Below are 72,089 nucleotides of genomic sequence, written 5' to 3' on the forward strand. Positions count from 1 at the left end.
ACAATTAATATCGATGCTGGTTTCGTTTGTGCGATGAGATGAGATGAGGAGGTTTTGCCGAGTCATCTCGGTTTTCCCTGTCGACACCAAAATAAAACTTGTATTGTAAGATAGTGACCGTGTATTCTGTTAATCCTGTATTTTTTTCATTATGCATACAGAAGATGGTATTCAAAACGAAAGCAAATTGCCTGTTATTTACACAATTACGCTCAAGGCGAAACGCTTCTTTGATGATCAAGAAAAGAATGCATTCACTAAACAGAATGAGTGTGTCGATTTTGCTACCGTGGGAATATGTAAGCGACGTCAATTGTGACGTCACTGTTTGGCGAGACTGCCGTTTCATTCATTTACTTTACTGGAATGTTCTGGATCAAGTCATCAAATTTAAAATTGAATCAAGCGAAAGAAATTAAGCATTTATTTACTGAAATCGTTAATATTTTCCTATTCGTTCAGGAAATATTTCAAAACAATTGGAATTATGAAGATATCTTTTACAGTATTTTTATTATTATTATTATATATAATGTAAGTTAACAAGCTAACCGATACTTACATTATATATATCATTGGCTTCTTAGGTAAAATCTGTGTTTTCGTTTAAATATCATATACAGTGTACATAACAGTAATGACAATAAAAAAGCAAACCGAATTTTATAACATATATATATGTATATTTCATTTTTCACCAATAAAAAAAGGACAGCCACTTGAAACGTCATGATATACACGTGCATATCAAAAGGTCTCCAATACTTTTAAATGACATACATATCAAATTACTAGTAAACGTTTCTGTTATAATTTGCGTGCCCCTGTGTTTTGGCTGAGGTGACCAAGATTGCATTTTACGGTCTCGGAATAGCAGTTGAGACTGCTTGTTTTACACATGTTCATAGAAATTTAACTGTCGAAAACAGATAAATCTAGATTTAATATCCCATGAAAAGTTGCATAAAATAAGACCACGATCGAGAGCATCGTGGGTAGCGATAGGCAAAGGACGTTTCCTTGCAGGCGGTGTATGGGATTTGCAAATTATTTAGTCTAGATGAAATAAATGATTATTCTAATTACTTGTTTATGTAAATAATTAATGTACTTGCAATATTTCCAACGTTGGAATTTTTGTTTTGCTATAATCAATATCGATACTGCTATCGATTGTGCGATGAGATGAGATGAGGAAGTTTTGCCGAGTCATCTCGGTTTTCCCTGTCGGCACCAAAATAAAACTTGTATTGTAAGATAGTGACCGTGTATTCCGTTTATCTTGCAATTTTTTCATTGTATATACAGAAGATGGTATTCAAAACGAAAGCAAATTGCCTGTTATTTACACGATTTTGCTCAAAGCGAAACGCTTCTTTGATGATCAAGAAAAGATGCATTCACTAAACCGAATGAGTGTGTACTCCTTTTTACTACCGTGGGAATATGTAAGCGACGTCATTCTGGTGATTGTGACGTCACTGTTTGGCGGGACTGCCTGCCGTTTCATTCATTCCTACTAAAAGTGACGTCACTGGAATGTTCGGGATCAAGTCATCAAATTTAGAAATTGAATCAAACGAAAGAAATTAAGCATTTATTTACTGACATCGTAATATTTTCCTATTGCAACTATTACAGGAAACTCTTATTATCCGGTATCGAGTTCTGTGCCCGACTAATGTCGATATTAGTGCTGAAAATGCATTGTTTCTTGATATTTTCCCGCTTCTTTTGTTGATTTAAAATTCGTAAAATGGACTTAACCCGCGAAGGGCGTCAGAACGCTTGTTTTCAACGGGAATAAACACCGAAGTGATAAAGACCTTCCAAGTAGGACAACAGTGAATATTTGCATTAGGAAAATAGGAACACAAAAAGTCGATTTTCTCCAAAAGTAAGTAAGTTACACTACATTAATTTAGCTGGAACACTTAAAAAATCATTCTGATTTCAGAACAATTTTAATTATGAAGATATCTATTACAGTATTTTTATTATTATTATTATATATAATGTAAGTTAATAATTACAAGAGTCCTATATTTTAATAGACACCACATATGAGAGGTAAACACGGTGCGTTAACTACATGTAGTGGTTTCCATCACCAATTTGGATTATGTACAATGTACTTGTAAATTACTTTCAGAGGTAGGTCAAAAACAGTCTCACTCTGCAAATGCACAGTCGATGTCGGAAACAGATCCGATTTGATGCACTCAACTCAAATATAAAAAATGAATGTTATTGCCGAAACCTTTAGGACTAGATATAGTCTTAAGTCTTCAAAGATCTCTTTTTAATGAATAAAAAAAAAATACGAAAAAATCACGATAGCTGCTCGCAACCCAGTGGTACCGCGGTTTCATCGGTTTTCGACGACGAATGACCAAACTAGATTTTTTACACACAGTGTCAAACATATTCAATTTAAATCATTAATTATATGTTTCAGAAGCATTTTAATGATGTTTTTGTGCAATATTTCATGAATTTCATCTACTAAACGCATTGTATCCACAAACGCTGTAAGATTTACATTGCAGCCTACGTAGGCCTACTGTTTCTTTTTGTCAAAGTGAAGTTTAAATAATGAAATGTTTCAAGATAAAGTAACACTATTATTTTAAACTATGTTAAGCTGTATATGAGTGCAAATTGCCACCATAATACCACAAATGAATGCTTATTCAATCCTTCAAAACGTCAGCTTGCAAGATCGAATCACCCGGGCTCATAGAGGATTAAAAAGTGACGTCATTGGAATGTTCGGGATCAAATCGTCAAATTTAGAAATGGTAATCAGAATAAAGAAATTAATCATTTATTTACTCACATCGCAATATTTTCATTTCGCAACTGTTACAGAAAATTCTTATTACCTGGTATCGAGTTCTATGCCTAATTAATCTCGATATTAGTGCTGAAAATATCTGGTTTATTGATATTGTTCCGCTACTTTTGTTGTGTTTGAATTCGCAAATTCGAAGGGCGTCAGAACGCTTGTTTTCAACCGGAATCAACACGTAGTGATAACGACCTTCCAAGTGAATTTTTGCATCGGGGGAACAGGGACTTAAAAAGTTGATTTTCTCAAAAAAGTAAGAAAAACAAAATACATTAATTTTGCTGGAACACTAAAAAATCATTCTGATTTCGGAACAGTTGGAATCATGAAGATACCTCTAACAGTATTTTTATTATTATTAGTATATATTATGTAAGTAATTATTATTATATGAAACAAAACCACATGGGGTCAGTTAGACTTTATTAACTAATACGTGTACTTAGCTTGCTGACAAAAAATATATATATATAAGTATATATAAGAGAAAGGTATGGAACTCCGAAATCCGTAAATTTAGGGTAAGTCATTTCAAACGACTGTAACATAAAAAAATTGTCGTTGTATATCTGAAATCCATATAGCATCGTGAAGATGATGAAATTATCTTTGAAATGAGGTATAAAACAGGTCTGTAGCTCCACGATAAATGTCCGAATCCAACCCCGATTCACAGAAAACATCTGAATATTGGTTGGTCGGACACGAGCTCGTAACACGATTATCTGAAAAATTACTAATGAGTAGCGATTGCTTCGCTGTACTTACGGTAAAATGTTACCTACTCACAAAAACATGAACAGAAGTTAGGTTATTTTCTTACTTTAGCGACTCCTTGGATATCCCCGTGTTGGTCCTCATAGCGATTATTTGAACTGTGAGCAAGTGACCCGAGACAAAACCGGCCATTTTGCATCTCTCGAAGCAAATATGATACTTATATATATTTTTTTTTGTCAGCGAGCTAAGTACCTGTGAACTAATTCAGGTACAGAGGCTGTCACAGCATGCTATATATCTAGCTACAATGGACCACCTGGGGTTAAAGAAAATTAGGTATACCTTACCTGTGACGCCTGACTGATCATCTCAGGTAAGCTGTCACCTCAGGTGGTGGGATGTGGAAATAGGGAGAAAAGGGCCCTAGGCATAGTAACCATAACGACAGACCTGACATTACCTGTATCCCCATATACAATGTACAGTACTATATTAGTGTATGTGACAGACTTTTGTACCAATTACACATCAATTAAATATGATAACAATTAAATAATGAATATGTCCACGTATGTAGTTAGAAATCCTTGATATGTATATGATAAAAATATTGTATTTTATATGTATGTGTAAAAACTAAAACACAACATGAATTATATTCGACACTCCACATCATTCTAATGTACATGCAGGTCGATGATCATCACTTTTAGTTAATAATCTTTAAATAAATGTACACAACTTTTGATATAGATTTCATATGTTTATACATATATATATATATACGGTATATAGAAATAAATCAAAATTTAATATATCAATCAAAATATATTTCAAATATTATTATGTAATATTACATGTGTGGAAATATATGTTTAAACAGAAATAAGGATTTGATTTAAATGATTAGACTCATCAACGTGGTCCGTTTATCATATGGAATGATTTCGCAAATTTGATTCGACTGATCGTCCCAATCGCACAGCTGTTAAATAACCATATAAATGTCTTGCTAGAATTAATTAACAGAGTCATAGACATATAAAATCTATATTTGTATGTCTCTGACAGAGTTATTTGGGTACAAAGGAAACTAATAATAAGAACTTTTTGATAAATTTCAACTTAATTTATTTCAGCTAAATTGTTGACTCTTGACAAAATGCAAAGTTCTGTAACTTTTCAAAAATCAAAACTCATGGGGCACCTGTTCACCTGTATTTTCAGGAATCACAATTTTTGTGTTAATTGAACTGGCTTCATAGGTAATTAGAGGACTAGGTGAGGGGCAGTCATGCATGACAAGACATGCAGGTGACCCCTAGCTTGGTTATTGCCCTAGGCCTGGAGCCTGGCCAGTACAGGTAAAATTCACCAAGCGACTTATGAGGGTATAATAAAAGTGTAATAGCCAAAATCTGACATTCTAAATGTGAAATACAATTATATATAGCTGTTAATTTCTAGAATGGCAAAAACAAAGATATATGATTCAAATAAATAAATAATAAAATCAAACAAAATTTTTTTATTAAATACATGAAATAAATTAAAATAAATATAGCTATTTATATCTAGAATACCTAATATTTGATCTTAGTAATAAATATAGCTATTAGTAAATGTATTATAACAAGTATAAAATATTTGATCCTAATAAATAAATAAACTCATTTATTTTCTGAAAAAAATTATCTAATGAAAAGATGCATGTGGTCAAGCCATATTGCAGCTTAAGGTCTTTACTATAATATTAAACTCATATTAAGCTAAATTACTCAGATGAAACCCATATATAATAATGTACACCAATAAAAGTAACCATTTTATATAATAAATTAATTAATTACATACTAACTTAGTTATGCTAATTTTTAAATACAGAGAACATTTGGTAATTCATCTGAAATAATTGAAAGATATTAAAAACTATTCAATGAAATATATACATGAACAGATTGTACATGTACAATTTATGCAATAAGTAGGAGTATCAGGCTCCTTTATCTTGTGCACTACGATGTGAACTGTAGTGCACTACAGTGTTAACTCTAGTGCACTACGATGTTAACTCTAGTGCACTAGCTAGTGAACCGGAGTTAACTTTACTTGTGCACTCCAGTGCACTTCACTACCAAGTTTAGCTTACTCCCAACTTTATGTGTCGTAGATTTTTTAGTTCATATTGATCATTTTTTCGGGATTTGTTTGAGATTTTTTTGCTACTTAAATTTCATTTGAATTTAATGAATAATATTGTTTGCGATTTGTACGATGCTGTGTAGTAGATAGATTATTACAAAACCTTGGATGATCGTGTGATCACTGACCGATGAAGTGGTTAAGCCACTCGTCTTTCACATAGCCGGCCGGGGTTCGATCACCGGCACGGAAGAGAAAAATATTGGGGTCACCTTCCCGATCACGTGAGATTTCTCCGGGCACTCCGGTTTCCATAGCACTAATTTTCCTCATAAGCATACACCGGGAGTAATTTGCATAAGTTATATACATTTTGTAACTTGTTTCGTAATCGATGTGAAATAAATAAAGTAACCTAACAATTTATTTTTATAACCCCATAAAATCAAAGAATACTGATCGGCACAAATGCTTCGACTTTAATTTTAAACATCTTTTAAAAGAAGTTTTATCGTGTAACATTTCTTATACTTTTTCTGAAAAAATGCCAATGTTCGTATGGAGACACATATTATCATTTTTGTTTCATACAGAAGCTCTAGATATGAAAGACACTGGGATGTTGTATTCCTCACATAGAAGCGTTCGCGGATGTAGAGCATTACAAAAATCTTTTTAAGTATTATTATTGTAGTTAAATGAAATTACTCATAATCTGCAAACCAACATGGAAGGATTATCTCCCTTAGACCTCCTGTTCCAGGAAATCAGAGACATATACATGTATATAAAGTCCATAGTTTTGGAACGCCAGAACTGTCTTAGATCATGAATTATTATATTCGGTGGTTTTTCCATTATATTCGGTGCATAATTGCAATAGAAAATGTTTTTGGCTTTTTGGATTATCAGCAGTTATCAGTACTATATTAGGAAAAAACAATTAATTGAATGACAAATCTTTGAACAATCAAAATGGCAAAATATGTTTGAGAATATGGCAATTTTAACATGTAAAGACGTGCCAGCTTTTGGAGTATTAAAAGTACACAGAGAAACACCGACCAGAGCGGTCAGGACCTGCCAACTGCCCCACCAACTTTTATCCAGTACGATACTCCCCTAAACCCCTTGGTGGATTTCGCGTTAAAACTTGTAGCCACAACCTTGCTGTTGAAGAAGGTAGATGGAGTAGAATTGATAAAGTAGACAGGCTGTGTATCTACTGTCACAGTAAATATGTTAATGTTATTGAAAATTATTTTCATTTTTTAAATTTTCTGTCCTTTGTACATTGAGTTTAGAAAGAGTTTGCTCCCTTGGATATGTAACTGTGACAATGGCGAGGCTAATTGTTGTACTTAAGAACTATGGCTGACTCCGATAGAGCAGAAAAGGTGACAGAATCTATCTGCAGAGCTTTCAGGATACGTATCATGTCTCTAGATGCTGTATTTAAGTCTTAAACGATGACCTGAACCATTTCTAGTCATGTAAACAGGCTGAAAAAATGTTTTAACATGTTACAGTAATCGGTTGTGTATGTAATTCTTATGTGTTATAATGCACACGTTTTCTTTTGTAATGACATTTTGCTGTACAGTATTTTTCTTGAGGTTGGTCGCCTGAACACAATTGTTAAGTTAGAGGTAGTAATGGGAATCTAAATGGTAGTAAAAAGATTGACATTCAATATGATACAGATATTAAAATTATTAAATTTGTAATACTTTCCGAACTGACCCCCCATGTTGAAGTAATGTTTTCAGGCGAATTACCTCAACAACAAACATGTTTGTATTCTTCAAGGCAAATTTAGAATACGCTCTCTTTCTGTATAGATATATACACTGTATGTATTTGAGCAAATTTTGAATATGAGAATTATTTATTTATATGTAATTAATTTTTATTTGTTTTCATACTATATCCGACTTTCTGATTGGCGTATTGATTTATAGAAAATAATCCATTGGAAAACTAATGGAATCGTACGTTTGAACCTATATTATATTATCAAGTAGTCTGAAAAAATAATTATAAGCATTGATGTAACTATTTTTTTAACTTGATCGGATTATGAAAGAAATTTTGTTTGTAAACTTTTGTGAGAATCTGCTATTTTCGATGGCAGCGAACGAGACCGACTTAATGTCGCGTACTCAAGGACAGATTTAGCACCATAATATTCATGGACACTTGCTGATGACTGCACGCACTTGTTACCTGTTAGCCGACTACAGCTAACTATAATTGAGACGCATCTTGTTCTTGTAACTGGTTGTTGTAAAATAAAACTCGTTTAGGAGGTCTATTCTTCAGACATTATTGGTGTGCTGGGAATCATGGATGTTGGGAACGAAGTTTGTCGACGAAGGCCGGTATAATGTGCCGTATGAAGAGGACTCGTACTTATGCCACTTCAATAATAGACAATCCCATACCTTGGAATTGCCCTCCATTTTCGAATCCAATGGCGGGTCAATGCGAGGTCTCTCCAACGGTCGGTCAATTCTAGGTCTCGCCAATGGTGGGACAATTCGAGGTCGCACCAATAGTGGTAAAATTCAAGGTGCACCAATGGTGGTACAATTCAAGGTTTCCCAATGGTGGTACAATTCGAGGTTTCCCAATGGCGGTACAATTCGATGTCTCACAAATGATGGTAAAATTCGATTTCTCACCTATGGTGGTACAATTCGATGTCTCGCCAATGATGGTACAATTCGAGATCTCGCCAATGATGGTACAATTCGATGTCTCGCCAATGATGGTACAATTCGAGGTCTCGCCAATGATGAAACAATTCGAGGTCTCGCCATAGATGGTACAATTCGATGTATCTCCAATGGTGGGAGAATTCGAGGTCTCGCCAATGGTGGTACAATTCGATGTCTCGCCAATGGTGGTACAATTTTATGTCTCACCAATGGTGAGTCAATTCGAGGTCTCGCCAATGATGGAACAATTCGAGGTGTCGCCATTGATGGTACAATTCGATGTATCTCCAATGGTGATATTATTCGAGGTCTCGCCAATGGTGGTACAATTCGATGTCTCGCCAATGGTGGTACAATTTGATGTCTCACCAATGGTGGTACAATTCGATGTCTCCCCAATGATGGTACCATTCGATGTCTAACCAATGGTGTTACAATTCGAGGTCTCGCCAATGGTGGTACAATTCGAGGTCTCGCCAATGATGGTACAATTTGAGGTCTCGCCAATGGTGGTACAATTTGATGTCTCGCCAATGGTGGTGCAATTTGAGGTCTCGCCAATGGTGAGTCAATTCGAGGTCTCGCCAATGGTGGTACAATTCGAGGTTTCTCCAAAGGTGGTTCAATTCGAGGTCTCCCCAATAGTGGTACAATTGGAGGTTTCTAAATGGTGGTTCAATTCGAGGTCTTGCCAATGGTGGTACAATTTGAGGTCTCGCCAATGGTAGGTCAATTCGATGTCTCGCCAATGGTGGTACAATTTGAAGTCTCGCCAATGACGGTACAATTCGAGGTCTCGCCAATGGTGGTACAATTCGAGGTCTCGCCAATGATGGTACAATTCGAGGTCTCGCCAATGATGGAACAATTCGAGGTGTCGCCATTGATGGTACAATTCGATGTATCTCCAATGGTGATATTATTCGAGGTCTCGCCAATGGTGGTACAATTCGATGTCTCGCAAATGGTGGTACAATTTGATGTCTCGCCAATGGTGGTACAATTCGAGGTCTCGCCAATGGTGGTACATTTCGAGGCCTCGCTAATGGTGGTACAATTCAATGTCGCGCCAATGATGGTCCAATTTGAGTTCACGCCAATGGTGGTTCAATTTGAGTTCTTGCCAATGGTAGGGCAGTTCGAGGTCTCGCCAATGGTGGGACAGTTCTAGGTCTCGCCAATGATGGTACAATTCGATGTCTCGCCACTGGTGGTTCAATTCGATGTCTCGTCAATGTTGGTACGATTCGATGTCTCGTGAATGTTGGTACAATTCGATGTCTCTCCAATGGTTATACAATTCGAAGCCTCGCCAATGATGGAACAATTCGAGGTCTCGCCAATGATGGTACAATTCGAGGTCTCACCAATGGTGGGACAATTCAATGTCGCGCCAATTGTTGGACTAATCGAGGTCAAGCCACCGGTGGTACAATTCGGTGTCTCTCAATGGTGGTACTATTCGAGGTCTCGTCAATGTTGGTACAATTCGATGTCTCGCTACTGGTGGTTCATTTCGAGGTCTCGCCAATGACGGTACAATTCGAGGTCTCGCCAATGGTGGTTCAATTCGAGATCTCGCCAATGATTGTTTAATTCGAGGTCTCGCAAATGATGGAACAATTCGAGGTCTCGCCATTGATGGTACAATTCGATGTATCTCCAATGGTGATATTATTCGAGGTCTCGCCAATGGTGGTACAATTCGAGGTCTCGCCAATGGTGGGAGAATTCGAGGTCTCGCCAATGGTGGTACCATTCGATGTCTCGCCAATGGTGGTACAATTTGATGTCTCACCAATGGTGGTACAATTCGATGTCACCCCAATGATGGTACCATTCGATGTCTAACCAATGGTGGTACAATTCGAGGTCTCGCCAATGGTGGTACAATTTTATGTCTCGCAAATGATGGTAAAATTAGATTTCTCACCTATGGTGGTACAATGCGATGTCTCGCCAATTATGGTACAATTCGAGGTCTCGCCAATGATGGTACAATTCGAGGTCTCGCCAATAGTGGTACAATTCGAGGTCTCGCCAATGATGGTACAATTCGAGGTCTCGCCAATGATGGTACAATTCGAGGTCTCGCCAATGGTGGTACAATTTGAGATCTCGCCAATAGTGGTACAATTTGATGTCTCGCCAATGGAAGTGCAATTTGAGGTCTCGCCAATGGTGTGAGTCAATTCGAGGTCTCGCCAATGGTGGTGCAATTCAAGGTTTCTCCAATGGTGGTACAATTCGAGGTCTCGCCAATGGTGGTACAATTCGATGTCTCGCCAATGGTGGTACAATTCGATGTCTCACCAATGGTGGTACAATTCGATGTCTCCCCAATGATGGTACCATTCGATGTCTAACCAATGGTGGTACAATTCGAGGTCTCGCCAATGGTGGTACAATTCGATGTCTCACAAATGATGGTAAAATTCGATTTCTCACCTATGGTGGTACAATGCGATGTCTCGCCAATTATGGTACAATTCGAGGTCTCGCCAATAGTGGTACAATTCGAGGTCTCGCCAATGGTGGTACAATTCGAGGTCTCGCCAATGATGGTACAATTCGAGGTCTCGCCAATGATGGTACAATTCGAGGTCTCGCCAATGGTGGTACAATTTGAGATCTCGCCAATAGTGGTACAATTTGATGTCTCGCCAATGGAAGTGCAATTTGAGGTCTCGCCAATGGTGTGAGTCAATTCGAGGTCTCGCCAATGGTGGTGCAATTCAAGGTTTCTCCAATGGTGGTACAATTCGAGGTCTCGCCAATGGTGGTACAATTCGATGTCTCGCAAATGATGGTAAAATTCGATGTCTCACCTAAGGTGGTACAATTCGAGCTCTCGCCAATGATGGTACAATTCGAGGTCTCGCCAATAGTGGTACAATTCGAGGTTTCTCCAATGGTGGTTCCATTCGAGGTTTCCCCAATGGTGGTACAATTGGAGGTTTCTAAATGGTGGTTCAATTCGAGGTCTTGCCAATGGTGGTACAATTTGAGGTCTTCCCAATGGTGAGTCAATTCGATGTCTCGCCAATGGTGGTACAATTTGAAGTCTCGCCAATGGTGGTACAATTCGAGGTCTCGCCAATGGTGGTACAAATCGAGGTCTCGCCAATGGTGGTACAATTCGAGGTCTCGCCAATGATGGTACAATTTGATGTCTCGCCAATGGTGGTGCAATTTGAGGTTTCGCCAATGGTGAGTCAATTCGAGGTCTCGCCAATGGTGGTACAATTCGAGGTCTCGCCAATGGTGGGTTAATTCGAGGTCTCGCCAATGGTGGTACAATTCTGGGTCTTGTCAATGATGGTACAATTCCATGTCTCGCCAATTGTGTGACAATTCGATGTCTCGCCAATGGTGGTACAATTCGATGTTTCGCCAATGGTGAGTCATTTCGAGGCATCGCCAATGGTGATACATTTCGATGTCTCGCCAATGATGGAACAATTCGATGTCTCACCAATGGTGGTACAGTTCGTGGTCTCTCAATGGTGGAACAATTCAAGGTCTTCCAAATGAAGGTACAATTGGAGATCTCGCAAATTCGATGTCTCTCCAAGGTTTATACAATTCGACGTCTCGCTAATGATGGTACAATTCAAGGTCCCGCTAATGATGGTACAATTCAAGGTCTCGCTAATGATGGTACAATTCGAGGTCTCGCCTATGATGAAACAATTCGAGGTCTCGCCAATGACGGTACAATTCGAGATTCGCCAATGATGGTACAATTCGATGTCTTGCCAATGATCTTACAATTCGAGGTCTCGCCAATGGTGGTACAATTCGATGTCTCGCCAATGATGGTACAATTTTATGTCTCACCAATGGTGGTACAATTCGATGTCTCACCCATTGTGGGATAATTCGAGGTCTCGCCAATGGTGGTACAATTCCATGTTTCGCTAATGGTGGTACGATTCGAGGTCTCGCCAATGGCGGTACAATTCGAGGTCTCGCCAATGATGGTACAATTCGAGGTCTCGCCAATAGTGGTACAATTCGAGGTCTCGCCAATGATGGTACAGTTCGAGGTCTCGCCAATGATGGTACAATTCGAGGTCTCGCCAATGGTGGTACAATTTGAGATCTCGCCAATAGTGGTACAATTTGATGTCTCGCCAATGGAAGTGCAATTTGAGGTCTCGCCAATGGTGTGAGTCAATTCGAGGTCTCGCCAATGGTGGTGCAATTCAAGGTTTCTCCAATGGTGGTACAATTCGAGGTCTCGCCAATGGTGGTACAATTCGATGTCTCGCCAATGGTGGTACAATTCGATGTCTCACCAATGGTGGTACAATTCGATGTCTCCCCAATGATGGTTCCATTCGATGTCTAACCAATGGTGGTACAATTCGAGGTCTCGCCAAGGGTGGTACAATTCGATGTCTCGCAAATGATGGTAAAATTCGATGTCTCACCTAAGGTGGTACAATTCGAGCTCTCGCCAATGATGGTACAATTCGAGGTCTCGCCAATAGTGGTACAATTCGAGGTTTCTCCAATGGTGGTTCCATTCGAGGTTTCCCCAATGGTGGTACAATTGGAGGTTTCTAAATGGTGGTTCAATTCGAGGTCTTGCCAATGGTGGTACAATTTGAGGTCTTCCCAATGGTGAGTCAATTCGATGTCTCGCCAATGGTGGTACAATTTGAAGTCTCGCCAATGGTGGTACAATTCGAGGTCTCGCCAATGGTGGTACAAATCGAGGTCTCGCCAATGGTGGTACAATTCGAGGTCTCGCCAATGATGGTACAATTTGATGTCTCGCCAATGGTGGTGCAATTTGAGGTTTCGCCAATGGTGAGTCAATTCGAGGTCTCGCCAATGGTGGTACAATTCGAGGTCTCGCCAATGGTGGGTTAATTCGAGGTCTCGCCAATGGTGGTACAATTCTGGGTCTTGTCAATGATGGTACAATTCCATGTCTCGCCAATTGTGTGACAATTCGATGTCTCGCCAATGGTGGTACATTTCGAGGCATCGCCAATGGTGATACAATTCGATGTCTCGCCAATGATGGAACAATTCGATGTCTCACCAATGGTGGTACAGTTCGTGGTCTCTCAATGGTGGAACAATTCAAGGTCTTCCAAATGAAGGTACAATTGGAGATCTCGCAAATTCGATGTCTCTCCAATGTTTATACAATTCGACGTCTCGCTAATGATGGTACAATTCAAGGTCCCGCTAATGATGGTACAATTCAAGGTCTCGCTAATGATGGTACAATTCGAGGTCTCGCCTATGATGAAACAATTCGAGGTCTCGCCAATGACGGTACAATTCGAGATTCGCCAATGATGGTACAATTCGATGTCTTGCCAATGATCGTACAATTCGAGGTCTCGCCAATGGTGGTACAATTCGATGTCTTGCCAATGATCGTACAATTCGCTGTCTCGCCAATGGTGGTACAATTCGATGTCTCGCCAATGATGGTACAATTTTATGTCTCACCAATGGTGGTACAATTCGATGTCTCACCCATTGTGGGATAATTCGAGGTCTCGCCAATGGTGGTACAATTCCATGTTTCGCTAATGGTGGTACGATTCGAGGTCTCGCCAATGGCGGTACAATTCGATGTCTCGCCAATGATGGTCCAATTTGAGTTCACGCCATTGGTGGTTCAATTTGAGTTCTTGCCAATGGTGGGATAGTTCGAGGTCTCGCCAATGGTGGTATAATTTGATGTCTCGCCAGTGGTTGTTCAATTCGATGTCTCCCATTTGTGATTCAATTCGAGGTCCCGCCAATGGTGATACAATTCGATGTCAAGCCAAGGGAGGGACAATTCGAGGTCTCCCAGTGTTGGTACGATTCGAGGCCTCGCCAATGGTGTTACAATTCCATGTCTCGCCAATGGTGGTACATTTCGAGGCCTCGCTAATGGTGGTACAATTCAATGTCGCGCCAATGATGGTCCAATTTAAGTTCACGCCAATGGTGGTTCAATTTGAGTCCTTGCCAATGGTAGGACAGTTCGAGGTCTCGCCAATGGTGGGACAGTTCTAGGTCTCGCCAATGGTGGTACAATTCGATGTCTTGCCACTGGTGGTTCAATTCTATGTCTCGTCAATGTTGGTACAATTCGATGTCTCGTCAATGTTGGTACAATTCGATGTCTCTCCAATGGTTATACAATTCGAGGCCTCGCTAATGGTGGTACAATTCAATGTCGCGACAATGATGGTCCAATTTGAGTTCACGCCAATGGTTGTTCAATTTGAGTTCTTGCCAATGGTAGGACAGTTCAAGGTCTCGCCAATGATGGTACAATTTGATGTCTCGCCAATGGTGGTGCAATTTGAGGTATCGCCAATGGTGAGTCAATTCGAGGTTTCGCCAATGGTGGTACAATTCGAGGTCTCGCCAATGGTGGGTAAATTCGAGGTTTCTAAATGGTGGTACAATTTGATGTCTCGCCAATGGTGGTACAATTTGATGTCGCAGCAATGATGGTACAATTAAGATGTACTACCATTATATGATGTTGAATTCATTAAACTTTGTGATAGGCTAACATAAATTGCCTTACCTATACCTTTTCAGTTTAGCCTTGATCTTATCATCTTGTTCTGTCCATTGTTCTGGTTTCTTTTGATATTTTTTATTATCTTTCTTAATTTCTGAAGGCTTCTTCTCCTATTTACTTTAGTGTTGATTACCCAAGAGATAGTGAACTTCCAGATTATAGCTTTTCTTATATCCCATTCCAGGCTTTAATTGTTGCTCATCCTTGACCTTCCAAGGCTAGTATGTTATTTTAAGCATACGACTCCACATTACAATGAAATACTCAAGTTGTGGTCAAATCAGAGCTTGGTATAGAAATACAAACATCCCCTTACAAAAGTAAGCGAAACTCCATCTTATTTGACCTTTCATCATTCTTACACATAAAATACTGGCAAATGAAACAAGACTTATATGAATGGTTTTTAAAATAGTTATCATTTGCCACCACCAGACTTTCCGTGAGCTCAAGCACCACAATTTGATAATGAACTGTTCATGCAGCTTTATTTTTGGAGATTTCTAATGCGTCTTCAGGATTGATTACGTTAGACGATGAGTTGGATCCGTTTTACTTTTTGTGTTACAGCTGTTTTCACCGAATCATAATGTGCATTTGTTCCCCAGACACATACTCCGTACAAATCTGTTTTTTGTCCTAGTTCATTATTGTTTTGTTAATTTAATTCGAATCCGTTATTATTGTATGTTTATTAACCGGTTTCGTGAAATCAGTTTACATCATGTTTGATTTGTTGAAATCGTTTTTAACATTATTTGCGTCTGCCTTCCCTTGACTAATAAAGGTTCAACATCATTTATTATTTTTTAATATAATTTGAAAAATTGTGGTACGTCAAAAGTAATAATTACAATAACACACCAGGATATTAACAGCGCACGTGCTCGTATTCACGTTCCAATCCCAGTGATTTACAAGAAATGATGAATGTATCATAAATTGTAGCTGGGAGCGACATCAGTGTTTCCACAAACTGTTGAAGTCATGCTTAATGTTGGAAAAAGTACCAAGTCACATGGTCAATCATTACTCATCGGAAACAAACAATAGAGTGGTGACTCGTGTGTGTCCGCCGATGAGGTTTCATGTCAAAATTTTCCTGTATCAAAGGTTTTGTTCGCACAGACCTTTCACCTTAGTGAATTTCACGTGAAGAAATATTGCCTGTGTCCTAATCATCGAAACATAACACAGGGAACATTCGATGGTCGTGTAACAAATATCATTACTTAAACTTTCCAACATATAGAAAATGTTTAGAAATAGTGAATACACGTTTCAGGTGTTTGTAATTTTGTCGCCTTTGCTTGGACTGATATCAGAACAACATGGGTTATTTAAAAAAATTTCACATTTTAGCGTTTCTCATCAAAGTCTTGCAATTTGGTATATTTTGACCATAGCCTTTTTATTTAGTGCAACGGATATCCCATTGCAGTATGGATTACTCTCCATTAATATGAATTATTTATTTAACTTTCTTTAGAATATCTTATTATACATATCATTATATGCATGACGACCGGCAGGTTTATTATACATTTCCGACATTTGTTACTAATGTAAAAGCGTGTTATTTTTCATAAGAACACACTTGTTATTACATCACCTTTAAGCGTTTACTTTGCATTCGTACATGTCCTACCGGTTGTCAACACCCTATCAACAGCTAGAGTAATTAAAGGGCTGCCTTCCTATACTAGTGTGTCCTTTTTGTAGTGCTATCTTACTGAAGTAGGCTCCGAAAGACACCAAGCAACACACCCCACCTGGTCACATTATAAGCCAGTCGTCCTACTCCCTTTCTAGCGGGAGTACGTACAAACATAAGGGAAACCTGCAGTAGACTATAATGTAAGGTACATGTTGTGAGACTAAAATACTAACGTCATGATATATGTTTATATTTCTAACTCAATATTAATTAAACTAACATCTTTTCTTAAGGGTATTCTGATGTAAAATTTTAGACAAACTGCTCGACAGAAAAGTTGTTTAGGTGCATGACGGATTTTATCTTTTATAAAAAGATAAACTGTTATTTTGGAAACGTATTTTCAGCTTATCTACAAATATATTTTAAACTTCGACCTGTTTTTTCTAGATACAAATATCTTATTTAAACTGTTATAATTTATTTCTTTCAGTTGTTAACATTGCGTTAATTAATGTTGACAAGAGTTATTTGTTACCATCCGACGCTCGTAGTACCTGTTACCCGACCCGGATTTGACATACAAATCTGAATCAAATCCGGATGTCGACAAAAAAACTAACGTCAGTTGGCAACAACGTAAGAAAGAGACATATTTTAAACCATGGATCAAGTATGACCTTATAATACAATAATTTTGAAGACATCATGATGTCGACCGTTAAACTTCCTTATGGTTGTCATTACCCTTCACATGAATGGTGATTTTGTAGTTGACTTCACAAAAATCATACTTGAAACACGCCTTGGAATATGAAATAACATGGGACATGGGCACACGTTAGGTTCGGGATAACGTCATCCAATTCAATTCATTTTATTCCGAATGCAAACAGCATATGGGATTACAATAAACATACATATGACAACATATTAAATTTGTGCAAGATGGCTGAGAACACAGCCAATGTAATACAACACAAAATATGATATACATTACAAAAAGCATGTGTGAATATTAATAAGTTTGCCATGAGAAAACAAGAAACAAAATATATGTGTGTCATACAGTTATTTACATAGTTAGTTTACAATTGCAGTTTTCAAACTTCATGAATTAATAACATAGAAAAGACAATAAGTACTGGTAATGAGAGATCTTGTGTGCAATTTGCGAAGATAAATACATGTATTATATAAATAAACTGCTTAACTGTTTAATAGTGCCTTTCTTCTAGCCTTTGCCTGAATTAAATATTTACCAAAATTTCTTAGAGCTTTTACATTGGTACTACAAAACAATTCAATCATCTTGAAAACAGATGATCGACGATAAAAGTATGGTTATAAATATTTTACCAATAAATCTAAAAATCTTGGACAAAATAAAATAAAATGGACTTCATCTTCAACATCATGGCTATCAGAACAAGTACACAACCTTTGTGATTTAGGGATACCGGTCATACTACTATTCAGAAATGGGAAAATAAGTTGAACGTTTAAAAATTGGCTTTGTCATATAACTTAGCTGTAAGCCGTACCGGAAATTCTCATTATAGTTAAGGATAAGAATGACAGATACAGAATAATCTGTAAACATAAATGACTTATAGTGTCAAGGGGTATATCGATGTAAAATCCAATAAAAACTCGATGATGTATTTGTAAAAAATAACAATAACTAATGTATGTATTTATATAAAGACATTAATTCAAATGAATCACCTCGAGGTGTTACGATCAAAACACGTGAATTGTTTTTCCTGGTTTGTGACCTTTCTAATGGTGTGGTTTAACATCAGCTTTTTGACTTATCACGCTGTTCTTCTATTTTAGTATATTAATTGATTGCATGGTTAGATATGATGGTTAAGCACGTGGTCTGTTTATAACAAAAACAAACCACATAATATTGTCATTACAAATAGACGGTAACCAAACCTCTAACTGATGAAACTATGGTGAAATATAAACAAAAATATATAATCAATGAAACTCCCTTCATAAAAACGCATTTATCTTAGTAAGTTAGTAGACAAAAATGTATAATTTTATCGAAGTTACATCGTTTTTGCATTCTCTGTACAATTTCTATGACACATTGTTATGAATAGTTTTTGTCGAAATATTAGCTCATCAGAGCTTCTGTTACTTGTTACAAATATTCGATGGAACATAAAGTGTCTTATAACTTTTTAAAGTTAGTACAGTGCCAACCACATACCACATGCATTTTCAGTTAATCAAAACTGTAATTTGGCTCTCTGTTAAATTGCTTTCTTCTTTAAGGCTCCCTTTTCAATTTCTATGCTATCTTTTTAATAGGATCTTAATTAAGTTGGTATCTTCTTTTATGTCCTCCCTTACATTGCTATCTTCTTTTGAGCATCTCCTTCAAATGACCTTATTTGGGCAACATGTTAAAGCAAAAATCTACCTTATGAAACACTAAACTGTATTGATATATTATTGACTTCCATTTTGTATATGTGCCTATCGTAAGCGACTTTAACATAACGTTCCTCTACCGGAGATATGTCTCTGTGCCGATAATGTACAAAAAAATACATGTCTAACGACGACCCCCATCAAAGCACTTATACAAGCAGTATTAGGGAGAAACATGGCCTGGGGAGCATGTTCCTGGGCCAGCTACACGTTTTCTCTCTTACAACAGTCTGGCTGTCCACGAGCTGAGAGGCCTGATCCGGGAAGGAACGTGGACACCGAACACTTCCCAGAACAACGCCATTTAAAATCCGGGATTACACGTGCCGAGTCGGGTTCTCCAGTGACCTCTGGTGACGGGTTTATCTGATAATGTTTACACAAGGAAATTATTTTGTATATAAGGAAAGAGAGGATTAGAATCAACACCCAGCCATGATGAATTCGCCACCAAACACGGTGTTAGTGACTGGTTCTAACAGAGGGCTTGGTCTCGAGTTTGTGAGACAATTGGCCAGTCTACCAGTCTCGCCGTCTTGTATCATAGCAACCTGCCGAAAACCCGACAATGCCGTGGTGAGTAAGTGGAATGGAATTTTGTTTTTTGAAATTTAATTAATTTTCAAAAATTATATTAACGTTAAAGACATAGTTAGAAAGAAGAAAAAACATATAATTTTGAGTTTTTGAAACTTAATGCGTTTTTCTCGTGATTATTCAAACTTAACAGACACAGATTGAAAGAAGAAATTAAATTTTTGAAAAAAAAATTAAAAAGTTTTTGTATAGGATATCCTTATAATATAAAGCCGAAAATATTGATGAAAATTTGCAATGGAAAATTTCAACTAATGCATCATAGTATCTAACATATGGGTAAGGGAAGTGGATCGGAGGTGATCCCACATAGGGACAAAGGCAAACAAAAGTGTTATCGGTAGCCCTTCACATTTTGTTTTTGTTGCGAACCCAAAACATTATAACCTCAGTGTTCTTTGTCTTTGATTTACAATTTAACATGAGAAGTATAAGATATTGCTTTTTATTTAATTCAATAGTCTTTTCTTCCCTTTCATGATCGAGCTACGTCTATCTTAATGTTCTGGTTTTTTTGCAGTAAAATCCTGCGATTTTCAGTTTAATTGTTCCTCTCTTTGTTTTCGGACCGTAATATTTTTTAATGTTATCTTTCCTATCATTTGTTGTTAACATGACTTTTTCACCTTGATATTCTTTGATGATGCAACTTTTTTACGTTGTAAAATTAGAAAGATGTTTATGAGGTTTGTATATTTATGTAAATTGTGGAAAATGAGTTATGCTCGATTTGTATTAGTGATTTTTGTTAAAATGTCCAGGAAATATAAAAGTCAACTTTGGACCATAACGCACAGTACAGAAATTACATACGATATCTTTGTTGTGGTATATGTGTCGCCGTATTGTCTGTAGTTTTCCTCACTTTGTGTTGATACTTAAGTTTGCATGTACTTGAATTCAAGTTGTCGATGAAGCTTTATATATCACTGGGTGTTACTGTGGTGTAAACAATGAGTTTACATTGTAAATAATTTTATGTCTTTGTGTCGAAGCCTTGACAAATTTATCATTGACTTGTATGAGATTTGTTAGAAACTGTTATCGAGTTGTCACTTATATTAACTACATGTAATCAAGATGTGTTATTGTCTTGGTAATTGCATCTAATTGATATGTCATCGAGTGATCGGTGAAGTGCCTTTTCTTCCTTTGTATTGCTATTTAATTGGTATGTCATTGCGTGCATTTTTTAGTTATTGTAGTTATTTTATTAATTTATCCTTTTTATGCCTTTATTTTATTTTCATGATAATAGCGATGTCGTTTTTCGATAATTGTTTTTAAGGTAACTTGTTATTATAATTAGTGGTTTATATGATATCTATAGGTAGTCCTATCGTTTATTAATTATATATGTATCATACATCCCTTGATATAATGTATTATCATACCGCCGTTACTTCATTCTTTATTTTCTGTTTCAAAATGTCAATTGCATAATTGGATCTAACTGGACGATTGGCATTAAAATACTTTCCAGCGATGACTTTACAATTGCAATAAAGACCCGGATATGGTGTCACAACTACAAATTTTACTCGGCGATTCTAAAAATAGAAAAAAAAAATGTATAATTGCGTTTTGTATCTTTGTTTTAGGCACTTAAGAAAATAGCAAGTAAATATCCTTCCGTACACATCTTAAAGCTCGGTAAGTAACATATGGAGTCCATATTTTACAGAAGTGTTAGATCTGATCTGGCCTTCTTCGTAATTTCATGCTGAAAATATTTTTCTTTTGTTCACAAATGCGTGTAATGTGATAAACAAAATCTTACATTTGTCGCAATACAAAATATATCAAACATTCATCGCCTGTGACAAATTATTGAACTGGTTCAATATCCTCCATTATACGGGTAAGCATTGCTTATTATCATTTCCCCTCGTTGTAAACTGAAGTTAACTTTATACCACTCGCTTACATGTTTAAGTAGCCATCAACATTAGATCTAGGATATTATTTGATTATTTTTAGTGTACATTTGTATTGCCAAGCTTGGTACTGTACATAAGCCACTCTATCATTGCGTGATTCTACCCACTACACTCGTCCCAAGGAATAAACATTCCTCAGGTAGAAAAAATATATAAGGACAAATATGTGTATTAAGCCATATATAATTCTAAATGTCATTTCCACCCAACATATTTTTAGTTTGGTGTTTATGTACAATGAATATTCTTCAAACCATAAAATTAATAACTTGCCAAAACTGTTCCAAGAGAAACTAAATAAATATGTACAACAACGTTTCTTCTACCTCATCATGGATTACACAATCTTCAACGAGGACAGGTACTGAAGCTTACACTTCACTGCCTTGCTGCCCAAACTGTTTAACAGTTTAACTATAAACACCATGTTTATAATTTATATTTGTCTGCTTAGACTAACGTGTAAATTGTCAAACATTCAATTCACTTTTTGATCTGCTGTACATTTTAGATGTGACGGATAGAGAAAACATTCGATCAGTCACGGAGAAAGTAGGTCATATCTTAGAGGGCCAGGGCCTAAACCTGCTACTTAATAACGCGGGGGTTGGTCCCGGGGGAGATCTCTATGACGTCACTGAGGATATAATGATGCACACTTTCAAGACCAATGTCGTGGCACCACTGCTTGTCACACAGGTAAGTCATTGCTGAGTTTGCCTTGATTCGTTAAAGATAACATTCATAGGCGCTTTATGACTCAAGAACAACAATTACAGTTCACTACTAGTTTCTAGTTTGATGCTGTAAGCCATATAAGTCTAAATTATCATAGCTTATTACTCTCTCGCAAAATTACGTGAAAACATAAAGCGTTTTACTGTTTTGACAGAGTTCATGAATTGTGGTCCTTTACAAGTATTTAGCACATTGCTATCATCGCATAGTTAGTATTCACCAGCCACCTGTCGTGATTATGACATCACAATCATGATGACGTCAGAAACATAATTCTACGTCATGATAGGATGACAAGGATATATATTGAACACATAATGGTGGAAATAAAGCAAACTTTCGTCAAAAAACTAAGACATCAAATTATTCATTTTAAAAGACTAGTTTGGGTTGAACCGCTGAAAGACTGCATCAGTCAAGATTTGCGTGTGCATATTAAAACCAAAGAAAAGTACATATATCAGTTGTTAAAATGACATTGTCTTTAATTGTTTTCTCCCTCATTAAGAAGTCACAGCTGTGTATTGATAAATCTATAATAAAGGAAATGAGAAAGTTTATAATGAATATGTTTATACCTTCAGGCATTTCTACCATTATTAAAATCAGCGGCGAAGACAGCAGATTGTATCGGGCTGTCATGGAGAAAGTCAGCGGTCGTTAATATATCCAGTCGCCTCGCTTCCATAGAAACTAACGAAGATTATTTACTTGGCAGATATCCATACAAAACGTCTAAGGTAAATACGATAACCACCCAACATAAAATCTGAACACATCATTCACCGGCTATCTAACTTTTGGTATCATATCAATATGGTATTATTTTAATCTCAAACAACTAATTCTGTGTAGTTGATAATATTCGTGTGGATTTTAATTTCGCTAAATTCGTGAATTAACCATAACTTGCAAAATTTAAAACCGCAAAAAATTGTTCAAAAATCATGGTTTTATATTTTATATTTATATCACGTGAATGGCACCTTCAAGGGATTTTACACCAGTGAAATTGAACAACTACAATGACTTTTAATAACTTAGATTAGAACTGATGTCCTTTTGAAGTATGCAATTACTAAAATGATTTGACTCTTCCGGGTATCCTGTTTATATTTACTGAATATTTTATATGAATAGGTTTTTTATTTATTGATTTTTTATTGAATTAGTGTGAATTCTTCAGTTTTAAACTTTGATATCAGACTGTGAAAGACGATTTCCAAATGGAAGTTGTAGTATGTTTATAATAGTGTGAAGAGTGTGTGTGGTGCTACACTACTGACGGCTCAAAGGACGAATTAACATGATGATGTTAACATACTATTATATCGACCTGATTCTTGATAATAACTTGTTTATACTTAAGTTAACTACATCGACTTGGTCCTTGATGATAAACGTGGTTAGGTTATAATATTATGTCTTCTGGTTCCTGCTACTTGCTCGGATATTGGTGTTATTAATTGTATTCCTCCTTTCGTTTTACAGGCTGCCCTTAACATGGTGTCTAAGAACCTGGGTGTGGATCTCCGTGAGGACGGGATCCTGGCCGTCAGCCTGTCCCCAGGGTCGGTCCGTACTGATATGGGGGTACCTACTGCGCCACTACTGCCTCATCAGAGTGTAGAGATGATGCTACAGGTCATATCCGGACTTAACGAGGATGACAGTGGCTCATTCCTCAACTTTACTGGGGAGCTCATCCCCTGGTAACGGTCTGATGTAAATAAGTCAAAGTAGCTTATTCCCTGGTAACAGAGTTGTGAAGTCTGATGTAAATAAGTGAAGGGAGCTTATTCCCTGGTAACGGAGGTGTGAAGTCTGATATCAATAAATTTAGGGAGCTTATTCCCTGGTAACGGAGGTGTGAAGTCTGATGTAAATAAGTGTAGGGAGTTTATTCCCTGGTAACGGAGGTGTGAAGTCTAATGTAAATAAGTGTAAGGAGCTTATTCCCTGGTAACGGAGGTGTGAAGTCTGATGTAAATAAGTGTAGGGAGCTTATTCCCTGGTTACGGAGGTGTGAAGTCTGATGTAAATAAGTGTAGGGAGCTTATTCACTGGTTACGGAGGTGTGAAGTCTGATGTAAATAAGTGTAGGGAGCTTATTCCCTGGTTACGGAGGTGTGAAGTCTGATGTAAATAAGTGTAGGGAGCTGGTAACAGCGGTGTGACGGCTTATGTAAATATGTTCTATGTTAGATAAGAGCTATCTACAGCTAAGCAGCCTTTCTCAAATTGCAATTTATCAAAAGCTCCGCTTTTTCTGGGATTCCCTTAAGAAATCTGATACATTTATTAGGGTATTGGAAATTCCGACACATCTGCATACGACAGAGCGACCTCCGGTTTATAGGTATTTTGTTTTGTCCAGCAACCTTTTATATATATGTATAGGTATTAGTATAAACAAGTATTTTTTTTATAATTATTCTTTATAGATAACTTTACAATGCTTGACATTTTGATATTTACCAAAATAATCTATTTTACCTGGGTTTATGTAATCATCAGAAACTGGAAGCGTATTTGTCTTATAATAGATAAATCTCTTTTTCAAATAAAGCACCTACGCCCTTTTTAAAAATGATAAACCTTTATTTTGTATCAAAACATTTTCTGGTTTCAAGGAGATGAGAGAAAAAAAGTTATACAAAATCACATTTTCTTTGCGATTAAATGCATCGTTTTACTTAGATATTGAGAATTTTAATGAAATGTCAGCTTTAGTCTGTATCGATATTAGATCATATTGACCAACAAAGAAGTCATTAATTGTATACCAGTTAATGTGTGTACGTAATGACGGAGATAGGTAAAGCTATAATTAATAGCATGTTTGTAATTATAGATGTGTATGACAACCTACACATCACTATGGAGACACGAGGCGTGTCCTTGTTTACCTGTCAGTGACATTAGGCTCAGGGCGTCTCTTAGTAGGGCTTATACAACAGCAGACATTTTATATTGCTAGGCAACATGTTATATAATGTCAAAATATTCTTTTATCAAACGAAAATCGTATATAACATATATTTATATAACAAGAAATATTATTTTAACTAATGAAAATAATAATATTTTTTTCTGTATTATCATTATTTAACACAATAGCTACACTTTGTAAACACAATAATGAAGTATAATGTACAATATAACATTAAATTACAACTATACTATTTACCCTAATTCAGGTTACTGTCACGTGAAATATATAATAAATATTTTTAAATTGGATAACAAGGAATTTAATAATTAACTCTCAATAAGTTACATCAGAAAATTTCATACATTTATTTACATCCAACTACACGATAGAGGAAGTAAAAAATAAGTAAATATCATATCTGATAATATGTGACATATGTATATAATTTGTCAATGTCATCATGATTTGTTTGTTGCTATGGTCGTTTTGTAAAATACCACCCTCTCCATTATGCACGTTTTTTGTTGTTTTTATCGCCACACAATTCTGTTTTGCGTTCTCACATGTTAATAAAGTATCAAACGATACCCTTTTCCATGATTGAATAACTTTCGACAAATCAGTACAAATATATTCAATAAGTCGTGCTTGAAAAATTAGCAAACAAGCAGAGTTGTTTGAGAAAAAAATAAGTATTCATCAAATATTGAAGAATGACAGTATTTTAATATAAATTTGTAAATAATATTTAATGTGCTGATTTTTCTGTTATATTCCACCATGTATTGTATATGTATCTGTTGCCTCATACTATTTTATATTGTAAAAAGTTATCATTTATTTTCAATAAGTAGTTTTAGTAAAATTGCATTTGCACATTGTAGAATATTGACACCATCCGCAGTAAATAAAATCCTCTTTCATCATCATATGAAATAATTGTTCTTCTTTTTATACATAAACACGTATATACAATGAAGACTAAATCTCCTTGGATAGTAATTATTCTGTATATGTCTTTGGCTTTGGTCCAGTTCATCACATTCGGCTCTAGGAATTCGTGAAACATGTTGTCCAGATCTTTGTTTGAAATCTGAGATTGTTAGTCATCTACTGCACGTGGCAATCATTTCCATATTTTCACCTAAAAATGAAAATAAGGAGACATTAGTCATGAAACATACAAACATTAGAGAATCATGTACCGATACTAATATCACATGTTGTCTGACAATGATACTAATATCACATGTTGTCTGACAATGATACTAATATCACATGTTGTCTGACAATGATACTAATATCACATGGTGTTTGACAATGATACTAATATCACATGTTGTCTGACAATGATACTAATATCACATGTTGTCTGACAATGATACTAATATCACATGTTGTCTGACAATGATACTAATATCACATGGTGTTTGACAATGATACTAATATCACATGTTGTCTGACAATGATACTAATATCACATGTTGTCTGACAATGATACTAATATCACATGGTGTTTGACAGTTTACAAATAAGCGACATTTACATGTAGGTGGTAAAGGTTGTGGGAAGAGCAGTATATATTTATCATTATGAATTTAATTAGTGAGCGTTACTCTATAATGGAAATATAACAGAGACAAATACATCAATTAACAATGTATTTGATTCATGTCTATATCTATGTAAACCGTGAACTACAATGTACTTTAATTTCGCTATTTTGCGCCATATCGATAAACCTGCAACCATATGCGTTTTCTACAATTATTCTCGAAACATTTACATTCGCGTCCAAGCTAAATTACGTAAAAGTAACAAGATGTGAGCTAGTAGCTACTGAATCAATGATATGAAAGGCGTCAGTATCATAAAGACTTCAGACATGTTATATAATAGTGGGAGAGTGGGTGGTACATACAAGGAAAATAATCACGATCCAGGGCAAAACAGACTGCCCAGAAATGATGGGTCACCTAATGTACCGTGTCCAGTACATACCTTGGTGACGGTTAGTCATAATCTAGGACACGCGACCATGGGTCAAGTAATGCCCAATGTCCAGTACATTTCTCGGATATGGGTCATATCGTGAATCGAGGTGCCATGTGGATGTGAAAAACGCGTTACTTGGGGAGGGGGACTTTTCAGTAGCGTTGGACAAGTTACATACGAAGAAGGTAACAGGGGTTATTAACTATAGAGCCTCTCTCCCTTCATAGTTCAAGAGGTTGGATTACCACAAACTTATGGAGACCTCCCTTATTGCTTCACTTTTTTTGGAAATGTTAGTTAAGCATAGGTAGAATTAGGTAGAATTAAATCTTGACGAAAATAGCATGTATGGGTTCAATTAGCATGGGTGATCGGTGTAATGGTAAGTAATAAGGTCAAACGTTCTAAACATATATTTTTAGAGATTGAACAAAGGCTAACCTATTTTTGTTTTCGTGCTGTGTGGAATGGTTTCTTGTAGAAGGTTTCCAGTAGAACTCCAGTCAAGATGTTTTTGTCAAATTAGTATATGATATCGTTGGATTTTATTGTTTCACTTTATTTTTTCCTAAACTTTGTATCCCGGACCAAAGAATGATCCTCTGATACTTATACCTTAAAATCCGGGTTGTTCCTTTGTTTGGTCATTAAAGCATTAGATTCTAGATATCATTCTATAATAATAAATCTGTAATAAGAAAAAATGATATGACAACGCTAAGTACTGATCACATGTAAAAACAATAAATGACATTTACACCACGCCATGTATATATAATATACGAGGTAAATGTTGGTAGACAGAAATCAATTAGCACGTGCCAATCACATTGAGGAGAACCCTGATGGGTCGTACGTACTTTACACTCGTCACAGCCGTAACATCTCTTGTCTATACAGATCCCAGCATTGCGCATGTTCACACACAAACACGAGTCCCAGTTCCCCCTCTTACAACAGATGGACGTGTCTTCTTTGGGTATGGAGTTATAAGACTTATACACCGACGCTGCTAAAACATAACAAAAGGAAATATAACCATCTTTGCGCGATCAAACTTAAGTGCGTTAAAGGTTTTGAAATAGAAGTACAATAACAGGTTTTTTTTCAACAACTTACTAACACAACGGTAGAGTGTGGCTAATACTTAAATAGGAGAACCTTCTAGGTTACAGGAGCTCCGGCAGAGTTAGCGGGCACCTATTTTATGGATGACACTCGCTAAAGAGATTTGAACACTCTGTATTGTATTATAAAGGGAAACGTTCCCAATAGATTTTAGGTTTACCTGCTACAGATCTATAGAAATCACCAAAACAACGACATTAGTTAGAATTGGTAGTATATCATATCACACAAGACTTATACACCGACGCTGCTAAAACATAAAAAAGGAAATATAACCATCTTTGCGCGATCAAATTTAAGTGCGTTAAAGGTTTTGAAATAGAAGCACAATAACAGGTTTTTTTTCAACAACTTACTAACACAACGGTAGAGTGTGGCTAATACTTAAATAGGAGAACCTTCTAGGTTACAGGAGCTCCGGCAGAGTTAGCGGGCACCTATTTTATGGATGACACTCGCTAAAGAGATTTGAACACTCTGTATTGTATTATAAAGGGAAACGTTCTCAATAGATTTTAGGTTTACCTGCTACAGATCTATAGAAATCACCAAAACAACGACATTAGTTAGAATTAGAAGTATATCATATCATACAATACACATTTTATAGATTTGTAACTACAACGCTAGATCATAAATCGAAGTCGTTAAAAATTGTAAAATACAAAAAAAAGTTATGTGAACTTGTAAGATAATTTATCATACAAATACACATTTTAAAGATTTGACGATATATTATTATAACGGCAGATAAAGATTCACAGTCGTTATGGCAACAAGCGTTACTTGGAGCAAAAATTGTAAATACATAAAAGGTTTAATGTGAATTTTAGATATTAAAATGGACGGTGTACATTTTAATGAACAATGTCCATACAGGGTTTTAAGTAAATTATTCAGACAAGCTATAAATGACAAGAGTAATAACCTACACTGTCATCAATTTGACGTTCAGCTGATGACAGTTATATAGTTCTAACAGCGATACCATTATGTGTAATTGAAATAATCAATTTAATTTGCTTAGGACTAGCTTGATATCCTTCATAATGGTAAAGCTATCATTAAACATTCGATAATTGACAAAAGTTTAAGAACAGGGGTTGAGATCAATGCCATACATCTATATCACAAAAATAACCTGGTAAATATTTGTTTTCGTTGTACATTCTATTTTCTATGGTCATCTGAGATTGAAAGATAGCAGAAAGTCAGAAACTCCCAATAAAAAAACCACCGACCTAGCATCTTCACACGTATGATTCATGGAGGTAATGGTAATATGTCAAATGTACATTATTCTATACGCCGATAAACAGCAATGTCAACATGTATGATCTTACTAATTTGCCACAGATCATCTCTATTCTAGATTAATATCCGCTATGACATGTTGCTGATGACATTATATCGGTATTCTAATGATTATACAGTAATTACACCAAAACAAAAAGTTGTCTATCAAAGTTAAAACTGCAGGTAAGCCTCTCTGATATGGTTCCCATTGGTATGAGGAGGTAGTCGATCTGCGTGTTAATATATGTAAAAGGCTACCTTGTATTTTGTGAGTGTAATAGTTTAATTAAATATTCAAAAAATTAAAAATTTCATAAATATATCTGGCTATCTAACATCTCTGTTAAGCTAACCAGAACATTTAAGTGAAAAACTTCACTACATTAATTCCTATCTGGCAGGAAATAACATTAACATATAAATGAAATAAGGAAATTTGTCACAATTTGGACACATTACGCTCTATGTGTATGCAAATGTTACATTTGAATTAAGATGTAGACAGAAGTACACAGAAAGGACCACTACAGAATGGATGTTAACAAAAATATACACCGTAGTTTACATTTTGTGTTGGGGCAATTCCATAATATATTTTAGGAAAAGCAAAAATAACAAATAACGCCAGGATATCTAAATTTAAAACGAATTTATACATTTATTCAAGTTCAAACTACAATTTTTTTCCAAATGCTTTTTTTTATTCAAAAGACATATAAATATCATTATTTTCCTTTCACAGAAGGACTTGCACACAAATTTCCATATTTAAATAGATTATTCTAATCTTGAACACAAACTTTCATCACTTTCACATTAGTTACCAAACTACAATTTAATTTGTTCAAGATTCGTAGGGATAAGATGTACGTTATGGCAAAAACTACAGGTTATGTATATGTAATTAGACTACTTTAAACAAGACAGGACGCAAACTCATAATTAAATGTTTGAGTTTTGCTGATTATGATATGATGATATATAAATTAATTCACTCTCTATGACATTCTAGGGACGTAATCTTAAAGACCTATTTAATAGCAGACATATTAGGGATACGTTTATTTACAAAGACATTTAAAGCTTGCTAACACGAAAACAAAAGCGCTGTTCTTTGTCTTCATTCCTACAGATCATATGTGAGACCATGTATCTTGCTATTCTGTTCCAATCACACTACTTTGTAAAATCATCATATATTCAAATGATTCTTTTGATATGAACCTTCTTTATGTATGATATTAGTGTGAGACTTTAAAATTAGACTGGCGATATTCCTTATTGTTATGAAATATTCTACATATCATGATAAAAATGTGGGTCCAAAACGCACATGTAGACCTACTGTCTTTTTGGGGTTTTTTTCCAATTACAATCGCAAACCATTAAGTTGCACTCCATGTTGACATTTAAATTAATTAACATTTTAAAACCACAATTCAATGTATCGGGAAATATTCTTACTTAATAGATGACCTTGAGATCATTGTGGATAAAAATACGTTACGTTCATAATTATAAATTAAAGCCCTTATAATATGCCGTGTAAATGTATACTTTAAAAGGCAAGAAGTTACTTACCGACAGCGAGAGAGATAAGGACCGTGAAGATGAGGTAGGTCCTCATTGTGTTTATAGAAATGTAAAGACAGCCCGTCCCCTGCAGCCACCAGACACACACACACAGATTGTTTACACAGTTTTCATCACAGTGATTTATTCAGACAGTTAACATTCAGACGAGACGAGACACTACACTAGCTTGTCATTTACGGTTTTCTGCACCTTCTTCATATTACTCATTTTACAATGTCCATTAATAATAAATGTCCATAACTCGCTGACAGCTGCAAAACTGCAATGCAGTTAAACTGTTAAACTACCGAGAGTGGGCGATAACAAATAAGAGGACACGAGTATTTAAATTACAGAGAGGTGCGATAACAAATAAGAGTACTCGAGTATTTAAATTACCGAGAGATGCGATAACAAATAAGAGGACACGAGTATTTAAATTACCGAGAGGTGCGATAACAAATAAGAGGACACGAGCATTTAAATTACCGAGAGGTGCGATAACAAATAAGAGGACACGAGTATTTAAATTACCGAGAAGGGCGATAACAAATAAGAGTACACGAGTATTTAAATTACCGAGAGGTGCGATAACAAATAAGAGGAAACGAGTATTTAAATTACCGAGAGGGACGATAACAAATAAGAGGACACGAGTATTTAAATTACCGAGAGGTGCGATAACAAATAAGAGGACACGAGTATTTAAATTACCGAGAGGTGCGATAACAAATAAGAGGACACGAGTATTTAAATTACCGAGAGGGGCGATAACAAATAAGAGGACACGATATTTAAATTACCGAGAGGTGCGATAACAAATAAGAGGACACGAGTATTTAAATTACCGAGAGGTGCGATAACAAATAAGAGGACACGAGTATTTAAATTACCGATAAGGGCGATAACAAATAAGAGGACACGAGTATTTAAATTACCGAGAGGTGCGATAACAAATAAGAGGACACGAGTATTTAAATTACCGAGAGGTGCGATAACAAATAAGAGGACACGAGTATTTAAATTACCGAGAGGTGCGATAACAAATAAGAGGACACGAGTATTTAAATTACCGAGAGGACACGAGGTGCGATAACAAATAAGAGGACACGAGTATTTAAATTACCGAGAGGTGCGATAACAAATAAGAGGACACGAGTATTTAAATTACCGAGAGGTGCGATAACAAATAAGAGGACACGAGTATATAAATTACCGAGAGGTGCGATAACAAATAAGAGGACACGAGTATTTAAATTACCGAGAGGTGCGATAACAAATAAGAGGACACGATATATAAATTACCGAAGGGGTGATAACAAATAAGAGACACGAGTATTTAAATTACCGAGAGGTGCGATAACAAATAAGAGGACACGAGTATTTAAATTACCGAGAGGGGCGATAACAAATAAGAGGACACGAGTATTTAAATTACCGAGAGGTGCGATAACAAATAAGAGGACACGAGTATTTAAATTACCGAGAGGTGCGATAACAAATAAGAGGACACGAGTATTTAAATTACCGAGAGGTGCGATAACAAATAAGAGGACACGAGTATTTAAATTACCGAGAGGGGCGATAACAACAAATAAGAGGACACGAGTATTTAAATTACCGAGAGGTGCGATAACAAATAAGAGGACACGAGTATTTAAATTACCGAGAGGTGCGATAACAAATAAGAGGACACGAGTATTTAAATTACCGAGAGGTGCGATAACAAATAAGAGGACACGAGTATTTAAATTACCGAGAGGTGCGATAACAAATAAGAGGACACGAGTATTTAAATTACCGAGAGGTGCGATAACAAATAAGAGGACACGAGTATTTAAATTACCGAGAGGTGCGATAAACGAAATAAGAGGACACGAGTATTTAAATTACCGAGAGGTGCGATAACAAATAAGAGGACACGAGTATTTAAATTACCGAGAGGTGCGATAACAAATAAGAGGACACGAGTATTTAAATTACCGAGAGGTGCGATAACAAATAAGAGGACACGAGTATTTAAATTACCGAGAGGTGCGATAACAAATAAGAGGACACGAGTATTTAAATTACCGAGAGGTGCGATAACAAATAAGAGGACACGAGTATTTAAATTACCGAGAGGTGCGATAACAAATAAGAGGACACGAGTATTTAAATTACCGAGAGGTGCGATAACAAATAAGAGGACACGAGTATTTAAATTACCGAGAGGTGCGATAACAAATAAGAGGACACGAGTATTTAAATTACCGAGAGGTGCGATAACAAATAAGAGGACACGAGTATTTAAATTACCGAGAGGTGCGATAACAAATAAGAGGACACGAGTATTTAAATTACCGAGAGGTGCGATAACAAATAAGAGGACACGAGTATTTAAATTACAGAGAGGTGCGATAACAAATAAGAGGACACGAGTATTTAAATTACCGAGAGGGGCGATAACAAATAAGAGGACACGAGTATTTAAATTACCGAGAGGGGCGATAACAAATAAGAGGACACGAGTATTTAATTACCGAGAGGTGCGATAACAAATAAGAGGACACGAGTATTTAAATTACCGAGAGGTGCGATAACAAATAAGAGGACACGAGTATTTAAATTACCGAGAGGTGCGATAACAAATAAGAGGACACGAGTATTTGAATTACCGAGAGGTGCGATAACAAATAAGAGGACACGAGTATTTAAATTACCGAGAGGTGCGATAACAAATAAGAGGACACGAGTATTTAAATTACGAGAGGTGCGATAACAAATAAGAGGACACGAGTATTTAAATTACCGAGAGGTGCGATAACAAATAAGAGGACACGAGTATATTTAAATTACCGAGAGGTGCGATAACAAATAAGAGGACACGAGTATTTAAATTACCGAGAGGTGCGATAACAAATAAGAGGACACGAGTATTTAAATTACCGAGAGGTGCGATAACAAAAAGAGACACGAGTATTTAAATTACCGAGAGGTGCGATAACAAATAAGAGGACACGAGTATTTAAATTACCGAGAGGTGCGATAACAAATAAGAGGACACGAGTATTTAAATTACCGAGAGGTGCGATAACAAATAAGAGGACACGAGTATTTAAATTACCGAGAGGTGCGATAACAAATAAGAGGACACGAGTATTTAAATTACCGAGAGGGGCGATAACAAATAAGAGGACACGAGTATTTAAATTACCGAGAGGTGCGATAACAAATAAGAGGACACGAGTATTTAAATTACCGAGAGGTGCGATAACAAATAAGAGGACACGAGTATTTAAATTACCGAGAGGTGCGATAACAAATAAGAGGACACGAGTATTTAAATTACCGAGAGGGGGCGATAACAAATAAGAGGACACGAGTATTTAAATTACCGAGAGGTGCGATAACAAATAAGAGGACACGAGTATTTAAATTACCGAGAGGTGCGATAACAAATAAGAGGACACGAGTATTTAAATTACCGAGAGGTGCGATAACAAATAAGAGGACACGAGTATTTAAATTACCGAGAGGTGCGATAACAAATAAGAGGACACGAGTATTTAAATTACCGAGAGGTGCGATAACAAATAAGAGGACACGAGTATTTAAATTACCGAGAGGTGCGATAACAAATAAGAGGACACGAGTATTTAAATTACCGAGAGGGGCGATAACAAATAAGAGGACACGAGTATTTAAATTACCGAGAGGTGCGATAACAAATAAGAGGACACGAGTATTTAAATTACCGAGAGGTGCGATAACAAATAAGAGGACACGAGTATTTAAATTACCGAGAGGTGCGATAACAAATAAGAGGACACGAGTATTAAATTACCGAGAGGTGCGATAACAAATAAGAGGACACGAGTATTTAAATTACCGAGAGGTGCGATAACAAATAAGAGAGGACACGAGTATTTAAATTACCGAGAGGGGCGATAACAAATAAGAGGACACGAGTATTTAAATTACCGAGAGGGGCGATAACAAATAAGAGGACACGAGTATTTAAATTACCGAGAGGTGCGATAACAAATAAGAGGACACGAGTATTTAAATTACCGAGAGGTGCGATAACAAATAAGAGGACACGAGTATTTAAATTACCGAGAGGTGCGATAACAAATAAGAGGACACGAGTATTTAAATTACCGAGAGGTGCGATAACAAATAAGAGGACACGAGTATTTAAATTACCGAGAGGTGCGATAACAAATAAGAGGACACGAGAGCGATCGAGAGTATTTAATTACCGAGAGGTGCGATAACAAATAAGAGGACACGAGTATTTGAATTACGAGAGGTGCGATAACGACACGAGTATTTAATTACCGAGAGGTGCGATAACAAATAAGAGGACACGAGTATTTAAATTACCGAGAGGTGCGATAACAAATAAGAGGACACGAGTATTTAAATTACCGAGAGGTGCGATAACAAATAAGAGGACACGAGTATTTAAATTACCGAGAGGGGCGATAACAAATAAGAGGACACGAGTATTTAAATTACCGAGAGGTGCGATAACAAATAAGAGGACACGAGTATTTAAATTACCGAGAGGTGCGATAACAAATAAGATACACGAGTATTTAATTACCGAGAGGTGCGATAACAAATAAGAGGACACGAGTATTTAATTACCGAGAGGGCGAAACAAATTACCGAGAGGTGCGATAACAAATAAGAGGACACGAGTATTTAAATTACCGAGAGGTGCGATAACAAATAAGAGGACACGAGTATTTAAATTACCGAGAGGTGCGATAACAAATAAGAGGACACGAGTATTTAAATTACCGAGAGGTGCGATAACAAATAAGAGGACACGAGTATTTAAATTACCGAGAGGGGCGATAACAAATAAGAGGACACGAGTATTTAATCCGAGAGGGCGATAACAAATAAGAGGACACGAGTATTTAAATTACCGAGAGGTGCGATAACAAATAAGAGGACACGAGTATTTAAATTACCGAGAGGTGCGATAACAAATAAGAGGACACGAGTATTTAAATTACCGAGAGGTGCGATAACAAATAAGAGACACGAGTATTTAATTACCGAGAGGGGATAACAAATAAGAGGACACGAGTATTTAAATTACCGAGAGGTGCGATAACAAATAAGAGGACACGAGTATTTAAATTACCGAGAGGGGCGATAACAAATAAGAGGACACGAGTATTTAAATTACCGAGAGGGCGATAACAAATAAGAGGACACGAGTATTAAATTACGAGAGGTGCGATAACAAATAAGAGGACACGAGTATTTAAATTACCGAGAGGGGGCGATAACAAATAAGAGGACACGAGTATTTAAATTACCGAGAGGTGCGATAACAAATAAGAGGACACGAGTATTTAAATTACCGAGAGGGGCGATAACAAATAAGAGGACACGAGCATTTAAATTACCGAGAGGGGCGACAACAAATAAGAGGACACGAGTATTTAAATTACCGAGAGGGGCGATAACAAATAAGAGGACACGAGTATTTAAATTACCGAGAGGTGCGATAACAAATAAGAGGACACGAGTATTTAAATTACCGAGAGGGGCGATAACAAATAAGAGGACACGAGTATTTAAATTACCGAGAGGGGCGATAACAAATAAGAGGACACGAGTATTTAAATTACCGAGAAGGGGCGATAACAAATAAGAGGACACGAGTTATTATTTCATTTACACGAGTATTTAAATTACCGAGAGGGGCGATAACAAATAAGAGGACACGAGTATTTAAATTACCGAGAGGGGCGATAACAAATAAGAGGACACGAGTATTTAAATTACCGAGAGGGGCGATAACAAATAAGAGGACACGAGTATTTAAATTACCGAGAGGGGCGATAACAAATAAGAGGACACGAGTATTTAAATTACCGAGAGGGGCGATAACAAATAAGAGGACACGAGTATTTAAATTACCGAGAGGTGCGATAACAAATAAGAGGACACGAGTATTTAAATTACCGAGAGGTGCGATAACAAATAAGAGGACACGAGTATTTAAATTACCGAGAGGGGGCGATAACAAATAAGAGGACACGAGTATTTAAATTACCGAGAGGGGCGATAACAAATAAGAGGACACGAGTATTTAAATTACCGAGAGGGGCGATAACAAATAAGAGGACACGAGTATTTAAATTACCGAGAGGGGCGATAACAAATAAGAGGACACGAGTATTTAAATTACCGAGAGGGGCGATAACAAATAAGAGGACACGGTATTTAAATTACGAGAGGTGCGATAACAAATAAGAGGACACGAGTATTTAAATTACCGAGAGGGGCGATAACAAATAAGAGGACACGAGTATTTAAATTACCGAGAGGGGCGATAACAAATAAGAGGACACGAGTATTTAAATTACGAGAGAGGGGCGATAACAAATAAGAGGACACGAGTATTTAAATTACCGAGAGTGCGATAACAAATAAGAGGACACGAGTATTAAATTACCGAGAGGGGGAAACAATAGACCGAGTATTAAATGAGAGCGATAACAATAACACGAGTATTTAAATTACCGAGAGGGGCGATAACAAATAAGAGGACACGAGTATTTAAATTACCGAGAGGTGCGATAACAAATAAGAGGACACGAGTATTTAAATTACCGAGAGGGGCGATAACAAATAAGAGGACAACGAGTATTTAAATTACCGAGAGGAGGCGATAACAAATAAGAGGACACGAGTATTTAAATTACCGAGAGGGGCGATAACAAATAAGAGGACACGAGTATTTAAATTACCGAGAGGGGGTGATGACAAATAAGAGGACACGAGTATTTAAATTACCGAGTAGAAAGGTCAAAAACATTTTAATTACCAAAAGGAACTGTGTGCTTGTCAATAAAAACAATATGTTTAATAGTGTTATACATGAAATTAATGGCAGGTCATTTCATTACGTATGTTTTTTTTTATTTAAAATATAAGCAAACATGGTCTAATTAAAGCAGAATCGATAATTGTAAAGTGTTGTAAACAAGGATATGATTATGATATCCTCATGCTGTTAGTGTGGTGTTCTAGTAATAATAAATACAATTTCTTAAACACACATGGTTCTAAAATTGTATCAATATAATAATGCAAGTGATATGATACGTTGGAAAAATGGTTAGTTAAGTTTGAAGAAATGATAATGTTTTGCGTAAACGTTGGAAATCCGTTTTTGTAAGCTCTAGTATCAGTGATATGTTTTTGGTATGGAATATTACGTCATTAGTTAGGTATTAACTTGTACATTGTTATGGAGATATGAAACAAGTAAAAACGGCTCCTAATTTCTGTGTTATAACTCCGTTATATAAAAATAGATTCGAGTGAATCCTTAATAAAGTCACGTGAAATTAAAAAAAAAAGTGAGGTACTATTTTTTCTGTGAAATCATTGCGCCGTTTTTTTATCAAAATAGAGACAGTGTTATAAACGGTGACGCCATTGTTTTCGTTATGAGACAATAACATGTTTTTTAAGCCTATGAAAATGTTCGTTACAAACAACATTGAATTATATTTCACTAACAGTATTCCGTTATGCTTCCAAACACATAACGTCACAATATATATATATATATCCGGAAGAGCAGGTAACTCTGTGATATACAAATACAGAAGGTATGAAATTAGAAACAGGTGCTCAGGTAGATTAATTGTTTCCATGCTGACACCTGTCATGTAATTGTAGACCAGATACAGGTAATGCTGTGCTCTTGGTAGTAGGTCATATGCGGTAACAAGGTGGCTGACCGGCATATTGCAATTGGATATTAACAGTAAACTATGACCTTTTGTTATTAGGAAGTTTTCAAGAAAATACATGCTAAATCTGAAATATCAACCACGACAAACGCAGTTATGTGACATTATTGTGTTTAAGTAAGTTAATTCGTCATATTGCTTTCATCAATACGCTTACATTGTAAGTTACTTTACTTCAAATCTATTAATGAGTATACACATATATATACATGTCTATAACTTGAATTTACTTTATGTTCTTTTCATTTAAATGTGTTGTTTTCACTAGCTCATTCTGAATTTTTAAGTAAGCCCAGTTTTACATCTCGGCTTTTCAATGCAATAAAGTTTAACATTGCGAACTCAACTGTAGTCTACTCTACACATGAGTTAGGAATTTATAAAGTAAATCATACTATTGACCTGAAGAGTAGACTAGGTTTATTTTACAATAGGTAAAGGTAATACAAGTGTGCATATTATAATTAAAATACCAGTCTTAACATTGTATTGTTATCCCATTTATGGACAAAACTTCTTTGGTATTTTCTTCTTGACACTTTTCCCACATTTGTCAAAGTTATATGTACCATAACAGGGCGAAATTGAGGAGAAGTTGTGTTTTCCTGTAGTAATATATAGAGAATCATTATTGATGTATTTGATGAATTGAGTGGAAATCAATTCTATAGACAGATAAACATGTATGTTGACCTATAAACATAAGTTACAACACATAATTTGTTTAAGTGAAAACACATATGAAGAAGGCACTTTGCAATTACTAATTTGAATTAAACATATTGTTAATGTATCAAAATATGCAATGGGATTGGGCACAAGTTATCCAAATTATATAAAGCCCTTTCCCAACAGAGGTTTACATATAAATTAAACATTAAACGAGATGCTATTTTATCTACATATATAAAATTTAATATACATCAGAGAGAGAGAGAGAGAGAGTACTTAGTTTATGTACGCACTTTTATACATATCGATAAAGGTAAATACTAATCTTTTTTTCTTTTTTCTTTTCGGATGTTGACAAGAGAAGTACACACTAAACACTTCCAAATGCATCCGAGAAGATACTGGTATAAAATAGAAGAGCTTCCGTTTTCAGGGGATTAAATTTAACCATCCATTTGTCTGCCCAATTTTGAATTTTAACAAGATCATTATTTATTTTAGTTTCGATTGCTAGAAGTGAAGGTCCAGAACATAATAAAAAAGTATCATCAGCAAACAATTTGGAAAGACTCTCAAGGTTATCAGTGATGTCATTTATATAGAGAATAAAAAGTAGGGGTCCTAATACTGACCCTTGCGGAACGCCAGCATTTGTAGTTTTAACGGAAGATCTACTATTTCCTACAAAAACTTGTTTTCTACGATTACTAACATAATCTTTTAACCAATTTTAAAGTTTCCCGCCTATTCCATAATTTGCCAGTTTCACACCCAATCCCTTGTGTCACACACGATCAAACGCTTTAGAAATGTCACAAAATACTAGGCACGTTGACTCCATTTTTTCAAGATTACTGATAACACTGTAAAAATGTGGAATGAAATTGTGGACCACAACTTGACTTGAAAATTTTTGGTGCGGAATAACATATTAAAAGTTCTATTCGTCAATGTGAAAATTAAATGAATGTAACTATAAAACGTTTTACATCCATATGTTTCGCTTTCCGTGATTAAGGAATTTAGACCATGGGCTAGTCTGGTCACACAGGCACTGATGGCCGGCATCTCGAATTTCAGTAGAAAATGGGAAAAAAAAGTTCATTAACATTTATCAACCAAATTTGACAAATGAGATATCAAAATGACCACAATAGAATAACAAATACATTACAAGGCCAACTTATCCAACACACGTACAGATGTGTACGCAGTGAATAAAAAATAAGACTTTCATTTAAGGCCAGCCATCTTGATGACGTCATAAACGGAAGTTCATCCAAACGTATGCAATGTTAACATTTTGGGTTGTGATCAGGGGATCATAATATAAGGGTTCAGAAAAAATAGTTCGGAGATTTGGGTTGGGGATGGGTGCATGTGAGACCCCCTAGCCCATGGTCTACTTCCCATGTACAGTACCTGATATGCCCATAGGTGTTTATTCTTCAAGTATTCAACACGATTTGTTCCGCTGAGTTTTAACCCATACTGATAACATTATGTTAGGTAACGTATAATATGGTATGAACGCAACAACTGAGAGTGTATCAACCAGTCATGTTATTGTACGAGTTATCTATCTTCTACTTTTCCCTGCAATGCTACACTATAAAAACCCACACTGTACAAGGTGAATTAACATACTTACATTGAAGTCTGGATCACTGACATGACATAAAGACATGATGTGGCTATTGCAATTTTAGTCATTTTTAGTTTTGATAAAACAAATTAGCTATCCAAACTATTTACTATATTTATTGAGCAATCTTCAATTTTATCTGAAATACACATATTTCCTTTGGATATTGGCTCAAAGTATAAAGAATTTAACCTTCAATGTCAACTATCCGACAATGAATTAGTTGAAAGACATTTGCAAGCGTTTCCTGCTTTCTTTTTTGATACGACATTATCATATAGCCAAGTATGAGGTGCTGGCATGTTACTGTGACAATAGTATAGATTTGTGTATCTAATTGGCTCAAACTCACTATTCAAATATGAAGTTAATGAAATGGTACGAATAAAGACCAAGAAGTGACGTCAAAAACTTCGGTGTTTGTTAATTCATTTTTTTTCTATATTAAACAGGGCATTATGGAAAGGATCTGTTCTATAGAATATATATCAACACATTTTTTCAAGTTATAGTGAATCAAAATGGTTGATTTTTTAATATCAAGTTCAACAGACAAATTGTATTTTATTAACTTGTACTATATATATATATACATGTATATATACATAGAAAGAAAACACAACTATAAAACAGTTTTTTCCGCCCTAGCGCTTTCCCCGCTCATGCCGGTCTTCAGGGGTTTGAATTCTTTTATTTGTAAAACATGACGTCATAGTACTTTCACCGCGTTTTGGTGTTCGGTTTATTTTATGTAGTTTCTGTAAAATATGAGGAGACAGCCGATTAAGTTTACTGTGGTCTTTATTCTGTCCCAGAGAGAAGTGATAATACAAAATATAAATCATTACAGAACATCATAGTTATAGATTAAGATGGACATGGACAATTGACTTAATAGAGATTAATTGTCAGTTACAAATAATGGACAAGGACATGATAAGGATTATTTGAACATTTACAATTGTAGAATTAAAATAAATGAATGAGCTGTATTTACATTGAAATTAATCCAACATAAGTTAAGATCTTGTTAAATTTGAGACTTTACAATAATTCAAAGGTCAAGGCTTTAGCTTTGAACAAAGGGGAATAATCAATATATTTAAATGGGGGGAAATTAGATGTGGTAGAGTTCACTTGCAGTGAGAGGTATTGTTAATGCCTCAGTCTTCAGCAAAATAACAAAATGAGAATTGTAAATATCTTGAATTACACAAAACATAATAATTGTCTTGTGATAAAATAGTTAATTTTAACTCATTAACAGAATAAATGTTTATAGTGAATGTTTCTTTAATTTGAAATAATTGACTTTTGAATGTGCTTACTTCTGATTAACAAAATGTTTCAAGCTCATAAAGTATTCGAAAAATAGGATTTTAGATTCACAAAAGACAATTTCCAAAGATAATGTTATATGTACACAAACAAAAGCATAAGTATTATAATATTCAAAACCTGACACTAAGACAGTACCTCAGTTTCAGATTATAAAATATGTATTCACATAAAATAAGTGTGGCAAGAAATATAATAACATTCTGAACCCAAGTATTTATATATGCAGCTTATTAACAATGCAATGGTTATTTCAGATATCAGAATCTGCATGTGTAAAAGCAACTTCGCTAGCCAAGGGTATAAGCCGATACTCTGCTTTTACCCTTGGCATATCTGACTTCAGAACGGGTAGTCCCGCACTGCGCCACCTGCTGGATCACCGCAGTTGCGCCCCTTCCATTTACGTAATAAGCAACCAATTAAAAAACTCGTATCATTGTTGTATGGGTGAAAAAATGGCAGCGCCCTATGAAACACGCGTGTTGTTTGCGACAGATTGAAAATACCAAAGATGAACATGTGTGTGAGTCATTTGTTTATTAGTGAGTTCGGACACCAGTTTTTGCGTTTCATGCAGAAGTTCTGCAGTGTCCAATTTTGTAACGAGATCGTAGTATATCTTTTAATTGTTTAATTTGTGAAACATAAACCACGCACGTACTTTCCAATCTGTTTGGAGAGCAACGTCTCCAAGACGTTCATTTAGCTGGTATAAAACATCTAATTGATTAAATAGATAGTAATTTAATTTCGCTAGGAGTTGATGTTGACAGATATGCCTGATGCCTCATTATACAAATGTAGGTCACTATACTACCGCTTCAGTTAGTTTTGTTGACAAATCAAAGCTGCGTTTTCATTGGTCGCCTGAACCTAGCCGCATCCAATCAGAATTTGAAAGCAAAAACACCTGTTCTGAAGTGAGATATGCCAAGGGTAGTAGGAAGAGAATCGGACTTAATACCCTTGGCTAGCGAAGTTGGTGTAAAAGGTGAATGGGCGAAAAGCAGTATTCAAATATAATAAGCGTTGATTTGAATAAATCATAGGTTCAGAAGGTTATAATCAATTACGCATAAAACAAACAGGTACCTGAACAAGGAAATACATGTCGAACAAGGACAGAATATCTGTAGTTGTGAATAAAGGATATTTTGAAACCTCTTGCCATGTTTACAGTTGCTGATGCAGCATTTAACCAAAGGGCGATAACTCTGAACAGCTATACTTTTAGAGTAGGTAGCACACTACTAATATTTAATTTTATGCATAATCAATGCCGTGATATACAAATAAATTTTGCAAAGCATTTGATATAGTTTTCGCTAAATATTCCTCATTCACAACATGTGCATAAAAACAGATAATACGGAAAAAATCAGTAGACTGGTCGCTTATATACGGTCATTGTAAGTTACATTAAAAAATATATATAAAAATCATATCTGAATTCATTCAATGTCAAATATAATGCATTTAACATTTCAAATATATTATTGTATTTTCTTGAGACGTGATACAAAATAACTAAAAAGTATTGATGCATATTGGCTAACGTTACAAACTTTATAAAATAATGTACATGTTTTAGATACAATAAAATAGAAAATGCTCACCTGTAAAATATGAGGAGACAGCCGATTAAGTTTACTGTGGTCTTTATTCTGTCCCAGAGAGAAGTGATGAATTTGGGCACTAGAGACACTTTAACGTGACTGTCCGCGAAAAGACGAGAATTTGATTGGATAATAAAAATTAACTCAAAATACAAATATCAATGACAAAACTTTGATTGGTCAAACGTAAGCTGGGGTTTTACGCCCAAATATTTCAACTCAACCCGTCACTAATACTGTTACGTCATGCTAATGGCTTTGACCGGGACTAATTGCAAGTGCTCACCTTGTTTTAATTCTCGGACAACAACAATTGTTCTCGGTGTCAGAACTGACCGGAAGAGTCAATGTGGTTTGAGCTTTTCGGTAAATAGCAGATGTATAATTTTCTGTTAAGGATTATGTACTGAAGAAAATATGAAAAGCCTAGCTTAATAAGACTGACCAAACCCAAAAATACTTTTATACTCAAGGTGGTGACATTTCCCATAAGATTAAGATATCAGTTCTCAAGACGACAATTACAAAGAATGTATAAGTTTTGTAGAGGAAACTGTATATATTACAACATATTTAAGGTAAATAAAGGTTCATAAGGAAAATAAAGAAATGAAATAAAAATGCAAATTTTCCTTATGAAAGTACCATAGTATCATAACATGGTACATAAAGATATGAGAATGGTTCTGGAAGAAACTAACAAAAACATGAGGACAAAATAAAAAATAATGTGAAGTTCCTTTGTCCCGTTCTGAATTTAGCACAGGCTTCATAAGTTGAATGAAATACATTTCTTTATTTTCTCTTTTTAAAAGATCTGAATTAGACATTTGATATACTGGTAAAATAAAAAAAGTTATCATTAGCACACATATGACAATGTTCGTTTACTGCTAAATATCTGAGATGATCTGTTTTGGTTTGTTGTCGGTGTAATGTAACTCTCTTTCTCAATTCCATTCCTCTCTGACCAATATAAAAATCTGAGCATTTTCTACAAATAAGTGCGTATATGACATTTTTGGATGTACAATTCATATTAGTTTTAATTTTGAAAGGAAAACCATTTTTGAATGTATAATTTTTACACTCTATAATAATATCACATGTTTTGCAATGCTTTTGCATACATTTAGTGACAGAAGTATCTTGAATTTTTGAATCTAATTTTGACGCACATAAAATACATTTAAGGTTTTTAGGTTGACGCTTGCAATTTATTATTTTCTTGTTAGATAAAATCAATTTCATTCTGTCGCTATTTTTCATGTAATCTTCACAACCTTTTACAATTGGAAAAATATTGTAGTTGTTTGGATTAAAAGTACTGACAAAAGGTATTATATTGCTTTTGGATTCCACTTTATTCGATTTCCTTAAATGAATAGGTCCTTCTTTTTTTGCTCTTTCAACTCCGTAATCTATAACTTCTTGTGGATAATGCTGTTTGCGTAGATAAAAAACTAAGTTATCTAAGCGTTTAGCTAAAATAGTTTTATCACTTACGATTGTGATTAGACGGGACGCTAAAATAAAGGGGATATTTAGCTTTACATGCCTTGCTTGATTTGAATAAAAATCAAGATAATTATGCGAATCCGTCGGCTTACAATACAAGTCAGTAGTGATTTCACCATTTTTAATATGTACAGATATATCCAAAAACGGTAGTTTTACTGTACTAGAAGCCATTGTGTACTGTATATCGGGATGTAGCTTATTAAGTTCTTGAAATAATGTATTAACATTTTTATATGATTGCCAGATTATAAAACAATCATCCAAAAATCTGATGAAATTCCTTCTTAAATACTCAGCTTGTTCATTGTCTATTTTCCCGATGTTTCTGTAAAGCATTTCCTCTAGGTAACCAAGAACCAAAGTAGCATACGTAGGGGCAACCTTTGTCCCCATCGCTGTACCTTTACATTGCCGATAATATGAATTATCAAAATAAAACACCTTTCTATTCAAAACTATTTTCAAAGCTTCCAAAATAAAGTTTTTACTTGCTCGATTGTCAATTGAAGCAGTGTGTTTTTCTAGCCAAAAATGACTGCTTTTAAACCAAGTTCGGTAGGAATGTTTGTATATAAACTAACCACATCAAACGAAATCAATTTGCTACCTGGTACAACCTTTTTTGGTAACCTTGTTAAAAAGTCAAAATCGTCATTAACAAAACTCGGTACTGTAGGGCAAAGTGGTTTTAAAATGATTTCTAAAAAATGACTTAACGTGACGCTACCCAATTTGGAACGCTACCTAAAATGAAACACTTTTAAAATATGTGATACAGAATTTTCAGTTTACAATCTATACTAACAATAAGAGTTCTGAACAAAAATTAAGGTGCTGACTAATACCTGTGACAATTTTAATATGTCATTTTCTTTCCAGTTGCTTATTATCTGTATTTAAATATGAAAATAATGAAATTTTGAAAAACTCCGGGAAACGACATCGTGCGACAACCCTAAAAAACACCATATATTTTAAAACAAGAAAAATAAATGCTGAATGGAATATTTTTGAAAGACATGTGACTTGAATAAACTAAAAAATGTTTGAACTTTCTTTTAATCAATTCAAACATTTTTTATCATGCATGGGCATTTATTAATCAAACTTTATTTAGGAGGTGTTCCATTTTGGGTACTCAAACCTGCTGAAACACAGGGCTGGACCGGGCATGCTTCCAAGCTCTGTATTTATAAATATATGCACTGCTGATAAGTAAACAAATCATGAAATTAATAATAAAAGCATCTATTTGTGGAATGGTAAGAAAAAATCTGGATTCAACCACAAGTAAGAAAATTTTTACAATTATCTTCAAAAAGTGTTCCAATTTGGGTAGCGTCACGTTAGACTTTGTGTAACGCTATTAGATCCACCGACTATAGGTCTGAATTTTAAGTTGGACAATGTATAGTAATATACTCAGAGTTTTGTTCTTTTATAGCATTAGCAATTTGACTGCTTTTATGAATCTTCGGTAAACCATAAAAGTAACTAGTTTTAAATGAAAAATTTGTTAAGTAATCTATTTCCTCTTTAAGAAGTTCACCGCCTTCTCTGTTAACCAAGTTTGCAATTTGTTTAAAAGTCATCTCATCCTGTTCAGAATTACATTCGTTATAAAATTCGTCGTTGGATAACATTTCCCTAATCTTTTTAGCATAGTAGTCAGTATCCATGACAACAACAGCGCCACCCTTATCAACCTCCTTAATAATTATTGTCTTGTCTTGTGCTAAATTTTCTTGTGCTTTTCTTAGTTGATAAGACAAATTACTTTTTCTATTTTGTACAGGAAGCGGATGTTTCTTTACTCTAGATATAGTTTCTTCTAAAACAATATCGTCACATTTAGGTGGATTATAAGTAGACTTATTTCTCACAAGTGGTAAATTTTCTGTGGACTGATCGTAATTGTCAGAAAAATATTTTTCTTCTAATCTAAGTTGTCTACAAAATCGCAAAACATCGCATTCTAATTCTTTCTTATCTGATTTTGGAGTAGGACAAAATTTAAGACGTTTTCTAAGCAAATTTATTTCATGTTCCGTTAAACTGCGCGATGACAAATTGATAACTTTTGGTAGTACCTGTTCAGTCAATGAGTCCTGGTTTTTCCCCCGCCTTTCATTTGATGATGGCGCTTTTCTAAAAAAAGAACGTCGCGAAATTCTACCAATTTATGTTGAACCATCTGTTGTAACCGGAAGCGACAATGGCGGTGAATTCTCCATTTTTTTTCCTTGGTCGAAGGATTCTTTTAGATGCTGGTGTAGTACATGTATTCTTCGCCGGTTCTTGGTGTTTCGTGAATCCCGTATTGTTACGTTGCTTAAGCCTTGGAGATAGTGATTAAACAGCATCGGAATAAAAAAAAGTGGACTTTCCGGTTCTGCTGTTGTATCTAGTCTATCTTTTTTCAGTCATTCTACGTAGTTTCTGATCCTTTTGTTGTTGTTGACGCGAAGGTGTCGTTTCTTTGCTCGACACCAAATTAGTCCCGTAGTTGTCCACATATTCATTGTACCAATCTTTCTTTTTGTTCCATATATTTGCGGAATGGTGTTCCTCGGAGGCGCATTCTGTCTCCCATTTTGAGATAACTAATTCTGCAACCTGCGACTGAAAATGTCCCTTTTCGCTTGTTAATTTGATCACGTTCCTAATGTTTTCATCGAACTCAAGCACTTTTTCATTAAATCTATTCGCCTTGTTTGTCATGAGTTTGATTTCAGCTTCTGTTCGGCATATCGCAGTACTGATTCTGATTTCTCTGTCTTCATTTTCTTCCTGAGGAATACTCTTGGGTCTGAATTTTCTTGGTATTGCTGGATTTTGCTGTCCCAACCAAGCACTGTAGAACGCTGCTGTATTTATGTTTTTCAGGTAATTCCAGTATGCTTGCTTTCTTTCATTCAACTGCGTTTTCCATGCCGATGAAATCTTTGACTTCAGCTTCAGTGCATTTTTTCTTATTGATTCTTTATCTGGCATGAATTTTATGTATATATATGTACACATAAAAAGAAAACACAACTATATAACATTTTCTTCCGCCCTAACGCTTTCGCGACTCATGCCGGTCTTCAGGGGTTTGAATCCTTTTAGTTACAATGACGTCATAAGATTACGTCATAACATGGTACATAAAGATATTGTGAATGGTTCTGGAAGAAACTAACAAAAACATGAGGACAAAATAAAACTAATGTGAAGTTCCTTTGTCCCGTTCTGAATTTAGCACAGGCTTCATAAGTTGAATGAAATACATTTCTTTATTTTCTCTTTTTAACAGATCTGAATTAGATCACAATAAACAATAAACGGTTGTTTTGAAAACGAATTATCAGTATTACATCTGAATTTTTATGCAAACTTACTATACTTGTATTTTGGGTACGTGTTACTACATTTAGGATGGTGTTGTACTTTGGGTACATGTTACTGTATTTAGGAAGGTGTTGTATTCTTAGTTCATGTTACTGTTTTTAGGATAGTGTTGTATTCTGGGTACATGTAACTGTATTTAGGAAGGTGATCCATTCTGGGTTACTGTATTTATGAAGGTGTTGTATTTTGGGCACATGTTCCTGTATTTCGGATGGTGTTAATTTTGGGTACATGTTACTGTATTTAGGAAGGTGTTGTATTCTGGGTACATGTTCTTGTATTTCGGATGGTGTTGTATTTTGGGTACATGTCACCATATTTAGGATGGTGTTGTTTTTTGGGTACATGTCACTATATTTAGGATGGCGTTCTATTCTGGGTATATGTTACTATATTTAGGATGGTGTTCTATTCTGGGTATATGTTACTATATTTAGGATGATGTTTAATTTTAGGTATATGTTCCTTTAGAAATTAGTGTCTGTGTAATTGATTTCGGGAATAGATACTAATGTGTATACTGATTATTGCCTTAATACCGATAAAAATTTATTTAATCTCATTTGCATATTATCTAACTAAAGTTCATTTCAACTAGAAGTTCGAATTCCTATTTTCTCATAGTGTCACACAACCCCCTAAAGACCGTGTTTTTGTTTTGTTGGTGTGTCTTTTCATATTACATACATTGATAATTTCAATGTCCAAAAGTCAACAATTGAGTAACCTATATCTAAATCATATTTAGAGTTTCCATGCCAACAGAGGTACGGCGATTATGCTACTCCTTGTGACTCTTGGTTTTACATTCCGTTTTTGATATTCATCGAAGTTTGAAACAGAAAGACAAAAGGAGAAATAATATCGTGTTATAAATATAACATGTATTGAAACAAACGAAAAATATACATCAATATATTTACTGTATTGTATAATATATTTAGAACTATGATAATTAGGTATCCTCATTCCATTATTTAAAGTCATAATCAAAATCATATTTCGGTACTTTTTTGTGGAATACAGGGATACGTGCAAAATAGGCTTTGCAAAAAACCTTTTTTATGCTCCTGTGGAAAGTGGAATTGAATCCCCTCACACATTACACCTTGTGTATCAACAAATTAAACTGGCTTCATAATATTGTCTGAGTCACTTGGGTTCGATGACATTGTTACAGATAACATTTAAAATCCTTGTAACAATATATCCGTTTTTATTAGTATTATCATTGATTTCATTCAAACCATTGGTAGTATGACAGCACTATTACACATTGAGAAAATTTTCTGGAGAGGGGCCCTGGTCCGCTAACATTAGACACCGGTCACAGCTGCATCATTGTACATCATTCAGAGTGATAATACCAGGTAATTCATTAGAGGATGACATGAATCGGTGAAACCATATTGTCTCACCAGTCCCAAGGAGATCCTTAATTCTGATCATTTCATCCCCTGGAGAAATTGTCTATAGACAAACTATGATGTAGCTTCATTTCGTAGAACATATCCAATATTCATCAAATTCATTCAATCAAACCGGACGTTACATTGTACTCCTAAATTCAATACTTACATTTATTCAGGGTCAGCCTGGCGTCTAGTGACAATAGCCCAATTGTGATGACATCAAATTCTGCATTTTATATTAAGTAGGCTAGAATATAGATATCATATGTAATTCAGATAGATCAATCAGATTCATGCTGAGTAATGCACATAATTGCAATCGACTTTCTGATATAAATTGGAAATTTGAACGAAGTTATTTAATGCAACATGAGGAATATATTCCTTATAACACAAAATAATTGTTAGACAACACTTCAGTTCCTGCGTTCTGTTTCAGATATTTCATTATATATATCGTGAAATACTTAGTAACAATAAGTCAATAAGTTTCACCTTAAGTTATAGAAAGTTTACTTCCGTAACGTTGGCTTCAGTACTGTTTCTAGTCAACTTTGCATGATCAAAGGTAAATTCCACAGAATCACGTTGACTTGATTAAGAACATGAATATTCTTTCTATGTGCTTGTTTGTTTCCAATAAGCGCACAGCCTGCCATGTTGTCACTGTATCAGTACAAGTGGTAGGTGGCAGTATGCTGGACCACATATAACTTCACTGTCTTTGGCTTCTAAGTATCTTTAACCGTGCACGCACTTTTATTTCCTTTTTAGATTTTCAATTCCTCTTTGGCTTTATCTGAAAAAGAAGGAATGTGTCGATTAATACACCAGTATATAGTCTCTCATTATTTGGACTATAGCAGTGAGGATCATAGCAATTAATACACCAGTACATAGTCTGTCATTATTTTGAATACAGCACAAGTGAGATGACAACATGTATCCGTAATCTATCGATTTTGATATTGGATAAGATAAGTACTTCCTTCCTAGAATCGACGTGTTTTGTGAACCAGGGTACTTGAGCTAGTAATAGATATAACGTGGCGCTACACAAATTGGTACTCTTTTTGAAGAAAATTGTTTAGATTTTCTTACGTGTACTTGAATCCAGATTTTTCTTTTTAACATTCCACAAATAGATTTTAATTTCGTAATTTATTTACTTATCAGAAGTGCATATATTTATAAATAAAGAGCTTTGAAGCATGCCCGGTCCAGGCCCTGTGTTTCAGCAGGTTTGATTACCCAAAATGGTACACCTCCTAAATTTGATTTTATCAATAAATGTCAAGCCATAAATAAACAGATTTGAATTCATTTAAGGAAATTTCTAATATTTTTAAGTTGATTTAAGTTACATATCTGTCAAAAATATCCCATTCAGCAATTGTTTTCCGTGTTTTAAAATATAAAGTGTTTTTAGAGTTGTCAGGCCTACAATTATTATGTATTTGATTTTATTCTCATCAATAATATTTCAATATTTATTTTCTGTGTTGTTATGAGCTTTGGGATAATACCAAATCATCAAGTAATTTGATGAATGAGTTATATATGATATATAGAGATTCCAGAACATTTGAATACTATTTATCATGATTATCAAACTCAGGTTAGTTAATTTGAAAATTTTGAAAAGACACTAGATTTATCTTGATTAATTTGATAAACATGATGGCTTTTGTGAACTTGTCTATCCCATAACTTATATACCGTTGTTATCAGTTGTTTCTGGATACAATTAGGGATTTGTGCGCATCATAATATCTTTCCGCCTAAAAATATAGTACCCAAAATACAGAATCAATACTCCATTGTTTATATTGCAAAAATACGCTTTAAAAAGTAGTCCAAAGTTGAAATCCAATCGGAATCAGGCGAGGTTGAAAAATACCCATGTCTACACATGTACCTTCATCCCCGTTTACAGCCGTGACATATCCTGTCTACACATATACCTACCGAACATCCCATTTTACAGCCGTGACATTTCTTGTCTATACAAATGCCTGCCAGTTTTGGTTCCCTACAGAAGCAGGAATCCCAGTTTCCAATTTTACAACAGGGCGACGTATCCTCAAAATAGTACGGCATTGCAGCTGGAACAACATCAAAAGTTTGTAGAGTTATTTTCCCTTATTAAATGAACTTAACAAAACAATCACAATTATCCCATATTTACAAAAATTATGCTTAAAAATTCTATCCAAACATTTGGGCAAAGGAAAGCATGCACGCACATGTCAATTTCAGTACGAGTTCACATCAATGCTGTGGTCCAGGTGTAGATGGGCATACGGTTTTTCTTATACCGAAATTTTGGTTGTCATGGAGATCATGTGAATATACATAGGTTTATAAATTGACCAATACGTCATTAGCAAAATCTCGAAAAAAACATTCTTACAAGTATCCTGAGAGTACTGCTGAAGCAATACATGCCCGTCCTCATGCTATCACATCGACATTAACCTAACCTTATCTTAATTATGGTATGGAAACCAATGTTTCCCAAAATACTGTAGTTTTAGAAACAAAATCCAAAAATTATTTCCATGCTATGTTTCCTCATAAGACACAAAAGACAGAGAGACAAGACAAGAAAGATGGAGACTATCACTATAGTCCCCAATGTCTCACTGACATGAGACTAGTATCCGGCTTTAGGACAAAGGGTAGATAATACAATAACAAACCAACACCACATTTACATATAATCAAGTGATATCGATATGTTTATAAATCACTTCTTGTGTGCAGTTGAACAGATCTAAGTTGAGAAAATAGTGTTTATACATCATGGCAAACTTTAGGTATATCCGTTGGCTCATAATTTGTTGTATAGCTTGTTGTTTTGGGAAAAATATGCGAAAAAGTTCAGCGAGTTAGAAACATATTTCTGTCTCCATGCCATATTGTTTACTACCAGTGCCTATATCAGATATTACCCGCGTTGAAGAATGCCAACCTAGTACTTTTTAGGAATACAGGACACGAACAGAAGACTAAATTCGAGAGAAAAATGTACAAGCTCTGAATTTGGAGGGAAACAGACTCAAAATCATACATTCAATATATTATATTTTCTTTACAAACCAGTATTCCCACTATGCACAGATGCCATTATAGCATTGAATAGGGGAATTGGTATACATTAGGACACTTCCATATAGGCCATACGTCTTTGATATAATTTACAACCGTCATAAAGGTCACACTTGACTCAAACGTGTAAGTTTTTGTAAAATGAAGTCAAACAAACGCTGGTAATACCTGCTATAGACACTTGTGTCTGTTGCAGTTTTTCCTAAAATTGTACCTTTTTCGCATATTTTGTCCAAAATCAGATCTATTAATTGAAAGTGATACATAGGAATGTAAACTATCACTAACTGTTACGCAGATGATACCTTAATTTTTGGCATTCTAATGTATAATGTTGTATAAGTGACGCTTGTCATCAAAATCGTGCATATCTTATGACAGTTATGTATAAATTTATCCCAGGTTTGTAATTAATTTGACTGTAGCTAAAATTTCCATATTGATATACCTCGTCTTGCAGTCATATAGGATGTTGTAAATTGATACTCGCTATACATATTTAAGGCTTCCATACAAAGTAGTTAGAAAAATTATAACCACTTTATCAACTACAAAAATACATAACTTACATATAATTCATACAGCTTGTTTGATTCATAAACTATTCAGGGTCAGAACTTAGCTAGTGGTATTTATGGAAGGAAGAGATACCAAATGTGTTTCAACATAGAATTTTTTTTTCTGAGAAAATTCAGATATACAAAAATGTGTTTCAACACAGAAAGATTTCAGAGAAAATATGTTTCAAAATAAGAAGATTCATCTGAAGATACACTAGCGGAAATATGCTTAAACATATAAGAATACAATGATGAACACCCTTCTCCAAACATTCCTGAAGATAAAGATAATGAACTAACTCTGATCAGACTTACCACACGCAGCTATCGTAATCAGCAATATAAAGTAAATCTTCGTCATTGTAAAATTCAAATAAGTCGTTCCTTCATAGAAATACTTAATACCACTTTTTCACGCTGCCACGTCCATTACTGTAATTAATTCGAAGATTATCATGGTATCTTAAAAGCAGACGACATTGCCTGGTGTCAGAGCTCGTTCATTAGAGTCAGGGAGACGATGTTTAGACAGCCGGGCCTCAGGCAAGTCACGTATAGAAACACACTAACAACAAGGGCAGCCTACACAGCTGTTTTACATTAAGTCACCGATCGGCCCAATGACAGATGAAGTACGTATAATGACATTTGACTTTCTGATGAAGCATTATATTATAATCAGCTCTAATGGTGTCACCAGGGCTCAGGATCATGAAACAATCTCCAAAGCTGTCCTAGCCAATCAAAGATGATGTTATAAAATGTTACGTCATTTCTGATTGGCTAAGTCTAAACTTAAGTCTAACATTGTTTCATGATCCTGCTACTGTTGTTCAGTTTCCTGTCCGTTGAGTTTGAATTGTGTCATTTAATCATAATTAGAATTAAAGTTATACCTAGGATAGTATTGGATGATATTAGAGTCTAAATTTATGTAAATGACCGTAAGTAAGTTAATTACTATCATTAATCAATACATGAAAGGGAGTCAGGATCGACTTTATGCCTTCTTTACATCTCATTAAAATACATTATTAAAATGTGTATGATTTGTCGTTTGTGAGAGCAATCAATTAAGCATAACAATATTGTAAAAATAATTGTGAAATACAAGTCAAGATAATTCATTTTATATATTGAGCAGGGAAAAATATTATTCTCGAAATTGTTATGATATGTGTGTGTGTATGCTTATAGAATGTTTCAGAATACATGCTTATGGCACTGGTAATTCAGAAAATAATTATCAATGTTCGATCAATAATCAATAGTCGAGTAAAATTAGATTTTTACCCCCAAAATAATTATCAATGTTCGATCAAAAATCAATAGTCGATTAAAATCAGATTTTCACCCCCAAATCAATTCGTTTTTTCATAGTTTTTTTTATACAGATCTGAAAAATTATCAAAAACCAAACTTCGGGAAAGTGTTTTTCTCTAGAAAAAATGAAAAATAAGGATATTAGCTTAATTGGTCAACTTTCAAGCCAAATAAAACCGGTGTAGAATGCGAACGAGGCATTTTTCACATGGTCAAGTTCACTAGATTGGATAACAATACCTTATCGACCACAATAGATGGCCAATATATCAACAAGGAAAGTAATGTAACATGATGAAATCATTACCTTATTGTAGACCCTGTTTTGTCGTGGTACAGTTTCTCACGTTATACAACTCTCTATCCTGTCCTTAGTCTCTGTGCGTAATCATATCATTTTATACTATTTTATAATACATTTTTTATGTTAAGGATACATATTTCAATCTTTTTACCTTAATTAAACTTTTGTTGATGGACTCTTTTGTTTTCTGCTGTTTTAACCAATCAAATGTATCTTTATAAATTGCGACGTCATATTGTTACGTTTTGGGTTGATAACATAATCGTTTAAGCCAATGAAAATGTTTCTTACAATTATACATTGAATGTTGTTATTTGTGAAGTGTGTTGTAAAACCGAGAAAACAATGACCGTAACCTTTGTTTTAGAATGTCATATCTTGTTTGCTGAAAGTGATCTGATATAAGAGACCATCGAAATCTTCCTGAAGGAAAGTTACTCTCTAAATACACTTAACAAATGAAACACATCGCATTTATCATTGAAATTCCATTAAAGATGATCCATCGCCGACAGAGCATAAACTATACTCATCATTGGAACAATAATTGGTTATAATCGTGTTTATATGTGTGTAATTATCACATAAAGTAATATAAAATAATAAAATAACATAGTGCTAAGGGGTTTTTCGGGGCGCAATGAATTTATTTTTAATATTTTCATCTTTAAGTAAAATTAGGAGCTCAAACTTTTCAATGCTGGTAATGGTGTAAAGTAAATAACTTTTGTAACTGAAGAAAATTATTCAGCTCCTGTTTTTTAAAGATATATAATACCTTTTGTCAGCGGTCGAACATTTTTAAAGATATTAACTTATGGGCAGAAATGGTGAAATCAATGGCAAAATTGAATGCGAAAATGTATTTAAACATTAATTAAATCATATAGGCAACAACATACAATAAATTCAAAAGTGCCCTAATATTTTGTAATTCTTTTCCCTTTTTCTATTATTATTATTATTATTATTTTAAGTTAATAACACGTATTGCATCCTTCTCATACCGTGTTACAAAAAAAATAATATATCATAATACAATAGTATTTAGTTATTCTTTTCCCTTTTTCTATTCATGTTTTTGAATTTATAACACTTTTTGCATCCTTCTCATACTGTGTTCTAAAATACATAATATATTATAATATAATGATATTTTGTTATTCTTTTCCCTTTTGCTATTCATGTTTCTGAGTTTATAACACGTATTACATTCTTCTCATACTGTGTTCTAAAATAAATAATATATCATAATACAATAGCATTTAGTTATTCTTTCTCTTTTAATATTCATGTTTTTGAATTTATAACACGTACTGCATCCTTCTCATACCGTGTTCTAAAGTAAATAACATATTAGGGTTCTGTTCAATAAAAGGCACGATCACGTGACCAAACCGCACATATTTTATTATTTTGATTATGAGAATCTTTGTTGATGATACATTGACTTACCCCGGGATACAAAGTGACATAGTGTATCATTGTGTATCGGCGCTGTCACATCTAACATATAGGACTTATTAGTTAATCGACCAGCTTGTTCCTCGAGGGACTTTGGTCTCAAAAAATAAAAATAAAATAATATATCAGACTAAATCGAGTTACACGGACTTCAGATCAAGGTCCAGATAGCGGTGTATACAAAAGTATTGTATTGTCTCTCTTATTCTCAACCTGTATCGGCCATTTTCGTTACTACAGAATTCCCTATTGTGATTTTTACTCTCGGTATCATGCTTTGATTTATTGACATCCTGTTTAGTTTTAATGATTTGACGGTTTTATTTTAGTTTATCTCGCATAGCTATAATATGATAAATTGGTGTGACGTTTGTCTCCAACGTTTCAGGGGACGCTTATTCCTGGTCTTGTTCCCTTATATTTCCAATGAACAACTTACATCGGAATTAGTTCTTCCAGACGTTTGATCTATTGTATTTTTCAAGTTTATTATTGATTAAGGATATGTTGAGAACAAGATCTGAACAATTATCGAGTGGAGTAAATCCTCTTACTGCGTAAACATGTGCCGACGTGGACAACAGGTGATACAGCTCTGATGTAAATCAGGTGGTATAGTGCTTGCTCTATTGTTATGCTTCTTTATAAGGAGTTCAAATATAAATAAAAATCGACGTATCTTTAAAAACTTATGATGTTTTTTGCTTTAGAGTCTTAAAGTCACAGCAAAGTTTTACTTCAAGGTGCACTGAAGGAGGTCGACCTTCATCCTCAATGTAAAACAAATACCTTACGGTACACTGTCATTAACGGTACAGATATTAATATGAACCATGATTTATGTTTCGATAAGGGTCATGAACTTATATGTTTGTGGTCGTAAAGATGGTAGTTACCGATTATTATAAATCGCTTATCTGTATCAATCAGAACTAAATTTATCTAAACTTTTAACCTATCAGTTTTATTGCTATTTTCAGTGATAATCCCTTGAAGTGAAAAGTTGTACTCTTAATAAGGTGGTGTGTTATATGATAAGGCTTTTTGTCGTCACGTTTTTCGATGACAATTACCCAATTTTGCATTGTACATCTTCGAATATGCAAACGTTTTTTTTTTATTTCAAATTAGATTGATTAAATATATAATTGAATTATCGGCTTGTAAGTTAATTACGATCATCCTTAACATGCGAGATGATTTGATGAAAGAGTGCGTAATGAATAATGGTGGTAAACGTACTAGTGTGTTTTATACAATATATAGACAATCTGATTACAATACCGATCACCATTTATACACTACGTTATAGACATAGTGTAACGTAGAAGACAACACAAAATTGATATTTAACTACTCTGTACGTAATCTAATTAAAAAGGATTTATTCACCTCCTAGAAACAGTAAGCATGAATGATATACATGTATAGGGGCGTACTTTGTTATGTTCATATAATAGACTACATATGCTTGTAAACAATAAATTACTTTATATGTTCATGATAAATACAGTAATGTCATGAACGTATAATATTTACTTTATTATGTTCATAGAATAGACAGTATGCATGAAATGTATACATGTATTTACTTATTATGATGTTCATTCAGAATAGAAGTATGCATGAAATGTATACATGTATTTACTTTATTCATGTTCATAGAATAGACTGTATGCTAAATGTATACAAAATTATTATGCATGTATGAATGCATACATTATTTATGTATTTCATTATTTCATAGAATAGACAGTAATGGCATGAAATGTGTACATGTATTTACTTATAATATAGTTCATAGAATAGACTGTATGCTTGAAAATGTATACATGTATTTTACTTTATTATGTTTCATAGAATAGACAGTATGCATGAAATGTCATACATGTATTTACTTTATTATGTTCATAGAATAGACAGTATGCATGGAATGTATACATGTATTTACTTTATTATGTTCATAGAATAGACAGTATGCATGAAATGTATACAAGTATTTACTTTATTATGTTCATAGAATAGACTGTATGCATGAAATGTATACATGTATTTACTTTATTATGTTCCATAGAATAGACTGTATGCATGAGAAATGTGGTACATGTATTTATTGTATTATGTTCATAGAATAGACTGTAATGCATGAAATGTATACATGTATTTACTTTATTATGTTCATAAGAATAGACAGTATGCATGGAATGTGTACATGTATTTACTTTATTGTTTATAGAATATACTGTAGCATGCAAGGATGTAAACAAGTATACTGTATTAATGTTCATAGACAGTATGCATGAAATGTGTACATGTATTTATTTTTAAATTTGTTACTATTTCATAGATAAACTGTATGCATGAAATGTGTACATGTATTTATTTATTATGTTCATAGAATAGACTGTATGCATGAAATGTGTACATGTAGTTTACTGACTTTATTATGTTCAAAGAATAGACAGACTGCATGAAATGTATACATGTATTTACTTTAATTACGTTCATAGAATAGACAGTATGCATGAAATGTATACAAAGTATTTACTTTATTGGTGATCATAGAATAACTGTATGCATGAAATGTTACATGTATTTACTTGTATTTATGTTCAATTAGAATAGACTAGTATGCATGCAATGTATACAGTATTTAATTGTGTTATGTTCATTGCATGAAAATTGGTGTAACAAGTATTTACTGGTATTATGCTTGAAAATGTATACATGTGTTTACTTTGTTTAATGTGTTCAAATGGAATAGAGAGTATGCATGCAATGTATACATGTATTTACTTTATTACGTGTTTCATAGAATAGACAGTAATGCATGAAATGTTAATACAAGTAATTACTTTATTATGTTCATGAGAATAGACGGTATGCCATGAAAGTGATTACAGTATTTACTTTACTATGTTTCATAGAATAGACAGTATGCAATGCAATTGTGTACATGTTATTAATGTATTATGTTTCATAGAATAGACAGTAAATGGCATGACATGTACACAAGTATTACTTTATTGTGATCATAGTAATAGACTGTAGCATGAAATGTATACAAGGTATTTACTCTTAATTGTGTTCATAGAATAGACTGTATGCATGAAATTGTGTACATGTATTTCATTGTACTATGTTCATAGAATAGACAGTATGACAAAAAAAAAAAAAATGCCCCCCAATGTGTACATGAAATTTTATTGGTATTAAGTTCATAGGAATAGTACAGTATGCTTGAAGTATACATGATTTAAACTTATTATGTTCATAGAATAGACCTGTATGCTTTGGCAATGTATACAAGTGTATTTACTTATTATGTTCATAGAATAGACTGTAATGCGATGAAATGTGTACAGGTATTTATTGTATTATGTCATAAATAGACAGTATCATGCAATGAAAAAAAATACATGTATTTACTTATTCGGCTGTTCTTAGAATAAAGACAGTTTTGCATGGCAATGTATACCAAGTAATTTACTGTATTGTGTTTCATAGAATAGACTGTATTGCAATGAAATGTATACAGTATTAACTTTATTGTTGCATTCATAGCATAGACTGTATGCATGGAAATGTATACCATTGTATTTTACTGTCATTATCGTTCATCAGAAGTAGACTAGTATGCTTGGATTTTGTACATGTAATTACTTAATGTGAGTTCAAAGAAAAGACTGTATGCATGAAATGGAATGTACAAAGTAATTTACTGTATTATGTTCATATAAAAAAAAAAAAAAAAAATTTTATAAAAGACAGTATGCAAGGAATGTATCCTAACATATATACTTGATATTTATGTTCATAGAATAGACTGTATCATGAAATGTGTACATGTATTTACTGTATTATGTTCATAAAATATACAGTATGCGTGAAATTATTAAACATGTATTTTCACTTTATTAATGTTTCATTGAGAAAAGACTGTAATGCATGATATGTATACAGGAATTTACTTTGGTTAATGTTCATAGAAAAGACAGTATGCATTGAATGTTAATACATGAATTTACTTTATTGGTGTTTCATAGAAATAGACCTGTATGCATGAAATGTATACAAGTATTTATTGAATTATGTTCATATAATAGACAGTATGCATGAAATGTATACATTATTTTACTTTAATAATTGTTCATAAGAAATAGACTGTATGCATGAAATGTGTACATGTATTTACTTTATTATGTTCATAGAATAGACAGTATGCATGGAATGTGTACATGTGTTTACTTTATTATGTTCATAGAATAGACTGTATGCATGAAATGTATACATGTATTTACTTTATTATGTTCATAGAATAGACAGTATGCTTGGAATGTATACATGTATTTACTTTATTGTGTTCATAGAATAGACTGTATGCATGAAATGTATACATGTATTTACTTTATTATGTTCATAGAATAGACAGTATGCATGAAATGTATACATGTATTTACTTTATTATGTTCATAGAATAGACAGTATGCATGAAATGTGTACATGTATTTACTTTATTATGTTCATAGAATAGACAGTATGCATGAAATGTGTACATGTATTTACTGTATTATGTTCATAGAATAGACAGTATGCATGGAATGTATACATGTATTTACTTTATTATGTTCATAGAATAGACTGCATGCATGGAATGTGTACATGTATTTACTTTATTACGTTCATAGAATAGACTGTATGTTTAACATGTATACGTGTATTTACTTTATTATGTTCATAGAATAGACTGTATGCATGAAATGTATACATGTATTTACTTTATTATGTTCATAGAATGGACAGTATGCATGCCGCGGTGGCCGAGTGGTTAAGATGTCCCGACATATTACCACAAGCCCTCCACCTCTGGGATGCGGGTTCGAATCCCATGTGGGGCAGTTTCCAGGTACTGACCGCTGGCCGGTGGTTTTTTCTCCGGGTACTCCGGCTTTCCTCCACCAACAAACCTGGCACGTCCTTACATGACCCTGGCTGTTAATAGGACGTAAAACTAAAACAAACCAAAAAGTATGCATGGAATTTATATTTACTTTATTATGCTCATACCAACAAAGTGTAATATGATTCTAGTACCGTTAAAGGTATGATAATGAGACAGTGTATATACGATTAAGGTGTGACGTTTTATTTATAGAAGATTAAATATGGATGTCTTTGTTACTGACAGATATAATATGTCTTTGTAACTTATATTGTCATCAGATTGAAAAAACATTTTTTGATTGATTTCTCTCAGTTCGTGTATATAAGCAGATCATTAACAGGTAGATATACATAATATACACACCTGTATGTGTGGATCGAGTTATTACTTATCGCTGTTAACAATTTGTAAGTGTTTTATTATGATAATATAACGTTAAGGGAAATACTATCTGCCGACATATGTATACGTAAACAATCTTTCGATGTATATATTAGCAGCTAATCTGTATACTGTAGACCTACGTATTTTCGTTTGTACATTAGCAGCATTAGCAGCTAATTTGCATACTGTAGTCCTACGTATTTTCGTTTACAGATTAACAGCTAATTTGCATACTGTAGTCCTACGTACTTTCGTTTGTACATTAGCAGCTAATTTGCATACTGTAGTCCTACGTATTTTCGTTTGTACATTAGCAGCAAATTTGCATACTGTAGTCCTACGTATTTTCGTTTGTACATTAGCAGCAAATTTGCATATTGTAGTCCTATGTTTTTTCGTTTATGATTAAATTAAGCGGTCGAAAAAAATCGCGCCAATACATTGATTTGAAAATGCTATCAAATGGATGCAAAGTAGAACCCAGAGCCAAGTTGTTCAAAAGGTAATTAGGCTAATCACAATGTATCGACATTTTCCAAATCAATATAAAATAATTTGTGGTAACACGTATTTTACTTTTTTTGACAATCTTAGAAACTCCCTTCTTTGCCTACTTGCTGAGTTTAGCGAATATTTAATCACATTTTTTTTTCAGAAAATCACTAATCATATGATTAAGCTAATTATCCTTGGAACAGCCGGTGTATAGATCGCGAAATGAATGTCCTTAGGCATGAAAACGCGACATTAGGTCGCGGCCAAAAAAGTTGCTTAACAGTATCATGATGTTGAACACGTGTAACTTATCTTAGGCTGAGAACCTCAAGTAAATCCGATTACATCCATATACCATATAGCGCATTGTTAACATGTCGTAATTAACTCTTCATACCTAAACTACAACAAAGCTCAATATCAACTCCATATCAAAGAAAACCACATTGGCTGCTTCTATACTATAAACAAAGTCTTGCTTGTTCCCTGTTAATGTTTATGTTTATTGAAGAACAATAAGCATAACAAATATGCGATGTATAATTAATACAATTTAATGAAACATAACAACATATAAAGATTTACAAAAGTAAATAAATATCATTGGTGCATATCTTACAAGTGTTTTAATATAATTATTTTTGTAAGTGACTTGTTCTTGGTTATTTCACCAACTTTCTTTCATCATCTCTTACATTATTTAATCAGTTCTATAAATATTCTTTCATCATCACTATAAATTAATATTATTTCAACAACTATATACTTTCATCAACCCTGATATTCTTTCATCAACTCCGATATTCTTTCATCAACTCGAACATTCATTCATTAAGTCGGATACTCTTTCATCAACTCTGATTTTCTTTCATCAATTCCAATTATTTTTTCATCAACTCCGATACAGTATCCATGAACATCTCTACGTCAAACCAAAAAACTTCACATTGTGAATAACAGTATCCATGAACATCTTACGTCAAAACAAAACTTTACACTGTGAATAACAGTATCCATGAACATATTACGTCAAAACAAAACTTTACACTGTGAATAACAGTATCCATGAACATATTACGTCAAAACAAAACTTCACACTGGGAATAAACATTATCCATGAACATCTTTACGTCAAAAACAAAACTTTACACTGTGGAATAAACAGTATCCATGAACATCTTACAGTCAAAACAAAACTATACTTGTGAATAACAGTTTACCATGAACTTCTTTACGTCAAAAAAAAAACTTTACACTGTAGAATAACAGTATCCATGAACATCTTAAGGCAAAACAATTCTTTACACTGTGAATAACAGTATCCAAGAACATCTTACGTCAAAACAAAACTATTCTGAACATCATTCGTCATCACTCCGATACATCTTTCATCAACTCCGTGTATTCTTTCGGATAACATCCATGAACATCGTACGTCAAAACAAACTTTACACTGTGAATAACAGATATTCCATGAACATTTGTCAAAACAAAACTTTACAACTGTGAATCTTCATTATCCCTGAACATATTAGTCAAAAAAAACTTTATTCTGTGAATAACAGTAATCCATTGAACATATTCTTATGTCAAAACAAAATTCTACACTGTGAATAACAGTATCCATGAACATCTTACGTCAAATCAAAAACTCTTACATTGTTGAATAACAGTAACCATGAACATCTTACGGTCAAAACAAAACTTTACACTGTGAATACCTGTATCCATGATATCTTATGTTCAAAACAAATACATTACACTGTGAATATAACAGTATCCAGGACACAACTTACAGTCAAAAACTTAAACATTACAGCTGTGAATAACATCATCCATGATATTCTTCTATTCAAACCAAAACTTTACACAGTCAATAACCGATATTTCCATCAACTTCCGAACTTTCTTTGATTAACCCTGATTATTCTTTCATCAACCAACCGATATTCTTTGATTAACCCTGATATTCTTACATCAACTAACGATATTCTTAACATTAACCCTGATCATCTTACATCAACTAAAACTTTTATTCTTTGATTAACCCTGTCATCATTCTTACGTCAAAAACAAAATATATTAACGCTCCGGTAATTAACCATGAGTATCTTTATGTCAAAACAATTTTCACACTTGTGAGATAACATTATCCATGATTAACTTAAGTCAAAACAAAAATTTACACTTTGAATAAACAGTAACCCTGAATATTACGTTACATCAACTACAGTATCCATGAACATCTTACATCAAAACAAAAACGATATTCTGTGAAATCACAGTATCGCATGAACATCTTATGTCAAAAACAAAAAACTTTACATTGTGAATAACAGTTACCGATATTCTTATGTCAAAACAAAACTTCCAACGATATTCTTACGTCAAATCAAAAAACTACCTGTGTAATATTACCCATCCCTACGTCAATAACAATTACAACACTCAAACAGTATATTCTTACGTTAAAACAAAACTTTACCGATATTCTTTGTCAAAACTAACCTGATATTAGTTACATCAACATCTTATTCAAAACAATAACTTTCATTAACCCATGATATTCTTAACATTGATTCTTTATAACCTGATATTCTTTCATCAAACTTACGAAATTCTTACATTGAGTAACTCTGAACATTCTTTCACCAAATAACATGATACTGTCCTGAAGATACTACACGGTAAAATTTAAGACTGGTATTAAAAACTGAACATATCTCTACGTCAAACAAAAAAACTTCACATTGTGAATAACAGTAAATCATGAACATCTTTACGTCAAAACCAAACTTTACACTGGGAATAACAGTATCCATGAACATCTTATGTCAAAACCAAAACTTTACACTGTGAATAAACAGTATCCATGAACATCTTATCTTTACACTTAAACAGTATCCATGAATATCTTATGTCACAAACAATAAAACTGCTGTGATAACAGTTACTCCATGAATTATCAAATCTTTTACGTCAAAACAATACGTTTACACTGTGAATAACAGTAAAAAAAAATCCATGAATTGTCAAAAACAAAATTTACACTGTGATATAACAGTATCCATGTAATATCTTATGTCAAAAAACCAAACTTTACACTGTGAATAACAGTCAAACCAAAAAACTTCACATTGTGAATAACAGTATCCATGAACATATTACGTCAAAACAAAACTTTACACTGTGAATAACAGTATCCATGAACATATTACGTCAAAACAAAACTTTACACTGTGAATAACAGTATCCATGAACATATTACGTCAAAACAAAACTTTACTCTGTGAATAACAGTATCCATGAACATCTTTACGTCAAACCAAAAAACTTCACATTGTGAATAACAGTATCCATGAACATCTTACGTCAAAACAAAACTTTACTCTGTGAATAACAGTATCCATGAACATCTTTACGTCAAAACAAAACTTTACATTGTGAATAACAGTATCCATGAACATCTTATGTTTCTTAGAATGTCTATTATAAACGATTAAGGATCTCAAGATTAATGACAAGGACCACAAGACACATGTCTTGACATTGCCGACGAATATTATTGTGTGGGGTGAAATATAATTCACAGGTATATGGGAGCTTGAACATAGAGAAGTGCGGAAACTGGTGTCATCGGAACAATCACTTCGTGGTTTGTCGAGCACGTAACACTATCTGTTTTGTAGAAAATAGAACGGAGCACATAAAAGGAACAACAAAGAAAATAGAGGATAATATATGAAATCAAACTCTAAGGAAAGAATATATGAACAAAGATTGTGTGCATGTATGACGCTACAACAGCTTTGTGCTATATTTCTCCTTTCACGCATATCAAATGAACACCTTCCAAAGCCTACTTTTTTGACGATCAAGATACCATGGTCATATGTACTTTGCGTAAACATGACTTTGGTTCATATCATTAAAGCAAAGGTGTCGTAGCAACAGAGAGTACATTACACAACTTAAAGAGGAACATTGATAAATAATAAGTATATACAGTTATAACGATTTTCTATTATGTAGTCTTGCAATATAAAAAAGAAAAGCGGGAATTGAGAGAACAATGGTCAACAAATGAAGCTACAAGTTAATAAGTCAATCGAGCTGAACTTATCCAAACACAGCAACTATAAATCATTACGCAAGAGAAAGAGAATTGAAAGAAATTCAGAGAAAATTGAATACCAAAAAAATGACAACTAAATTGGTGTTACACGAGATATTGTGAAATAAATTACAATGAAACACATATTGAACATCAAACTCTGCCAACTGGATCGTTTGACATAAGACGACCACAAAACTACCCGTGGTACACACAACTGGATCGTTTGACATGAGACGACCACAAAACTACCCGTGGTACACACAACTGGATCGTTTGACATGAGACGACCACAAAACTACCCGTGGTACACACAACTGGATCGTTTGACATGAGACGACCACAACACTACCCGAGGTACACACAACTGTATCGTTTGACATGAGACGACCACAAAACTACTCGAGGTACACACAACTGGATCGTTTGACATGAGACTACCACAAAACTACCCGAGGTACAGACAACTGGATCGTTTGACATGAGACGACCACAAAACTACCCGGGGTACAGACAACTGGATCGTTTGACATGAGACGACCACAAAACTACCCGTGGTACACACAACTGTATCGTTTGACATGAGACGACCACAAAACTACCCGAGGTACACACAACTGGATCGTTTGACATGAGACGACCACAAAACTACCCGAGGTACACACAACTGGATCGTTTGTCATGAGACAACCACAAAACTACCCGATGTACACACAACTGGATCGTTTGACATAAGACGACCACAAAATTATCCGAGGTACACACAACTGTATCGTTTGACATGAGACTACCACAACACTTCTCGAGGTACACACAACTGGATCGTTTGACATGAGACGACCACAAAACTACCCGAGGTACACACAACTGTATCGTTTGACATGAGACGACCACAAAACTACCCGAGGTACACACAACTGGATCGTTTGACATGAGACGACCACAACACTTCTCGAGGTACACACAACTGTATCGTTTGACATGAGACGACCACAAAACTTCTCGAGGTACACACAACTGGATCGTTTGACATGAGACGACCACAACACTACCCGAGGTACACACAACTGGATCGTTTGTCATGAGACAACCACAAAACTACCCGTTGTACACACAACTGGATCGTTTGACATAAGACGACCACAAAATTATCCGAGGTACACACAACTGTATCGTTTGACATGAGACGACCACAACACTACCCGAGGTACACACAACTGGATCGTTTGTCATAAGACGACCACAAAACTACATGAGGTACACACAACTGTATCGTTTGACATTAGAAGACCACAAAACTACCCGGGGTACACACAACTGGGTCGTTTGACATGAGACGACCACAAAACTACCCGTGGTACACACAATTGTATCGTTTGACATGAGACGACCACAAAACTACCCGTGGTACACACAACTGGATCGTTTGACATGAGACGACCACAAAATTACACGGGGTACACACAATCATCATTATACTGTCCAATGCTCCTTGTAATGACAACGGACATCGTTATCGTAAGAAATATAGAAGTAGAAGACCTCAAAAACATTCGTAAAACAAAAGCATCGTACTTTCTATATATATATTCGATTTCCAGTTGTGCTAAAAATCTATGTAATTTTCCTTAACCAACTGTAAAATATGATGAACATTTTGAGTGTGTATTAACCGGATCTATTTTACAACATGTTTCACAATTATCTTCATGCAAATCTTTAATACCGAGGAACAATATTTAATCATAAATAGAGGATCTTACATGAGTGGCTCTGTAATATGAAATCTATCGGATGTGATGTTATAATCATGCGACGTCATTTATAGATTATGACGTCAAATATATATGTGACGTCATAATGGTGTTATTACATATGTGTCTTACGATATTTTCGACATGGCCGTATGACATGGAGAGACGGGCCAGCTATGTTATAAAACAATTTATATAATAAATATATTAGGTGAACAATTTTATGCATATATTACTTATTGAAAAATCAGCAACATTGAGAAGCATCTAGTATTTTTATGTGAGAAAAGTTAAAAAATACACTGAAAGGAGCCAGGTCTCATGATGGGTGTACCAGTGTGATTCCTCGGAAACTGTATAATCTGTGGCTATATATATTGTTATATAATACGTGAGCAACAGTAAATGTAACGTTTGAGAAATCTTCTTCATCGCCACCTTTGTTACAACTCTATTATCACTCAGTCTTATAGAAAACAACCCAAAATATGACAACAGATGGATCATTGTATCAAATACATTAGTCTTCTGGAATTGCTGTATCAATATGATACATTAAAACCTGTATTAGAGACCACCTCTGTATAAAGACCGCCTACTTAATAAGAAGACATTCTCAACGTTCCAAAATGCCAATTTCAACACAATTTACCATGTGTAGAAAGACAAACTGGTTATAACGACCATTTTCTTGGTCCCTTGGGGGTCTTTACTGACAGGTCTGTGTTAAACAGTTTTCAGGAATCACCGTATGTGGATGACATAAGTCCTTATCTACAAGAAGTACAGGCGGTCAGCGAGGTCCAATGAAGGTTCCCTGTGGATAGACTGGCCGACTAGGATAGCAAGTTTGTGTGCATACTGGCAAGGGGCGGGTACTCGGATGGTTCCCTGAAATAAATAAAATTCTGAATCAGTGATGTACGTACGACGCACCCGAACTCAGTAGTCAAACTACGTAGTTTGTGAATTTGTGGGGTAACTAACAATAGTGTTGATGTCTCACGAGATATGAGTAGGTGTTCCGGAATGTCTTGAATTTTGCATGATTGTAAAATTACTCTATTTATTGATATTAAAAAAAGAAACACTCAAAACCGTTTTGGAGCATAAAGATTTTATTATCACAAAATATGACTGGATTGCCTCGCTTTGTTCCCTAGTATGTGATTTAGTTGGTATACATTTGTCCAGGACCCGGTCCCTTGACCTACATTTAATTGCTATGTTCGATACGTATTTTTCTTTTCATGCCTAACATAAAAAAATCTATTAATTACACATAGAGCCCCAGGGAAATTCATAACTGAAGCATTACCTCTTGGACATTGAATTTTGTAGTTTGTTTTTCGTTTTCATTGAGATTGCATTACAGCAGTATTTGAAAAACAAAAAACGTTGTGACGCTTGAATGACGTAAACAACATACCGGCCAGTTATAGTACAGATGTGTCATCTTGTAGGTCAATCGTTGAAAGTGGTCAGGCCTCATACCGGTCGTGTCGAAGATGACGTTGAAATGTGTCGGTGTCACTGTTCCCTGCCGTACTGACTGGGATACCAGGAAGAAATCAAACCTAAAATAAAAGCATGCCACATATATATAATATCTCGTCATAAATAAAATAGAAGCATACCACATGTAAAAAGTATTTCGTCATAAATAAAATAGAAACATGCCACATTCCTCAGACTAGACCTATGTAAAGATACCAGGGATAGAATTGGTGTAAGTATTCCTCAGACTAGACCTATGTATAGGTACCAGGGATAGAATTGGTGTAAGTATTCCTCAGACTAGACCTATGTATAGGTACCAGGGATAGAATTGGTGTAAGTATTCCTCAGACTAGACCTATGTATAGGTACCAGGGATAGAATTGGTGTAAGTATTCCTCAGACTAGACCTATGTATAGGTACCAGGGATAGAACCGGTGTAAGTATTCCTCAGACAAGATCTATGTATAGGTACCAGGGATAGAATTGGTGTAAGTATTCCTCAGACTAGACCTATGTATAGATACCAGGGATAGAATTGGTGTAAGTATTCCTCAGACTAGACCTATGTATAGATACCAGGGATAGAATTGGTGTAAGTATTCCTCAGACTAGACCTATGTATAGATACCAGGGATAGAATTGGTGTAAGTATTCCTCAGACTAGACCTATGTATAGGTACCAGGGATAGAATTGGTGTAAGTATTCCTCAGACTAGACCTATGTATAGGTACCAGGGATAGAATTGGTGTAAGTATTCCTCAGACTAGACCTATGTATAGGTACCAGGGATAGAATTGGTGTAAGTATTCCTCAGACTAGACCTATGTATAGGTACCAGGGATAGAATTTATGTATAGGTACCAGGGATAGAATTGGTGAAAGTATTCCTCAGACCACTATCGACACAGTAAAGATTTTACTTATTGGGAGTCTGTGACCCTTACCACTCCGGCTTGGTGACCTCTGTGTCGATAACTGTACCAGGTATAGGGTTGGTGTAGGTTCCGCGCGCCCTTGAGAAGAATCGGCTGCTGATTCTTTTCTTTACCACCACGACTGCAATCCTTACACTGAAAGGAAACATCTCAATACAGAACATCAAATGCCAAAGACGAACATGAAATGTCAAGGACGAATATCAAATATCAAGAGCGAATATTAATTGTCAAGGTCATTCCTTTCGTCACGATGTTGTCAGATTATTCATATAACATTTTCATCATATCATTCTAATGTTGTTTTAAAGTTGGTCACTTCGAGGTTGGTTGATTTTATTTACGCCTTAGTTACCACTAGGGGTATTTAAAGAAGCCCCCCCTCCCCTGTATGCAATGTGTTGCGTGTGTAAAGTGTGTTATATATGTCTGTGGTCAAACCAATGTTATGTATATTGGGCCTTACAGAATAAAACAACAAACAAAGCTATACGCAGTGAAAGTTTGAGGTTTCGCCATATTATAATA

General features: G+C 34.7%; 2 protein-coding genes and 2 long non-coding RNA genes across 5 annotated transcripts in view; 1 reads left to right on the forward strand and 3 right to left on the reverse strand.

Annotated features, from left to right (window-relative positions):
* The first annotated feature begins 19,308 nt into the window (after positions 1–19,308).
* On the forward strand, positions 19,309–25,961 carry LOC138332090 (C-signal-like). The gene is made up of 5 exons (XM_069280040.1): positions 19,309–19,670; positions 21,293–21,344; positions 22,143–22,330; positions 22,954–23,109; positions 23,861–25,961. The coding sequence occupies exons 1-5, from the start codon at positions 19,530–19,532 to the stop codon at positions 24,083–24,085; spliced, it is 762 nt and encodes a 253-aa protein (XP_069136141.1). The 5' UTR covers positions 19,309–19,529; the 3' UTR covers positions 24,086–25,961.
* A 49-nt stretch (positions 25,962–26,010) lies between these two features.
* LOC138332091 (uncharacterized) lies at positions 26,011–31,448 on the reverse strand. Of its 2 annotated transcripts, none has more exons than XR_011209770.1 (3): positions 31,305–31,448; positions 28,160–28,308; positions 26,011–26,448 (listed from the first exon to the last, which is right to left on the reverse strand). It is a non-coding gene; the product is annotated as an uncharacterized lncRNA (long non-coding RNA). The 2 variants fall into 2 exon arrangements; XR_011209769.1 differs by having other exon boundaries at positions 28,160–28,311; positions 31,305–31,445.
* Positions 31,449–50,454: 19,006 nt separating this feature from the next.
* Positions 50,455–54,872, reverse strand: LOC138330940 (uncharacterized). Its single transcript, XR_011209627.1, has 3 exons — positions 54,657–54,872; positions 52,639–52,775; positions 50,455–51,469 (listed from the first exon to the last, which is right to left on the reverse strand). It is a non-coding gene; the product is annotated as an uncharacterized lncRNA (long non-coding RNA).
* Positions 54,873–68,507: 13,635 nt separating this feature from the next.
* Positions 68,508–72,089, reverse strand: part of LOC138332093 (piwi-like protein 1) — a 21,515-nt gene continuing 17,933 nt past the window's right edge. Inside the window, exons 16-18 of the mRNA XM_069280044.1 lie at positions 71,571–71,696; positions 70,554–70,701; positions 68,508–70,015 (exon numbers count right to left, since the gene is read on the reverse strand). Of these exons, the coding sequence (XP_069136145.1) occupies positions 69,899–70,015; positions 70,554–70,701; positions 71,571–71,696 (391 nt within the window). The 3' untranslated portion in view covers positions 68,508–69,898. The remainder of the gene's footprint in view (positions 70,016–70,553; positions 70,702–71,570; positions 71,697–72,089) is intronic.

Source organism: Argopecten irradians, chromosome 9 (genome assembly GCF_041381155.1).
Source record: "Argopecten irradians isolate NY chromosome 9, Ai_NY, whole genome shotgun sequence".
In the NCBI taxonomy this organism is placed as follows: Eukaryota; Metazoa; Mollusca; class Bivalvia; order Pectinida; family Pectinidae; genus Argopecten; species Argopecten irradians.

Coding starts and splice junctions, on each gene's coding strand:
- LOC138332090 (XM_069280040.1), top strand. CDS start 19,530: ATGATGAATTCGCCACCAAACACGGTGTTAGTGACTGGTTCTAACAGA. Junction 19,671..21,292: donor GAAAACCCGACAATGCCGTG/GTGAGTAAGTGG, acceptor TCTTTGTTTTAG/GCACTTAAGAAAATAGCAAG. Junction 22,331..22,953: donor CACCACTGCTTGTCACACAG/GTAAGTCATTGC, acceptor TTATACCTTCAG/GCATTTCTACCATTATTAAA.